Genomic DNA, 71426 nt, shown 5'->3' with positions numbered 1-71426 from the left:
TTTAGTCCAGGCCTCTAGATTACCAGTCCAGTATTACCACTACACTACCGTACCCTTAGCTAACTACTCTAATCCCATTGTTCTTGGCTCTGATATCCATTCTATAATGGGATATCCAGAACTGAACACAACACTCCCAACTGCGGCCTAACCAATGTTTGATCAAAATTAGTCCCTTGCTTTTATATACAATGCCCCCATGCATGAAACCTCAGGGGGGAGAATTTGATATTGACCATTTTGGGGCACGAACATCAGCCAGACGCAAACTTTAGTACCCAGTGACTGCAAAATTAGTCTCCAGCGCCCCTGGAGGTGATTGGAGCGCTAAATCAAGCACTACACACCTCTCTTAGGGCGCTAACATCAAGGAACGGGGCGTTACCTCAGAGCGCGACTCAAGCTCAGGCGCTGTCAATTACCCAGTACTCAGGCAGACTGGCGCCTTCCAGTTCTTAAAGGGGCGGTTCAGTGATGCTGCACAGCCTCACCCTGCTCACTGCGGCTTTTGACCTGGGCCTGCAAGGAGGTGCAATTCTTCAACCAGGGATATCATTGGCTGCTCAGAGGCCCGGGGAGAGAGCTCGCTGATTCAGCGACCAGGCATTTGGAGGCTCTGGTTGTGGCTGTGGAAAAAAAAAACAGGAAGCGCCCCGCCTTTAAATAGCGCTCCCCCAGCTGCAAACAGTCCCCCGCTACCTGTCGTTCCTAGCGGCAGGCGCTGAGGTGGCGGGGGGGGGGGAGGGGGGAGGTGGCAAGAATCAATTTACGGTCCGGGACGATTTGTACTTGGATGACGTCACGATCTCCAGCCGCAGGAGATCGTAGCGGTAGTGTTTAGCGCCACCGCAAACCTCCAGTTGAATTTCACGGGCGGCACTAAAATCGCCGCGCACGGGCGGTAAGTCAGTAGCAGCGCCCACCCCCGGAGGCGCTAACCAACTGAATTTTCCCCCCCGAGCCTTTACATGGCCTTTTCAACTTGAATTCCCAACTTTAAAAATCTGTGTAACTGCACCCCTAGCTCTCTCTCTCTGTCCCTTCAATCTCGAGAACATCACACTTCAGGATATTTTGCATTCATTGTTCTTTTTCCCCCAAATCTATTATTTTGCAGTACCCTGTATTAAACTGCATCTGCCACCTATCTGCTCACCCCTTAGCTTGTCTATTTAGTCTGCATTCCTTACAGTTTGCCGTGCCCCCTAATTTGATCTCATCAGAAAACCTTTGATAATATTTCTCGTGTCCGTCTTTACTGTACATGAAACAAAAAAGGCCCCAGCACAGAACCTTGGGTACATAACTACGCACATCCCACCCATCTGAAAAACATCCACTTACCCCTACTCTTCACTCTCTATTGATGTAGCCTTTGAATACCATTTGCCTTAATTTTCCTAATTAACCTCTTACACGGTAACTTCTGAAATTCGTGTGCGTGAGTCTGGGTGGGGTAGAGGAACAGAGGGATCTGGGAGTACAAATACACAAATCACTAAAACACAGGTTAGCAAGGCCATAAAAATAGCGAACCAAACACTAGGGTTTATTTCTAGAGGGATAGAATTGAAAAGTAGGGAAATTATGTTAAGCCTGTGTCGAACCTTGGTTAGACCACACTTGGAGTACTGCGCACAGTTCTGGTCTCCATATTATAAAAAGGATATCGAGGCACTGGAGAGGGTGCAGAGAAGATTTACAAGGATGATACCAGAAATGCGAGGTTATAACTATCAGGAAAGGATGAACAGGCTGGGTCTCTTTACTCTTGAAAAAAGGCTGAGGGGTGACCTAATAGAGGTCTTTAAAATTATGAAAGGTTTTGATAGAGTGGATACAGAGAGAGTGTTTCCACTTGTGGGGAAGAGCATAACTAGAGGCCATCAATATAGGATAGTCACCAAGAAATCCAATAGGGAATTCAGGAGAAACTTCTTTACCCAGAGAGTGGTGAGAATGTGGAACTCGCTACCACAGGGAGTGGTTGAAGCGAATAGTATAGATACATTTAAGGGGAGGCTGGACAAGCATGAGAGGGAGAAGGGAATCGAGGGATACGCTGATAGAGCTGGATGAGGAAAGACGGGAGGAGGCTCGAGTGGAGCATAAACGCCGGCGGGGACTGGTTGGGCCGAATGGCCTGTTTCTGTGCCGTACATTCTATGTAATCCTATGTGTATACAAATTCCATTGCATTCCATAGAAACATAGAAGATAGGAGCAGGAGTAGGCCATTCAGCCCCTCTAACCTGCTCCGCCATTCAATGAGATCATGGCTGATCATCCAAATTCAGTACCCTGTCCCTGCCTTCTCCCCATATCCCTTGATCCCTTTAGCCTTAAGAAATATATCCAATTCCTTCTTGAATATATTTAATGAATTGGCCTCCACCGCCCTCTGCAGCAGAGAATTCCACAGGTTCACCACTCTCTGGGTGAAGAAATTCCTCCTCATTTCAGTCCTAAATGGCTTACCCCTTATCCTTAGACTATGACCCCTAGTTCTGGACTCCCCGGCCATCGAGAACATCCTTCCTGCATCTAGTCTGTCCAGGCCTGACAGAATTTTATAGGTTTCGATGAGATCCCCTCTCAATCTTCTAAACTCCAGTGAGTACAAGCCCAATCGACACAATCTTTCCTCATATGTCATTCCTGCCATCCCAGGTATCAGCCTGGTGAATCTTTGCTGCACTCCTTCCATGGCAAGAACATCCTTCCTTAGATAAGGCGACCAAAACTGCACACAATACTCAAGGTGCGGTCTCACCAAGGCCCTGTACAACTGCAGCAAGACATCCTTGTTCCTGTACTCGAACCCTCTTGCTACGAAGGCCAACATACCATTTGCCTTCTTAACCGCCTGCTGCACCTGCATGCTTATCTTCAGCGACTGGTGCACAAGAACACCCAGGTCTCTTTGCACTTCCCCTTCTCCCAATCTATTGCCATTCAAATAATAACCTGCCTTCCTGTTTTTGCCACCAAAGTGGATAACCTCACATTTATCCACATTATAGTGCATTTGCCATGTTTCTGCCCAATCACCCAACCTGTCCAATTCGTACTGGAGTTTTATGACATCCTCCTCACAGCATACCCTCCCACCCAGCTTTGTGTCATCTGCAAATTTGGAGATACTACATCCAATTCCCTCGTCCAGATCATTAATATATATTGTGAACAGCTGGGGTCCTAGGACCAATCCTTGCGGTACCCTACTAGTCACTGCCTGCCACTCGGAAAACGACCCGTTTATTCCAACTCTTTGCTTTCTATCTGCCAACCAGTTCTCTATCCAAGTCAATACCTTGCCCCCAATCCCATGTGCCTTAATTTTGCAAGCTAATCTCTTATATGGGACCTTATCGAAAGCCTTCTGAAAGTCTAAATACACCACATCCACTAGTTCTCCCTTATCTATTTTACCAGTTACATCCTCAAAAAATTCCAGTAGATTAGTCAAGCACGATTTACCCTTTGTAAATCCATGTTGACTTTTTCCGATCCCGTCACTGCTCTCCAAGTGCTCTGCTATTACATCTTTTATAATGGACTCTAGCATTTTCCCCACTACCGATGTCAGGCTTACCGGTCTATAATTCCCTGCTTTTTCTCTACCACCTTGTTTGAATAGTGGGGTAACATTAGCTACCCTCCAATCCATGGGTACTGTTCCAGAGTCTATTGAGTTCTGGAAGATGACCAGCAATGCATCTACTATCACCAGGGCCACTTCCTTAAGTACCCTAGGATGTAGATTATCAGGCCCTGGGATTTATTGGCTTTCAGTCCCGTCAACTTCCCAACACCATTTCCCTACAAATACTGATTTCTTTCAATTCCTCCCTCTCATTAGTCCCTATATTCCCCGACATCTCTGGGAGGTTATTTGTGTCCTCCTTCGTGAAGACAGAACCAAAATATGTATTTAGTTGGTCTGCCATTTCTTTGTTCCCCATTATAAATTCCCCTGATTCTGACTGTAAGGGACCTACGCTTGACTTCACCAATCTTTTTCTCTTCACATATCTATAAAAGCGTTTACAGTCAGTTTTTATGTTCCCTGCAAGCTTACTTTTATAATCTATTTTCCCCCTCTTACTTAATCCCTTTGTCCTCCTTTGCTGAATCCTAAACTGCTCCCAATCCTCAGGTTTGCTGCTTTTTTTGGCCAATTTATATGTCCTCTCTTTTGATCTTATGTTATCCCTAATTTCCCTGGTTAGCCACGGTTGAGTCACCTTTTTTGATTTATTTTTATGCCAAACTGGGATAAAAAAATTCTGTAGTTCATCCATGCGATCTTTGAATGTTTGCCATTGCCTATCCACTGTCAACCCTTTGAGTGACATTACCCAATCAATCCTACCCAACTCGCGTCTCGTACCATCATAGTTTCCTTTATTTAAATTCAGGACCTTAGCCTCTGAGTCAACTACTTCACTCTCCATCTTAATGAAGAATTCTATCATATTATGATCGCTCCGACCCAAGGGGCCTCGCACAACAAGATTGCTAATTAATCCTCTCTCATTGCATAATACCCAGTCTAAGATGGCCTGATCCCTAGTTGGTTCCTCGACATATTAGTCCAGGAAACCATCCCGTATACACTCCAGGAATTCCTCCTCCACAGTATTGTTATTAATTTGGTTAGCCCAATCTATATGTAGATTAAAGTCACCCATGATGACTGCTGTGCCCTTATTGCGCGCTTCTCTAATTTCCCTTTTAATGCCATCCCCAACCTCTGCATTACTGTTTGGGGGTCTATACACCACTCCCACTAATGTTTTCTGCCCTTTGGTATTTCTCAGTTCTACCCATACAGATTCCACATCATCAGAGCTAATATCCTTCCTTACAATTGTGTTAATCCCCTCTTTAACCAGCAATGCTACCCCACCTCCTTTTCCTTTTTGCCTATCTTTCCTGAATATTGAATACCCCTGGATGTTGAGTTCCTAGCCTTGGTCCCCCTGGAGCCATATTTTCGTAATTCCAATCATATCATATTCATTTACCTCTATTTGCGTTGCTAATTCATCCACCTTATTACAAATGCTCCTTGCATTAAGACACAAAGCCTTCAAGCTTCTTTTTTTTAACACTCTTAGACCTTTTAGAATTATTATTTACTGTGGCCATGTTTGTTTTAAACCCTTGATTTCTCTGATTGCCGCCTTTGTTTTTCTCCTTCCTGTCTTTTGCTTCTATCCTCGTTTCCCTTTCCTTTGTCTCCCTGCTCAGGTTCCCAACCCCCTGCCATTTTAGTTTAAACCCTCCCCCACAGCACTAGCAAACACTCCCCCAAGGACATCGGCCCCGGTCCTGCCCAGGTGCAGACCGTCCGGTTTGTACTGGTCCCACCTCCCCCAGAACCGGTTCCAATGTCCCAGGAATTTGAATCCCTCCCCCTGGCACCATTCCTCTAGCCACGTATTCATCTGAAATATTCTTCTAATTCTACTCTGACTAGCATGTGGCACTGGTAGCAATCCGGAGATTACTACCTTTGAGGTCCTATTTTTTAATTTACCTCCTAACTCCCTATATTCAGCTTTTAGGACCTCATCCCGTTCTTTACCTATATCGTTGGTACCTATATGCACCACGACAAGTGGCTGTTCACCCTCCCTTTCCAAAATTTTCTGCAGCTTCTCCGAGACATCCTTGACCCTTGCACCAGGGAGGCAACACACCACCCTGGAGTCTCGTTTGCTGCCGCAGAAACGCCTATCTATTCCCCTTACAATAGAATCCGCTATCACTATAGCTCTACCCTTCTATTTCCTCCCATCCTGTGCAGCAGAACCACCCCTGGTGCCAGGAGGTTGGCTGCTGCTGCCTTCCCGTTAAGCCATCCTCCCCAACGGTATCCAAAACGGTATAACTGTTTGAGAGGGGGATGACCCCAGGGGATTCCTGCACTACCTGCCTGTGCCTCGTATTCTGCCTGATGGTCACCCATTCCCTTTTTCCCTGTGCAACCTTTACCTGCGGCGTGATCACCTCCTTGGACAGGCTATCCAAGGCCTCCTCAGCCTCGCGAATGCTCCAATATCTATCCATCTGCTGCTCGTGTGCCGCAATGCAGTCTGTCAGTAGCTTCAGCTGGACACACTTCCCGCACACGTGGTCGTCAGGGACACAGGAAGTGTCCCTGATTTCCCACATAGTGCAGGAGGAGCAAACTATGGGGCTGAGCTGTCCTGACATGACTTACCCTTTACTTCCTTTAAATTAAGTTAAATTTTTGGTTACCAGCAGCCCCCGCTACACCTCAGAGCTTAGAAACTATAAACCACAGGGTTTAAGTTTGGAAAAAAGAGAGATATACTCACCAACCAATCACTTACCTGCTTTCTGGTGACGTCACACTTTGATTACTTTTTACCTCTCTCTCCCGCTGCTGAATTGGTAAGCTTCACCTCATCGCCGCTTTTATGCTTCGCCTCGCCTCGTTGCTCGCTCCACACCCAGGTCCGCTCCGCCGCTCAGGTCGGGCCTCACCTCGCCGCCACTTTTATGCTCCGCCTCGCCTCGTTGCTCGCTCCACACCCAGGTCCGCTCTGCCACTCAGGTCGAGCCTCACCTCACTGCTGCTTTTATGCTCCGCCTTGCCTCGTTGCTCGCTCCACACCCAAGTCCGCTCCGCCGCTCCAATTTTCCCAAGAAGTTCAATGAAATTGGACAAGGACAGCCTCCCCTAGGTGGACTATCTTGGGATTATCCCATACCTTTCTAAACTAGGACAGAGGAACAGAATTAGTCTCCACTTGGAGAGGCAAGGATTAATCAAGGATAGTCAGCAAGGCTTTGTCAGGGGGAGATCATGTCTGACCAATTTGATTGAATTTTTCGAGGGGGTGACTAGGTGTGTGGATGAGGGTAGTGCAGTTGATGTAGTCTACATGGACTTCATCAGTAAGGCTTTTGACAAAGTCCCACATGGGAGACTGTTCAAGAAGGTAAGAGCCCATGGGATCCAGGGCAATTTGGCACATTGGATCCAAAATTGGCTTAGTGGCAGGAGGCAGAGGGTGATGGTCGAAGGTTGTTTTTGTGACTGGAAGCCTGTATCCAGTGGTGTACCGCAGGGATTGGTGCTGGGTCCTTTGCTGTTTGTAGTGTACATTAATGATTTAGATATGAATGTAGGAGGTATGATCAGTAAGTTCGCAGATGACACAAAAATTGGTGGAGTGGTAAATAGCGAGGAGGGAAGCCTCAGGCTACAGGACAATATAGACAGGTTGGTCAGATGGGCAGAACAGTGGCAAATGGAATTTATCGCTGAAAAGTGTGAGATGATGCATTTTGGGACGACTAATAAGGCAAGGGAATACACAATGAATTGTAGGATCCTAGGAAGGACAGAGGATTGGAGGGACCTTGGTGTGCATGTACATAGATCCCTGAAGGCAGCAGGACAGATAAGGTGGTTAAAAAGGCATATGGGATACTTGCCTTCATTAGCCGAGGCATAGAATGTAAGAGCAGGGAGGTTATGATGGAACTGTACAAAACGCTAGTTAGGCCACAGCTGGAATACTGTGTGCAGTTCTGGTTGCCACACTATAGGAAGGATGTGATTGCAGAGGGTGCAGAGGAGATTCACCAGGGTGTTACCTGGGCTGGAGTGCTTCAGCTATGAAGAGAGACTGAACAGGCTGGGGTTGTTTTCCTTAGAGCAGAGAAGGCTGAGGGGGGACCTGATTGAGGTGTACAAACTATGAGGGGCATAGATAGGGTAGATAGAAAGGAACGTTTCCCCTTAGTAGGGGGGTCAATAACCAGGGGGCATAGTTTCAAGGTAAGGGGCAGGAGGTTTAGAGGGGATTTGAGGAAATACTTTTTCACCCAGAGGGTGGTTGGAATCTGGAACTCACTGCCTGAAAGGGTGGTAGAGGCAGGAACCCTCACAACATTCAAGAAGCATTTAGATGAGCACTTGAAACGTCATAGCATACAAGGCTACGGACCAAGTGCTGGAAAATGGGATTAGAATAGACAGGGCTTGATGGCCGGCGCAGACATGACGGTCCTCTTTCTGTGCTGTATAACTCTATGACTATGACTCTAGTTTCATCTCCTATTATGGACATTAACCCACAGGCATGTTAAGACTAACTGGCTATAATTTCCTGATTTCTCCTTTACCTCTTCAACATTTGCCACCTTCCAGCCCTTGAGCAGAGTTCTTGTTTCCAATAAAATTTTCTTTGTATCTGAGGCGCCTGAATCTTGAACTTTGACGGTGAGTGGAGCATCACAGCCAAGTGGATCTATCTTCACCTGATGTCTGCTCAGGTGGACATCCAGCAAAGTCCATTGGATAACAATCAGGAGCAGGAACTCGAGCCGGCTTCTCTCGTCTGTAATTCCAATCTCTTATGGCGCTGCTCACAGTAAGTCGAATAGTCTGTTACTTTATAATGGCAGGTACATTATACTGTAAGACTCACACTGTAGCAGTTAGGAAGGCAAATGGTATGTTGGCCTTCATTGCAAGAGGATTTGAGTACAGGAGCAAGGATGTCTTACTACAGTTGTACAGGGCCTTGGTGAGACCACACCTGGAGTACTGTGTGCAGTTTTGGTCTCCTTACCCGAGAAAGGATATACTTGCCATAGAGGGAGTGCAGCGAAGGTTCACCAGACTGATTCCTGGGATGGCAGGACTGTCGTATGAGGAGAGATTGGGTCGACTATTCTAAACTCTAGTGACTACAGGCCTAATGAGAGGGGATCTCATTGAAACGTATAAAATTCTGACAGGGCTAGACAGACTGGATGCAGGGAGGATGTTTCCCCTGGTGGGGGGTCTAGAACAAGGGGTCACAGTCTCAGGATAGGACATTTAGGACTGGGATGAGGAGAAATTTCTTCACTCAAGAGGGTGGTGAACCTGTGGAATTCTCTACCACAGAAGGCTGTGGAGGCCAAGTCACTGAATGTATTTGAGGAGGAGATAGATTTCTAGACACAAAAGGCATCAAGGGGTATGGGGAGAGAGCGGGAATATGGCATTGAGATAGAGGATCAGCCATGATCATATTGAATGGTGGAGCAGGCTTGAAGGGCCGAATGGCCTACTCCTATTTTTCTATGCTTCTATGTATTACAGGATCTCTCAGACATAAAATAGTTTGGGTGTTGCAATATTGGTGGAGTTTATTGGACGATGTTGTCAAGAGGTAGTATATGATTAGGGTAGCAAGAGGGTCTGGGACACACTGTCGGTAGCCACATTGGCAATAGCTGCAGAAACCACTTAGGATGTAATGGCTAGTAGTAGGACAGGTAGGAATGGAAGTAGCAGAGTGTTCTGGGCTATCATTGTTAACCTTTCAGGTCAGTTACGAAGGGTCATCGACCCGAGATGTTTCTCTCTCCACAGATGCTGCCCAAGCTGCTGATTATTTCCAGCATCGGCAGTATTTCGCTATTGCGATATTTAGGACAGGTGACCAAAAGCTTGGTCAAAGAGGTAGATTTTAAGGGACGCCTTGAAGGAGGAGAGAGATAGAGGCGGAGAGCTTTAGCGAGGGAATTTTAGAATTCCAATCTAGAGGATTGTTACAATCTCCCAAGGATGCCACACCCACAGCTGGTCAATGATGTAACCGACAGATCCAGGTATTAAAAGGTACTTCGCAGAATCAATGAAGGAGATTGCAGGATGGCAAGGCTCAAAAAGCCCTCGCATAAAAAGTCCGAAATGGTCAAATTTTGCATTTAATTGGAAAGCTAATTATTGTGCATAGACTGGTATAGGAGAAATTTTTCTTATTGCATTACAAGTGACTACAGTTCAAAAGTACTTCATTGGCTGTAAGGTGTCCTTAGGTCATGACAGGCGCTGTAGAAAGGCAAGTTCTTTTGTTTCTTTTACACACACTCCTGTACAATGTAATCAGAAGATGACCTTCAGGAAAACAGGTGCTTGGATTTCAGTTTTAAAAACGCACAAAATTGATACCCTTAAGATTTTCATCTGAAAAAGACTAGGTGCATTTAATGTTTCATTATTTAATTTGTACGTACAAACATACCATGTTGACTGCTTTTTACAGATGAGCTGTGGCATACTCAATGGACCCACACAAACACAATGATGCAAAAAACACTCTACTGCCATTAATACACAGCATTCCAGAGAGCGGTCTCCCATTCACAAAATAGTGCGGTTCTGTGCATTCCACGCGAGTACCCAATGTTCACCCCCCCCCACCCCACCCCATGCTATTGTGTATGTGAAGCCAGAGCATATTCAGATCCGTCATATCGTGCAGTGATGCTGCAGCATCCTAAATCGCAAATTCAAGAACCACCTTTGGCTCCGGATAACATGGCAAAGCTGCCACTTTACATTTGGCGCATCTAGGAACAGGATAATGCACGTCCTGGGCACTACCGAGGTTGAAGAAATATTTCCAAACGAAGGGGTTGCGTGTGCCACTACAGTATTTGCCTCACTCTGCGCATGAGCCGACTGCAAATGTCAACTCAGAGACTGCGGATTGCCGATGTAATGCCAGACTTTAAACAATTGTTTTAACACTCCCCCCCAAACACACACAATCTTTCGTTTTAATCGCCTGCAGCCAATTTTTGCTGGAGTACAGTTCCGTAGGCACTGGATGCCAACCCAGCCCCTCACCCTGAGTGCCCATTCTTCATGTGGAGACTATGGGCATTTGTTCGGCTATTCACCTACACCGGGTACATCACACCGGAGCCAGATCGTTCTTATCTGATGTCATTTGGCAGCCGCGGGGTGCTGAAGCCAACTTCGCCGCTACCTCAGCACAGACCAGAGATTCAATCTGGCGCCCTCTGGTCTGTAAGGCTCCGTACTGCCGTAGGCAACACCTTGATCCAAATCAGCTAAATTGTTTTCCAAACAGCGGAAAGAAACTCCACCGTTCCCAGATCATGCTTGCTGTGTCAACTGTCGATAAGGATGGCGGCAGTGGAGTTTAAAGTCTTCAAAGGACACGCACACCATCCACTTAACTGGAACGGGCTGTACCTCGGACGTTTCGAGGCTGTGCCCCCCATGTCACCCCTTAGTTCCCTAGAAACACAGTGCCACGACTCTTATCCAGGCAAAGAAAGAGATCACTTAACATACTGAGCAAATCGGAGCTATATACAAAAGGCCACATCATTATTGGTCCATGGAATTAAAACAAAAAATAATATAGAGGATTCATTGCACCATAAAAACTCCACAGGTGAAAGCCCTACAGAATTATTCTCAACACTGCATCTGAACGACTCCACTGTCCAACAGCTCCAAATTGGCAGACTTTTCTCTTATTTCATTTGGTCTTAGTAAGGGGGAATGGGATGTATTTCGTCATGTCCACTGGGCACCGCTAGTTCGGGTGCAACAAGACGAGATGCAAAGTAGACATCCCATTGCCAGTGTGCCACCATCCCAACCTCAGAGGATCAGCCTTACTGTATCAGTCAGGTTGTTTACGGGGCATGAGCCCCACGAACCATCATTGTCCCTGTCACAGTACTGAAGTGGGGGGGGGGGGGGGGGGGGAAAGAGAGGGAAAAACCCCACTGATGGATAAGGAGGCATGAGGTGGAGTATTCACCAACATTTCAACATGCTTCACAAACTCTTCATTGAGGAATATTTCTCATCTGTCAGAACGCTCTAAAGGGGGTGTTGTTTTAGGCTTAGATATTGTCACCATTCGGCCCCCTCACTGCTCATCCTATCCATTGTAGATGGTGTAACCAATCTCAGGAAAAAAATCTTCTTAACTCCCTGAGACAATCAAGCAAGCTCCAGGAGACCATGGTGATCCGTGATGCACCACTGCACACTCAACAAACTAACTGAAAGGATTTCCTTAGTTTTTAAAAGCCAGTGTAGCCGCCAATCCTCACAAAAAGCTTTATTTTGGAGTTTGCAAAGAATCCGGGGGGGAAAAAATAAATCCCAAGCAAAGTTTGAAATGGGCAATCTGGAAATCACAAAAAATACTTCTACATTCCCGTGACCCTTTTTTTTTGGTTTCCCCCACAACTCATTTTTGGCGTCTCGGAATAAACCTTAATGCATTGCCAAAGTGTGCCGGCATTCACGGCGCCATTCTGCTGTCGACCTCTGCCCACTGGAAATTTGGGTGAGGTGACCAAACGGATTTTCAATCAGGACCAGGCTTCTGTGGGCTGGACCTCAACCGCGTTCCCAGAGGTCTAAGAGCTGGGTTCTAAAGCCTAATGCCAAATCCAAGTTATGGTTAGAGGTACCATAATTTATATATTAAAAACGATATGCACTCCCTGCCCCCATTATAAATTTATATGTCCACGTTTAGAATGGAAACTCCCTGTTAAACGCATCAGGCTGTAATTACACCTGCCCACCCCAGTGTTGGCGCTGCAGCACCACTACTGGCAGGAGGGTGTAATTACAGGGTGACACGTTTACATAGGCAGCTTAATATGGACATCAGAAATTATAACGGAAATACAAAAAGGACAGAATGTATGACTTAAAATGGAGACTGAATTTCATCGGTGTGCCCTGGTTCAATTATTCTCCCGGCCCTTAACTCCACGTCACCTGAAGACTACACTTGTGTGCAATGTCAACAGGGGATAGACTAGTATTTTACTAAAATTACCTAACTTTTAGAAAATTGTGGTAATCATATACCCGATTGTTTCTACTGCAGTCAAAAACTCTTGGATCGATGGTGAAGGACACACACCTCAGAGTCTGGTCTCAAACTATTTTTGCCACCTGGGCCTCTTAGCTATGAGATCAGGAGAAAAGGGCAACTGGATTCGACTGAAATGCCGTCGAGTAGCAGCGTAAACATTTCAGCAACATCTTCAAAAAAAAAAAACCTCTGGTGTTTAATGATTTGCGTGATCACCCCAAGCAATCATTTCAAAGCTCAGGAAACAAACATACACAAATAATACAGGGGAGGGGGGGGGGGAAATGCTCATCTGTAATCATCGCGGCTGAGGCTTACTTCAGACAGACGGGTCTTCCTTACAATAATGGTTCAAATCCAAGAGATGGGGATTGTTCCATTTCCACCCACCCACCGTCCGTCTCTACATTTTGTGTAAAGTGTCCCAAGACTTCAGCCTTTCCGAATTCTCTGTAACTTATTCCATTCTAAGTTACTCTTTACCACGTTCCATCGTGTCTCTTAGAAATTGCAAGTAAGTAGTGAAGTGTCCCTCTCATTTCTTTCCATGGATTTTGGCTACCGACACCTGACGGACCTCTTTGAAATTCTCACTCACATCCTGGCAATCAATTAATTTATTGTTTGGAATTACATTATGAGCGGCAACAATAGACACGACTGACCTCTCTGGATAGGCGGAAGTTAGACAACTCTCACTGTGTGTGTATATATATATATATATAATTATATATTATATAAAAAATATAAAATTGGCACCAATGACCTTAGATTTATTTTCTTCATATATTGCGTTGTCCCTACTCAGTGGTTCTCTAGACCAGTGATTGTAAAGAATCATTTTTAACCCTTTTGAGTTACAGCACATTAACTGGCCTAACACAGTATCAGCTGATGACACGTGGGTGCTGTACATTGTTGAAGCAGCGAGTGAACGGATTCCGAGCACAGAAAGGCATCAAGACTGTCAGATACCTTGATTTCTTCTTTAGAAACTCGTCCCAACTCCACGTTTCTTCTCTTAAAAGGCTTTGGTACGAAATGGGTGAAACGAGCCAGGAATTGGCATCGAGTCTAGAGTCCCGCAGGTTCTACCCGCCAACCATCCACACCGTCTCAGGCGGGAGAGGGCTGCCGGAGACGGTCAACCGACCGAAGGAAAGCTCAACGTCCCAAGACTTTGAACATTTAACTAGCACCATCCACTTCCAGGCTTTCCCTCGCAACAGAAGCAGCAACGATGGTTAATCAAAAGCAGGTCGCTAGTTACAGAACAACATTACGAAGCGGGGGCGGAGGGGGGGGGGGATCAAACTTAACTGCTTGTCAGTCATATTCCTGACGTCTGACCAGCAAATCGGGGGGGGGGGGGGGGGGGCGGGTGAGGGCTTCAGGAATTCAGTGGCTCCGAGTTTTGAACCCTACGGCAAAGCGACAGTGACGGGACCGGTACAGTACAAGATGTTGAAGCAACACACAGCAGCTAACTTTCCAAAAAAGGAGGAAGAAGCAAAAAAATAAAATAAAATAAAGCTATAGGTTTTCCAGATGTCTGGAGTCCAACACATTGCACACAATTGTCATCAGATTCGTATGGCATTGACCGTTTGGCCTCGACGAGTTGCACAGAGCGGCCTGCTCCTGGCTAAACACGCAATTCCATCCATCCTCATCAAGAGTGCTGCAACCAAATAAGAAAGGGCAACGGCCAAACAATCGCTTTCTACTTCAGTATTAAATCTCCCTCCACATTACATTCTCCTTATCCTACTGAATGGAATTTCCAGTTGCAAGCACATTCTATACGAACAACACTTTCCGCTTCTGGGTGCCTCTACTGCGGTTTATTTTTTTGGTCAGCTACTTTCCAGAAGCCCGTGCACCGGGAATTTCCTCAGCCTCGGTTACATAAATCGGCACCTCTGAAGAGGAAAAAAATAAAAACAAATACGGCTTCACTTACGCACAAGTCCGGCAGCGGTTCGCTCGCTCGGCGGAGCCTGCCTTTAACTGCGCTCATCGCCAGCACCGACACTGCTGGATGCAGACTTTTGGATTTATAATACTGTAACAGTAAACCGTCTCTCAAGCTTGGACTGGATCCGCCCCACAGCGACGTCAGAGCTGTGCAGAGGGCAGTTTTACGACGGGGGCAGGGGGTGGGATGTGCGTGCCGAGGAGGTGGTTTACATGGTTTCTGTAGTAAGGAAGGGACCCCCCCCCCCCCCACAGAAGCTTTGCGTGGTACACGAGAGATCCCGCCTCAGGAAAAACAACGGAAGCCATGACTTCACATGGCTGCTCTCAGCTGGGCAGCGATGAGCAAAGTTAGTGACGGAAGATAACAACCGGAAACACTGGAAAAACTCAGCGGGCCAGGCAGCATCGGTGGAGAGAGAAAGAGAGTCAACGTTTCAGGTCAATGACCTTTCGTCCGTTCTGACGAAGGGTCCCAGACCTGAAACGTTAACTCGGTTTCTCTCTCCACTGATGCTGCCTGGCCCGCTGAGTTTTTCCAGCATTTCCTGTTGTTATTTCGGATTTCCAGCATCCGCAGTATTTTGCTATCGTATTAGTTACGGGATTGTTTGATACAATAATTTCCTTATTGGAGCAGTATTTTGTAATAGCGAGCTGAAGGTAGTAACGAATGGGGATCAAATCGTGCACCAGGCAACTGCTAAAGAACCATACTGTATGCCTACACAGTGACTGCATGCCCACCATAATCAACAGTGATCCGTCCAACCCTTGTAATTCTGCTTTCGGTTTGTTACAGGCAGTTTCAACAGGACAAGTGAGCCCAACACAGAAAGATAACCCAAATGATATGTAAATTTTTGGTTAAATGATCCAGGAATCAACTTCACAGAATGTATATAATCAGATAAAGCAACAGTAAGCCACTAAACCAAATCACTGTCTGTACGCACGTGTGGAAGACACCACTTGTGTGTTATTACCATTGCGCGCATCCCATCAAATGCAACCAGCTGCTAAGCTCCCTGCTCACCGCGGAAACGTGGCCAACTTCGAAGGCTGGCGGGAGGACAGGAGCACCCTTACTTCTACTGGTAAAGCTCACTCACCATCACACGGTCGCGACTGGCCGCCTCAGCAGCTTCCCGCTGCCCCTGTTGCTCGTGTGCGCAGAACCTGGTCAAGTTCTGTCGAGTCGTTCTTCTGACGGTTGGGGGGCCTGGGCCCAACCTTGTCTTAGCGGCTGCTCCAGCCCTATTGGCACGTTATCTACAGAGGGCAGGAGCGGCCGCTCAACTCTCCTCTAACCTCTCGACAACAACCACCCAATTCTTCTTCACCAGCCATCCATACAGTGGTATATATACAGTGGGCAGGTGCACAGGCTGAACCCAATATGCCAAAGGCTCAGGTTAGCTCCAGCAGTGGACTGTGCAGTTCCACAGCCCAAGGGGTAGGCAGGAACGGGTTCTGCTCCCCAACCCCCACCCCCCCACTCGCTGACCGTCTTTAAAAGGTTTCCTTTCACTAATGAACTATACAAGTTGACTATAAAATACTGATTAGGAATGCTATTATACAGTGTCCTCTAACAAAGTGCTTTATGTAGCCCATCTCTTAGAATATAGCTGATTGTCTCTTGGTTCACATTCCAGGTGGGTGAGCCACAGCGGCGAAAGGCGAAGGGAACCCGATCTCGGGGGCGGATGGTGAAGTCGCAACGTAAGGCCCTGATGGAGGTACGGTCTGGGGAGGGCTGCTGTTCACACTTTCCAGGCTGGAACAGAAACACACAAACACAAAAAAAAAAAAAAATGAGGGTGACGTAAGAAAACTACTAAGCACTTGGTCTAAGCGTTAAACAAAGCTTTAATTAACTGTTTTACAACATCGAGGTCTAGTTGTGTCCTTCACTAGTTCCTGTTAAGAATGTCCTGCGCAAGCTGGGCCCGTGCCCGAGTATTTATACTCTCCCTGGACAGCGCCACCCGCAGGCCGCTCAGTATTATTTCACAAGTCTTTCTTTCATGAATGACTGATTCAGGTCAGAGAGAAAGCACTGGCGTTGGGAATCGGTCTGCCTGCACAGTTGGGAGCAAGAAGCTTCAGATCCTTGGTTTGGTTCCCCTCCCGCATTTTCCCTCTTCTTCTCCGCCTCCTCAAGTCGTTGACTCTCTCCCGGGCACCACCACAACAACTCCTCCTCGCTGGAGCTCCCTGCCGAAACCCCTTCACCTCGCTGCCACCTTTTCACAAGCCTCCTCGAAACCCATCTTTCCCCATTGTGATCTCTTCTAACGTAGTAAAACGTCCCAGGGCGCTTCGCAGGAGCGATTCTCAAACTAAATTTGGCACCGAGCTGCTTAAGGAGATTATTAGGGACAGGTGACCAAAAACTGGGTCAAAGAGGTCAGTTTTTAAGGAGCGACTTAAAGGAGGAGAGGCGGAGAGGTTTAGGGAGGGAAGTCCAGAGCTTCGGGCCCGGGCAGCTAAAGGCACGGCCGCCAATGGTGGATTGATTATAATCAGGGGATACGCAAGAGGCCCGAATTGGAGGAGTGCAGAGTAGGGCTGGAGGAGGTTACAGAGGCAACAACAACTTGCATTTATATAGTGCCTTTAAATGGAGTAAAATGTCCCATGGCACAGTTCCATGGGCACCAAGAGGCTCTTTGGTACCTTACCCAATTCCTCACACATGCTGATAGGCATTAGGGCATGGGAACTCTGGCTGATATTTGCTCTCTCCAGCAATTGTAGTTCTCCAACAATTGCCCCCCCCGGATGAAACCAACTAACTTGGAAGGGTGGGGAAAACAACCCAAGGAGCCTTGATGATAGAGGGGGCTGACCCACACCAACCGGGTGATGGCTTTAATCAATCAGCCATTGGGTTAGGGGGAAGAGAAGAGAGGGAGAGGAAATGAGTCAATATTTCTGCTGCTTCCGGTGACTCCTGGTGGGAAATGCACCTGGGCGGACGCCAGGCAAGATGATGATCAGGCGTGTTTGTAATGTGCTTCGCTGTCAAAGCTCGCCTGTAACTTGGGTGAGGCACTGGAGGAAGCTATGAACCCCAATGTGCAACAGGAGCCAGGGCCTTCAGGAGAGGGGGGGGGACATGGAAAACAACACGGAACTGACCTCGACAACACTCAATCTTATACTCGCACTCGGAACAAATAGTTTTAATAATTGGTCCTGAAATTATCGAAGTGACGATAGTGGGTGGGGGTGGGAAGAGAGGCGAACCGACTTGTGCACATGGACCTTAGATCACTTTTGTTGGAGAAGCGACAACACCCAGGAACTTGGACTTGGTGTACCTGTGTGAGAGGGATGGGGTTAGCAGAGGAGTCTCAGCGTTTCCAGTCCCAGGGACGCCACTAACAAATAATTTCTTTGGCGGCGAATCCACTTCCATGTCACCTGCAGGAAGAAGCAAAGAATTAACTCGCATTTCTCCAGCGCCTTTCACGACCACCAAACATCCCAAAGCGCTTTCCAGCCAATGAAGTACTTTTCGAAGTGCGGTCACTGTCGTAAAGTAGGAAACGCGGCAGCCAATTGGCGCACAGCAAGCTCCCACAATCAGCAATGCGATAAATGAGCAATCATCTGTTTTTAAGTAATGTTGATTGAGGGATAATAAATGTAAATATGGCAGCAGGCCAAGGCAGCATTGGCCAGCGGTTCAGGTCCGAGACCTTTCCTCAGTATCGCCCTCCCTTCGATCCAGCACTGAATTGTCTCCGTATCTCCCACCTCTTTCTTTCCTTGTCTACTTAAAAACATATGAAAAAATAGGAGCAGGAGTCGGCCCTTCGAGCCTGCTCCGCCATTCAATATGATCATGGCTGATCCTCTATCTCAATACCATATTCCTGCTCTCCCCATACCCCTTGATGCCTTTTGTGTCTAGAAATCTATCGATCTCCTTCTTAAATATATGCTTCTAGGTGTCTGATAATTCCTGACTCTGCTCCCAAGAGGTGGGTCGACACTTTAAATGTTATAATGAGGCTGCGAGCCTCATTTTGAATCTCCATTTTAAATTTAACTGCAGCTGGTCGGGTTCGGTCAGCCTCGTGAAACCCGCCAGCTAAAGTAAGGCAAGGACTGCAGGATCCAGGAGCCAAGTGCCTTTACACTTAACTCCCGGATCCAGCGTCCACCAGGCCTTCAAACGCCCCCCCCCCACTCCCAAAAGCTCCTCTTGCCCCCCCCGATCTATTGCTCCCGGCCCTCCGACGCTCAGAACTGACGAGAGGTCATCGGCATGAAACGCTGACTCTGTTTTTCTCTCTCTCTCCGCAGACGCTGCCTGGCCTGCTGAGTGTTTCCAGCATCTGCAGTATTTCGCTTTGGAAAAATTCAGTTTAAGTCGTTTTCGAGATGGGCATTAATTGAACTGGCTTACGGCGCGCGGCGCCATGCAGGCCGCAGGTTCTCTGCTGGGAGGGATAACTGCTGGAAGCGCAGTCAGTCAGCAACTGAAAGAGAAAGGCAGGTTAATGTTCAGTGCTGATGAAGGCACCCCCCCACTGGCCGAACTGCTAACCTATCCTTCGTTCTTCCAGATGCCGATTAATCTGCTGCATATTTCCAGCGTCTTGTACCCTTATTTTGGGATTGGGTTCACTTTTTGCGTGCGTGTTTAATGACAGTGTACTTAATAGAATGGGTGACATCTCACATTCAGTGTGTATGAACCCAATTGATATGAGGAGCAAATTATAGGCAGGAACACACCTATCCTCTCTAACAGAGGAACTTGAGCCTCAACCTTTGATCTCAGGAGGTGAGAGTGCTACCAACCGAGCCAAGCTGACACAGAGAGTCAGAAAGTAACAGAAGTAAACGTGTTAGTGACTGTGCCATTTGTATCTGCATTTTGAAGAGGCGTTACTGAAGACCCCTTACCTTTCCTCTTCAATGGTCCCAAGGCACTGGGTCGTATAGCAACACTCGGGCTGACACTTCTTCTGCTGTAGAGGCAAAGACAGGTTCAAACCTCGGGAGGCATCCCTCAATGGACCAGACACAGACACAACAGTTCCACAGATCGCTCCATTGCTCCTCTAATTGCCATGCTGTACTATGTGGCAGGGTGAACAAAGGCTCCGGTCCCAGAGTAAGGGTGCGGCCTCCCTTTAAGAAGCCCGTCCCCCTTTAAAGATAATTGCACCTGGAGTAGGAGAGTTTCCCCAGGTGAGCATAAAAGGGGAGGTTCAGGGCAGTAAGGGTGGCGAGTGAGACAGAGAGGCTGAGCTCAGTGTGGCAGCGAGACTGAGCTCAGTGGGACAGCGAGACAGCGCCAGCGAGAGAGCCAGCCAGCGAGAGAGAGAGCCAGCCAGCGAGAGAGCGAGAGAGAGCCAGCCAGCGAGAGAGCGAGAGAGAGCCAGCGAGACAGCGACAGACAGCCAGCGAGAGAGCGACAGCCAGCGAGAGAGCGACAGACAGCCAGCGAGAGAGCGACAGCCAGCGAGAGCGACAGACAGCCAGCGAGAGAGAGAGAGAGCCAGCCAGCGAGAGAGAGCCAGCGAGAGAGAGAGAGAGCCAGCGAGAGAGAGCGAGCCAGCGAGAGAGAGAGCGCCAGCGAGAGAGAGCCAGCGAGGGAGAGAGAGCCAGCGAGGGAGAGAGAGCCAGCGAGCGAGAGAGCGACAGACAGCCAGCGAGCGAGAGAGCGACAGAGAGCCAGCCAGCGAGAGAGAGCCAGCCAGCGAGAGAGAGCCAGCCAGCGAGAGAGAGAGAGAGCCAGCCAGCGAGAGAGAGCCAGCCAGCGAGAGAGAGAGCCAGCCAGCGAGAGAGAGAGAGAGAGCCAGCCAGCGAGAGAGAGAGAGAGCCAGCCAGCGAGAGAGAGAGAGAGAGCCAGCCAGCGAGAGAGAGAGAGAGAGCCAGCCAGCGAGAGAGAGAGAGAGAGCCAGCCAGCGAGAGAGAGAGAGAGAGCCAGCCAGCGAGAGAGAGAGAGAGAGCCAGCCAGCGAGAGAGAGAGCCAGCCAGCGAGAGAGAGAGAGAGCCAGCCAGCGAGAGAGAGAGAGAGCCAGCCAGCGAGAGGGAGAGAGAGCCAGCCAGCGAGAGGGAGAGAGAGCCAGCCAGCGAGAGGGAGAGAGAGCCAGCGAGAGGGAGAGAGAGCCAGCGAGGGAGAGAGAGCCAGCGAGGGAGAGAGAGCCAGCGAGGGAGAGAGAGCCAGCGAGGGAGAGAGAGCCAGCGAGGGAGAGAGAGCCAGCGAGGGAGAGAGAGCCAGCGAGGGAGAGAGAGCCAGCGAGGGAGAGAGAGCCAGCGAGGGAGAGAGAGCCAGCGAGGGAGAGAGAGCCAGCGAGGGAGAGAGAGCCAGCGAGGGAGAGAGAGCCAGCGAGGGAGAGAGAGCCAGCGAGGGAGAGAGAGCCAGCGAGGGAGAGAGAGCCAGCGAGGGAGAGAGAGCCAGCGAGGGAGAGAGAGCCAGCGAGGGAGAGAGAGCCAGCGAGGGAGAGAGAGCCAGCGAGGGAGAGAGCCAGCGAGAGGGAGAGATAGAGAGCGAGAGAGCGAGCGAGAGAGAGAGCGCGAGAGAGAGAGAGAGACAGCCAGCAAGAGAGACAGAGACAACGTGAGCGGGAGAGACAGAGAAATCTGAATGGACCGCACAGCCAGTTAAAAGGAACTGTGCACCTAAAACAAATTAGAGGGAACATTGATCATGGCTGGTCTGTATCTTAACTTAAAGATGGAGGTAAGATATAGATCAGCCACGATCTGATCTATTCGCCAGTCGGTAAAGCCTACACTCTCCAACTGACCAGGAGAAACACCACGGGTCGTGTACTGGTATCGACCAATGTTGAAATTGAGAGATTCACATTTAAAGTACCCCTGGTTATTGAGCGTGCCCATCTTGGGTGCTCGCTGAGCCTAATTTTAAGGTATTGTAGAACGGTTTAGCACAAAAAAATGGAATGAGTGCTGTGCGCTTGCACAACACATTTCAAAACTGGCCGCTGCGCTCGGCCGCCCATTGGCCGCTGCTCTCGGCCGCCCATTGGCCGCTGCTCTCGGCCGCCCATTGGCCGCTGCTCTCGGCCGCCCATTGGCCGCTGCTCTCGGCCGCCCATTGGCCGCTGCTCTCGGCCGCCCATTGGCCGCTGCTCTCGGCCGCCCATTGGCCGCTGCTCTCGGCCGCCCATTGGCCGCTGCTCTCTGCCGCCCATTGGCCGCTGCTCTCTGCCGCCCATTGGCCGCTGCTCTCTGCCGCCCATTGGCCGCTGCTCTCTGCCGCCCATTGGCCGCTGCTCTCTGCCGCCCATTGGCCGCTGCTCTCTGCCGCCCATTGGCCGCTGCTCTCTGCCGCCCATTGGCCGCTGCTCTCTGCCGCCCATTGGCCGCTGCTCTCTGCCGCCCATTGGCCGCTGCTCTCTGCCGCCCATTGGCCGCTGCTCTCTGCCGCCCATTGGCCGCTGCTCTCTGCCGCCCATTGGCCGCTGCTCTCTGCCGCCCATTGGCCGCTGCTCTCTGCCGCCCATTGGCCGCTGCTCTCTGCCGCCCATTGGCCGCTGCTCTCTGCCGCCCATTGGCCGCTGCTCTCTGCCGCCCATTGGCCGCTGCTCTCTGCCGCCCATTGGCCGCTGCTCTCTGCCGCCCATTGGCCGCTGCTCTCTGCCGCCCATTGGCCGCTGCTCTCTGCCGCCCATTGGCCGCTGCTCTCTGCCGCCCATTGGCCGCTGCTCTCTGCCGCCCATTGGCCGCTGCTCTCTGCCGCCCATTGGCCGCTGCTCTCTGCCGCCCATTGGCCGCTGCTCTCTGCCGCCCATTGGCCGCTGCTCTCTGCCGCCCATTGGCCGCTGCTCTCTGCCGCCCATTGGCCGCTGCTCTCTGCCGCCCATTGGCCGCTGCTCTCTGCCGCCCATTGGCCGCTGCTCTCTGCCGCCCATTGGCCGCTGCTCTCTGCCGCCCATTGGCCGCTGCTCTCTGCCGCCCATTGGCCGCTGCTCTCTGCCGCCCATTGGCCGCTGCTCTCTGCCGCCCATTGGCCGCTGCTCTCTGCCGCCCATTGGCCGCTGCTCTCTGCCGCCCATTGGCCGCTGCTCTCTGCCGCCCATTGGCCGCTGCTCTCTGCCGCCCATTGGCCGCTGCTCTCTGCCGCCCATTGGCCGCTGCTCTCTGCCGCCCATTGGCCGCTGCTCTCTGCCGCCCATTGGCCGCTGCTCTCTGCCGCCCATTGGCCGCTGCTCTCTGCCGCCCATTGGCCGCTGCTCTCTGCCGCCCATTGGCCGCTGCTCTCTGCCGCCCATTGGCCGCTGCTCTCTGCCGCCCATTGGCCGCTGCTCTCTGCCGCCCATTGGCCGCTGCTCTCTGCCGCCCATTGGCCGCTGCTCTCTGCCGCCCATTGGCCGCTGCTCTCTGCCGCCCATTGGCCGCTGCTCTCTGCCGCCCATTGGCCGCTGCTCTCTGCCGCCCATTGGCCGCTGCTCTCTGCCGCCCATTGGCCGCTGCTCTCTGCCGCCCATTGGCCGCTGCTCTCTGCCGCCCATTGGCCGCTGCTCTCTGCCGCCCATTGGCCGCTGCTCTCTGCCGCCCATTGGCCGCTGCTCTCTGCCGCCCATTGGCCGCTGCTCTCTGCCGCCCATTGGCCGTTGCTCTCTGCCGCCCATTGGCCGTTGCTCTCTGCCGCCCATTGGCCGTTGCTCTCTGCCGCCCATTGGCCGTTGCTCTCTGCCGCCCATTGGCCGTTGCTCTCTGCCGCCCATTGGCCGTTGTTCTCTGCCGCCCATTGGCCGTTGTTCTCTGCCGCCCATTGGCCGTTGTTCTCTGCCGCCCATTGGCCGTTGTTCTCTGCCGCCCATTGGCCGTTGCTCTCGGTCGCCCATTGGCCATTGTTCTCGGTTACCCATTGGCCATTGCTCTCTGCCACCCATTGGCCATTGTTCTCTGCCACCCATTGGCCATTGTTCTCTGCCACCCATTGGCCATTGCTCTCTTGCCACCCATTGGCCATTGCTCTCTTGCCACCCATTGGCCATTGCTCTCTGCCACCCATTGGCCATTGCTCTCTGCCACCCATTGGCCATTGCTCTGCCACCCATTGGCCATTGCTCTCTGCTACCCATTGGCCATTGCTCTCTGCCACCCATTGGCCATTGCTCTGCCACCCATTGGCCATTGCTCTCTGCTACCCATTGGCCATTGCTCTCTGCCACCCATTGGCCATTGCTCTGCCACCCATTAGCCATTGCTCTGCCACCCATTGGCCATTGCTCTCTGCTACCCATTGGCCATTGCCACCCATTGGCCATTGCCACCCATTGGCCATTGCTCTCTGCTACCCATTGGCCATTGTCCTCGGTTACCCATTGGCCATTGCTCTCTGCCACCCATTGGCCATTGCTCTGCCACCCATTGGCCATTGCTCTCTGCTACCCATTGGCCATTGCTCTCTGCCACCCATTGGCCATTGCCACCCATTGGCCATTGCTCTCTGCTACCCATTGGCCATTGTTCTGGGTTACCCATTGGCCATTGCTCTCTGCCACCCATTGGCCATTGCTCTCTGCTACCCATTGGCTATTGCTCTCTGCCACCCATTGGCCATTGCTCTCTGCCACCCATTGGCCATTGCTCTCTGCCACCCATTGGCCATTGCTCTCTGCCACCCATTGGCCATTGCTCTCTGTTACCCATTGGCCATTGCCCTCTGCCACCCATTGGCCATTGCTCTCTGTTACCCATTGCTCTCTGTTACCCATTGGCCATTGCTCTCTGTTACCCATTGCTCTGTTACCCATTGGCCACTGTTCTCTGTTACCCATTGGCCATTGCTCTGCCACCCATTGGCCATTGCTCTGCCACCCATTGGCCATTGCTCTGCCACCCATTATGTAAAGGGATATTTTTACAGCTTGGGAGACTCAGAAAAGTGTGACGGTATTACTTCAAATGAATGTTATGCAGTGCATAAAACAGCATTAAAAGCTGCCTTAGTGGCTGAAAGACATTTAATTAAACTCGGAGAAATAAGGCCACTGAGACACACACCTGGGTGCCAAGATATCATGACTTAGCACCTCAGCAACAGGTGAATTTCTGGTGATAAGTGTAGAAAAAACGTAGGGCACTTTTACGAGGAATGAGGAGGAAAAGGGGCACTGAAATGGCTCATCGTGGGATATACATTGGAATAATAACAGGGAGGGAAAGAATGTTTCTTTTGTAACGAAAATACCAGAGTCCACAGCGCAGGACTGAAAAGAGTAAGGGGGGAAAAGAAACACAAGAAGTAACAACTATGAGACACCCAAGTTCGAGTTTTAAGAGTCGACAGATTTCTCTCACCTTCCAAAACGTCGAGTGGGACTCGGAGAGGAATTTGGTGTGACGCCACCTTTGGGTATCAGAATCGGCTGGGATGATGAGAAGTACTGCTGCGAAAGAAAGGCGGCATTTATTAACCCACTGGTGGCAAGCCGCTACCCCCTCACCCGCCTTTGTCCACCCCAGCGACAACCCCTCCCCCACCCATTGCCATCTGCGCCAGTTAACCCTGCCTTGCTCGATCCTCAGCAACATAGAAACCTAGGAGCAGGAGTAGGCCATTCGGCCCCTCGAGCCTGTTCCGCCACTCAATGAGATCATGGCTGATCATCCAAATTCAGTACCCTGTCCCTGCCTTCTCCCCATATCCCTTGATCCCTTTAGCCTTAAGAAATATATCTAACGCCTTCTTGAATATATTTAATAGGTTGGCCTCAACTGCCCTGTGTGATAGAGAATTCCACAGGTTCACCACTCTCTGGGTGAAGAAATTCCTCCTCATCTCTGTCCTAAATGGCTTACCCCTTATCCTTAGACTGTGACCCCTGGTTCTGGTCTCCCCCGCCATCGGGAACATCCTTCCTGCATCTAGTCCTGTTAGAATTTTATAAGTTTCAATGAGATCCCCTCTCATTCTTCTAAACTCTAGCGAATATAAGCCTAATTGACTCAATCTTGCTTCATACGTCATTCCTGCCATCCCAGCTTGGGTTGGAGATTAACGTGAGGCGGTCAGACTGTCACTGTCGATTTCAAAACGGAGCAGGAAGGTGTGCACCTCAGCAAGAAGGAGTCGCAGCAGTGGCAGAACTTCTGGAGGCCACGGGGAGGGGGTTTGTGACTTGGCGGCTTGAACTGCCCGAAATATTTGGCACCCTTAATACGGTTTAAGTGCCGCCTTTGTAATTGACGTCGATGTCAATGGGTAACCGTTAGTGGCCTTTTCCCCCAATATAGGCAGCTGTCAAGGATAAGCAGACGGTTTAAGCAGTGGGGACTGTACGTGAAACTGTAGATGCAAACCCGCCTCCCACCACTAGATGGCACACCGCATTTCCACAGCAGTGCATTGCCCTGCCACACTGCACACTGCTGAATAAAGTGCACCTTCTCTCAACTCGACAGGTTCTTCAACTGTGAAATACTGCAACAACACTAAATGCTTTCCACACACCAACTGGAGAATCACAGTTTCCCGAAGCTGACAATTTAAAGTGATTCAGACCCGGCCGGCCGGTGATTCCCCAGGGGTCAGATTCCTGACCACTGCAGCGTGAGGTGAAAGACTATTCAATCCCAAATATATGGTGCAGCTCAAACTAAACTAAGTGGGAATGGTAGCAGAGTGGAAATGTCACTGGGCTAGTAATCCAGAGGCGCGAGTTCAAATCCCACCACGGCAGCTGGGGAATTTAAATTCAATGAATTAAATAAATCTGGAATGGTAACCATGAAACTATCGGATTGTCATAAAATCTGCCGCCCTTTCCCGGTCTGGCCTATGTGTGACTCCAGACCCACAGCAATGTGGTTGCCCTTTAACTGCCCTCTGAAATGGCCCAGCAAGTCACTCAGTTGTAACAAACCGCTACGAAACACAGTAAGAAAGAAACCAGGCGGACCACCCGGCATCGACATCGGCACAGTCGGCTCTGCAAAGTCCTGCTCGCCAACATCTGGGAGAGCTGTCCCACAGACTAGTCAAGCAACAGCCTGCCAGTCATACTCTCAGAGTCATACCTTCTTACACCAAGGCTTCCAAACCCACAACTGCAGTTTGCAAATTCCCAGCGTCAATCTACAATATCACAGGCCCTTTGCAACCTCACGCACCCTCTTTGCTAAAAGCGGCAGAAAGACAAATATCTTGCAAGAGCAATCAATCAGCTGCTTGCTTCTAAGTTGCACTGAGACAATGCAGTGCTCCCTCAGTACTGCCCCTCCGACAGTGCGGCGCTCCCTCAGTACTGACCCTCCGACAGTGCGGTGCTCCCTCAGTACTGCCCCTCCGACAGTGCGACGCTCCCTCAGTACTGCCCCTCCGACAGTGCGACGCTCCCTCAGTACTGCCCCTCTGACAATGCGGCGCTCCCTCAGTACTGCCCCTCCGACAGTGCGGCGCTCCCTCAGTACCGCCCCTCCGACAGTGCGGTGCTCCCTCAGTACTGCCCCTCCGACAGTGCGGCGCTCCCTCAGTACTGCCCCTCCGACAGTGCGGTGCTCCCTCAGTACTGCCCCTCCGACAGTGCGACGCTCCCTCAGTACTGCCCCTCCGACAGTGCGACGCTCCCTCAGTACTGCCCCTCTGACAATGCGGCGCTCCCTCAGTACTGCCCCTCCGACAGTGCGGCGCTCCCTCAGTACTGCCCCTCCGACAGTGCGGCGCTCCCTCAGTACTGACCCTCCGACAGTGCGACGCTCCCTCAGTACTGCCCCTCTGACAGTGCGGCGCTCCCTCAGTACTGCCCCTCCGACAGTGCGGCGCTCCCTCAGTACTGCCCCTCCGACAGTGCGACGCTGCCTCAGTACTGACCCTCCGACAGTGCGACGCTCCCTCAGTACTGCCCCTCTGACAGTGCGGCGCTCCCTCAGTACTGCCCCTCCGACAGTGCGGCGCTCCCCTCAGTACTGCCCCTCCGACAGTGCGGCGCTCCCTCAGTACTGCCCCTCCGACAGTGCGGTGCTCCCTCAGTACTGCCCCTCCGACAGTGCGGCGCTCCCTCAGTACTGCCCCTCCGACGCTCCCTCAGTACTGCCCCTCCCCGACGCTCCCTCAGTACTGCCCCTCCGACAGTGCGGCAGTCCCTCAGTACTGACCCTCCGACAGTGCGGTGCTCCCTCAGTACTGACCCTCCGACAGTGCGGTGCTCCCTCAGTACTGCCCCTCCGACAGTGCGGCGCTCCCTCAGTACTGCCCCGCCAACAGTGCTGCGCTCCCTCAGTACTGCCCCTCCGACAGTGCGGCGCTCCCTCAGTACTGCCCCTCCGACAGTGCGGCGCTCCCTCAGTACTGCCCCTCCGACAGTGCCGCGCTCCCTCAGTACTGCCCCTGACAGTGCGGCGCTCCCTCAGTACTGCCCCTCCGACAGTGCGGCGCTCCCTCAGTACTGCCCCTCCGACAGTGCGGCGCTCCCTCAGTACTGCCCCTCCGACAGTGCGGCGCTCCCTCAGTACTGCCCCTCCGACAGTGCCGCGCTCCCTCAGTACTGCCCCTGACAGTGCGGCGCTCCCTCAGTACTGCCCCTCTGACAGTGCCGCGCTCCCTCAGTACTGCCCCTGACAGTGCGGCGCTCCCTCAGTACTGCCCCTCCGACAGTGCGGCGCTCCCTCAGTACTGCCCCTCCGACAGTGCGGCGCTCCCTCAGTACTGCCCCGCCGACAGTGCGGCGCTCCCTCAGTACTGCCCCTCCGACAGTGCGGCGCTCCCTCAGTACTGCACTGGGAGTGTCGGCCTGGATTACGTGCTCAAGTCCCTGGAGTGGGGCTTGAACCCACAGCCTTCTGACTCAAGAGGCGAGAGTGCGACCCAAATGCAATCATCCCTTCTGTCAGACATCTCAAAGTAGGCAAAGTTTGCAAACAAGGAGATTTATCACATCCCCGACGGCAACCCCAAACCATCACAAGCCCCTTCCAATCTCACGCGGCCTTTTGTAAATGCTGCGAGGAACCCAGCAAGCCCGCGCTGCAAACTGCCAAGCCTCAACCATAGATCCAGCGGCCGCCTGCTGTACCTTGCCAATCCGTGTCGGAGAAGGAGAAGGGGAGAGGGGGAAAATATCGTCCCTCGGCAGCGTCAGAATCCGGTTGTCTTGCTCAGCAGTCACCATCTGGTCGCACTGCCAAAGAAAGATTAGCACCAGGTAACCAGATTGAATATCCCCAGGCCCGTCGTTCAGGCAAATCCACATCGCTGCGCGACAAAACACAGTCTGATCGTGCCATTCAATTGGCACAGTCGGCTCGCCGTCACCCTTTGCACCTGGTGGGTTTTATTGGGGGGGGGGGGGGGGGGTGAAGAGACAGCGAGGAACGCAGAAAAAAGTAAACACTTTACAATGGGGCAGCGACTTCAGGCCAGCTAGAGGAAACCCCCCCCCATCCCCGCACCACCAAAGAGACGCCCACCAGCTCCGTATGCTGCAAACCCAGCAAGTGGGCCTGGTTCACAGAGGCAGGCTGCTCATGGCACCCGCCGCATTCAGTAAATCCTCACTGGGATATACCGGGGGGGGGCTAAACGGGTTAAATTATGAATTAAATTAAAGTAAGTTAAATTACAGGTTGCATAGACTGGGCTTGTGTTCCCTCGAGTTTAGAAGATTAAGGGGTGATCTAATCGAGGTGTTTAAGATGATTAAAGGAGTTGATCGGGTGGAGAGAGAGAAACTGTTTCCTCTGTGGGGGGGGGGGGGGGGGGGGGGAGTCCAGAACAAGGGGGCAGAACCTTAAAATTAGAGCCAGGCCGTTCAGGGGTGAGGTCAGGAAGCACTTCTTCACACAAAGGGTGGTGGAAATCTGGAACTCTCCCCCCCTACAAGCTGTCGATGCTGGGGGGGGGGGTCAATTAAAAATTCCAAAACTGAGATTGTTAGGTTTTGGTTGGGTAGGGTATTAAGGGTTACGGAACCAGGGCGGGTAGATGGAGTAAAGATACAGATCAGCCCTGATCTGATTGAATGGTGGGAACAGGCTCGAGGGGCTGAATGGCCTCCTCCTGTTCCTATGTTCATGTCAGTGGCTGCCTGGGAGTGACTTGTGTGCCGAGTGCATCCAACCTGCAGCTCTGCTTTGGAGGTGAAAACACAACATCTTGAAAACAAAAACAAAAAAAATCACTTGGTGTTTTCTACAAAAACGCAGCCAGCTCTCCACTTCGGTTCTCGTCAGCCCGCGAACGTCCGCTAATTCACTTTCAACAGGCGGAAAATCCCGGCCATATTCTCTCCCCGGCCCCCTCTCCCCCAGCACACAAAGGGGAAGTACATTGAATCTAATGGTCCCCCCTCTGGACTGTCCTTCCCCTTCAGGTCACCTTACAAAACAAAAGCACTGTTCAAAATTAAGGATGCGGAAGTGTGTACTTTTACACGGAGTCTACTTCCCCATCTGATACATATTAAACATTTGAGGCCACAAAACCCACACAAGAAGTTCATGAGGTGAAGCTTTGGCGTTACTACAGGAAACTCTTTTTTTATCCGGCACCGACGTGATGCCGGTTTATCAAAAAGTCCGGATTACAGAGCGGTATAGTTAAAGGTACGAGAGCCCCGTACACGGCCACAGATCCAGGCGTCCCTGTTGCATGGCAACAGGTGCAGGAACCCCGGCCACAGATCCAGGCGTCCCTATTGCATGGCAACAGGTGCAGGAACCCCGGTTACACGGCCACAGATCCAGGAATGGCCACTAATATGAAGTAAAACTTACCGGAACCTACTCCTGAATTTTGCCGGTTAACAGAGATTTCCGGTTATTTAGGTGCCAGTAAATCGAGAGTTTCCTGTAGTTAGTAGTTACTTAGCCTGGTTAGGGTGCGAAGTACTCACCAGCGTGAAGGCGTCCTCCCACGAGCAGCTCATCTGCATGGCTGTGTGTATCCCTCTTAACAAAGATGGAAGAGGGGAAAAATACAAATCAGACACCAGAACCACGCGCCCCGCCGACCCCCCCCCAACCGAGGGCAACACATTCCCCCGACTCCCGAGATAAAGACGGCGTTTATTTCAGCCTGCCTAAGGCGGGCGAGGGAAAACCCTGATCATTTTCTACTTCATACCAGCAGGGCACGATTAGGAGGCGGACGACGCAGTTCAGAGTTTTCCTCTACGGTGCCAAATGGCTTGACCGCGAGCTCGGAAGAGCGGCGCCCGGCGCTATCGCTGAGCCTTCACAAATAGAATGATATGCAGATTAGCAGAAGGATCTGCAGATGGCGTCGGGTGAAGCAGGGTGGGAGGAGGTGCATGTGGAGCACGGACCGGTTGGGCTGAATGGCTGGTTTCTGTGCTGTAAATTCTGGGTCATTAATGCAATTCATAGACACTATCCAATGTGGGGGGGGGGGGGGGGGGGGGGCGGTGAACAGAGGTAGGTTGTGAGCTATGAACGCGCGCTCACTGGGAATTTAATGAGATTTAGTAAAGGTGCAACTATTTTAAAAATCCCAAACCAGACAGACAGAGAGTACAAAATAACAGAAAACGCTGGACAAACTCAGCAGGCCAGGGCAGCACCCAGGGAGAGAGAAACAGAGTCAATGTTTCAGGTCGAGGACCTTTCGTCAGAACTGGAAAAAAAGCAGGTTTAGGGGCTGGGAAAAGGGGGAGGGGATGAAAGAACAAAAGGGAAGGTCAGTGCTAGGATAGAAAGCGGGAGAGATTAAGAGACATTAAGAGATATTCAAGGCGGGCGGAGGTGGTAATAGGACAGGTTAAGAAACAAAGGATGGCTCTAGGTGGGGTGTGAATTGCGCTGGCAGAACGAAGGACAGCTGCCATGTGGGAGGGAAGAAGAAAAAAAAAAGCCAAACAAAAATTGTGGATAAAAAAAATGGCCCAAAAACTCGGGTCCCAACGGGTGGGTCCGCACGAGGTACTCACCCGTAGGCCCAACGAAAGTGCCGGTTTCCTGCATGCACGGGAAACCGGCACTTCCGTTCCCCTGAAAGAAGGGGTTCAGAGGTGGAACGCGTGCGCCAGAGAGGCAGCGCGTGCGCATCGAACTTACGGTCTTTTTGCAGGTTTTCCCGGGAGGGTAAGTCTCCAGGAGCTACGCTTGTAAAAAGCAGGCGCAAGGCCTGCTTTTAACAAGGTAAGTGGTGAATTAATTAAAATTAAAACATTTTTTCCCACAGGTTTATTATTTTTATTTTAAATACTTTAAAGAAAGGTAAGTTTATTTTTAGCCCCGTTAGAAAATGTAATTAATTTTTTCAAAAATTTTAATTATTGTTTAAAATAGTTACTTCATGTAATTTATAGTTATTTTAAAAATGTGATTTAAAAAAAAAATTTATTTGAAGATTTAGTGATGTTTTGGGGCTTATAGTATTTATAGGTTTGACAGGTCAACTTATGAATGAAGCATTCCCTGCTACCATTGGCTCTCCCTGGCCCACGTGATCCCAGGGGACGCTTTGAACTAACTGCGCCCCTGGGATACGCAAGCACTGCGTGCCGGCAGTTGAAGGAGGCCCAGGATCGGAATCCCACGCGGGCCCACAGCTCAACGGCCGGCGCGCTAGGTAAGTGCAGGTCGGGGGCTTGCACCTGCGGGAAGCCCCCGACCCGAATTTCTGGGTACAGGAAACTTTGTGCTATCCGGCACCCACGGGACCGAGCTGCTGCCGTTGCCTCAAAACTGCCGTACTCTCCAGAGTTAATGTTGAGAGATACAGAGATTCTTATCTCCGTATTTGACAACAAACACTGTTGCTTAGCAACAGCTTCTAAACACTCGGGTGTGGCCTGCAAGCTCTGTAGCTGAAGCTGTTGCTATAGCTACAGACCTTGCACAGCTTGACTGTTCAAACAAAGCAAAAAAAAAAGAATAAAAAACGGCTGCTGATTTTTGCCGGTTGCTCCAGATTGCTGGATAGCTCACCTCCTGATAGCACAAAGTTTCCTGTATATATATGTGATGGGGCCGAGGTTATGATCTGAAATTGTTGTACTCTCTGTTCAACATAGAGTTCAAGTGGGATCACAGCGAGTGCAGGTTTCACCTTCACCGACTAAAACTAATTGAAAATCTCAGTCATCACGCTAACTAATTCCTCCTCGTGATAACTGGACTGGAATGCTGTCAGATAGCTCCAGACACACCGCTCAAACCCCTCACCCCCAAACCAACTTCCCGACAGAGGCTGGAAGAGACATCGGGCTGCAGCGTTCTCAGACGGGCAACCACATCACTGAACAACAGATGTTATCAGTGTGCCAATCAGCCTGTGCTCACTTTAGAGACAAGCAGCTGGCTTCAAGTATATTGCACGACTACATGTCTCGGTGTGGATTTTTTTTGTCGAAAGGTAATTCCCTTTCGCATCAGTGGAGCTTGAATTTCATGCTGGCGCATTAGAGGGAGTTTCACAACAAAATGATCAGACTGTTCCCTCCAGCCATTCTGAAATGTAATGTGATTACACTGGAGAGGAGATTTACGAGGATGTTTCCTGGGCTGGGAATTTTAGCTGTGAGGAAAGATTGGAGAGGCTGGGGTCGTTTGCTTTGGAACAGAGGGGCTGAGGGGAGACTTGACTGAGGTGTATAAGATTATGGTCTACAGAGCAGTAGTGATACCCGCCCTGCTGTATGCCTCAGAGACATGGACCATGTACAGCAGGCACCTCAAAGCACTGGAGAGGTAGCACCAACGCTGCCTCCGCAAGATCCTGCAAATCCATTGGCAGGATAGGCGCACCAACGTCAGTGTTCTCGCTCAGGCCAACATCCCCAGCATCGAAGCTTTGACCACGCTCGATCAGCTCCGATGGACGGGCTACATCGTCCGCATGCCCGATACGAGACTCCCAAAGCAAGCGCTCTACTTGGAGCTCCGGCACGGCAAGAGAGCTCCAGGTGGGCAGAGGAAACGCTTCAAGGACACCCTCAAAACATTCTTGAAAAAGTGTAACATCCCCACTGACACCTGGGAATCCCTGGCCCAAGACCGCTCAAAGCGGAGGAGAAGCATCCGGGAAGGCGCCGAACACCTCGAGTCTCTTCGCCGGGAGCAAGCGGAAGCCAAGCGCAAACAGCGGAAGGAGCACACGTCAACCCAAGCACCCCACCCACCTGCCCCTTCAACCACCGTCTGCCCCACCTGTGACAGAGACTGTAGGTCCCGCATTGGACTCATCCGTCACCTGCGAACTCATTTTTAGCATGGAAGCAAGTCATCCTCGGTTCCGTGGGACTGCCTAAGAAGCAGTATAAAATTATGAGGGGCCTGGATAGAGTGGATTGGAAGGACTTATTTCCCTTAGCAGAGCGGGCAATAACCAGGGGGCATAGATTTAAAGTAATTGGTAGAAGAATTAGAGGAGAACTTTTTTCACCCAGAGGGTGGTGGGGGTCTGGAACTCACGGCCTGAAAGGGTGGTAGAGGCAGAGACCCTCATCACATTTAAAAAGTACTTGGATATGCACTTGAAGTGCTGTAACCTACAGGGCTACGGACCAAGAGCTGGAAAGTGGGATTAGGGTGGAGAGCTCTTTGTCGGCTGGCACGGACACGCTGGGGCGAATGAGCCTCCTTCCGTGCCGTAAATTTCTATAATTCCATGATTAAAAAGGCACGGAGAAACACCAATACCGATTCTCTGACAATTCGACACAATACATCCATTGAATAAGGCAACCAGAAACCCCACTCCCCCCAAAACAAACTCTAACCAGAAACTCGGACACTGTGAACATCAACATTCAAAAACTTCAACCCACCGTAATTCTCACTTTCACGGTGTACTTTTCCCCAACCGTTTCCCATTTTAACTGGCACATCCCTATCGGCTGTTACACTGCTTCCCCCAATCATTGTAATACTTAAACTGCAGCTCTCCCACAAGCCTGCCTCCTCTCGCCTTGAACCTATCTGCTGGAGTCCCTCCAATTTTAAGTCAACAGTGGGAGTGGAAGTTACCTTCTCAAGTATCAGAGTGCGGGAGGAGCGGAGCGGAGCGACAACTGATAGGAAGGCGCTGGTTTGGACCTGCTGCCTGGTGCAAAGTCTGTGGAGAAACTGCTACACCTGGAGGGAAAGCGGAGCAAGGATCTGACCCACGTACAAGATAAACCACCCCCCACCGCCCCCGGCCACCTCCAAACAGGGAGGCGAGTATATACAGTACTTCCCGCTTAGTAACGGTGCTCCCCGTGTTGCTGAGATTACAGACACCACGACGAGCCCAGCTTCAATCTCAGTCTGTACTGAGCCAGGGCAGCAGTAGAGACCCGAGGTTAGGGAAGGTGAAGAACAAAAAGCAGCCCGCTGGGTCTCACCGTCAAGGGTCTCACTTGAAGAATGTCTACTTGGGTAAGGTATTTAATTGATGATTTAATTTCATTTATTTCACGCGAGTTGTTGTGATCTGGAACGCGCTGCCTGAAAGGGCGGTGGAAGCAGATTCAATAATAACTTTCAAAAGGGGAATCGGAGAAATACTTGAAGGGGAAAAATTTGCAGGGCTGTGGGGAAAGAGCAGGGGGGCGTGGATCTAATCGGAGAGCTCGTTCAAAGAACCGGCACAGGCACGATGGGCCGAACGGCCTCTTCCTGGGCCATATCATTCTATGACCAGAGAAGCCTTAACCCCCAGGGGTGGAGGGACGAAAACCGAGGAAGCGGGAACGGAGACGAGCACGAATTACAGTCGCGACACCGCTAAAGGCGCCCTCAGCAACCGAGGGTTTACACGAACCGGGCAGAGGGTGGAAAGCTCCAAGTGCCACACTCACCTTTCGTGTGCAGTCTCCCGATTCATCACATCCATGCTCTCCTCCTGAAATGTAAAAAAAAAAAGCGACTGCCTTTTACACCTGCGTGCAGTAACCGGCAGCGACCTCTGCCACAGGAGGCATCCCACTTGCAGCAGGGTGGCGGACAGATCCAAGTGGCGACTGAAGTGTGGTTCATTTTGGGTTTTTTGCACTGGACGTGCATCCAAGCCCAATGCCCAGCGCTGCCCTCGGTCTCACCCCTCTTGCCTGACCCAAGCCCCCTGCCCATGAAAGCTGCCCTGCCCATGAAAGTGCCGAGCTAATAACGTCCATCTGTAGCTTGTAACATAGCACGCACTCTGCAGTGTGTCATTACCCAAGAAACTGTGCGATCCCCTTTTTCTTAGAAACAGAGAAAAATAGGAGCAGGAGTCGGCCATTCGGCCCTGCTCTGCCATTCAACACGATCATGGCTGATCCTCGATCTCAATCCCATATTCCCGCTCTCTCCTCATACCCCTTGATGCCTTTTGTGTCTAGAAATCGATCTATCTCCTTCTTAAATATATTCAGTGACTTGGCCTCCACAGCCTTCTGTGGTAGAGAATTCCACAGGTTCACCACCCTCTGAGTGAAGACATTTCTCCTCATCTCAGTCCTAAATGTCCTACCCCGTATCCTGAGACTGTGACCCCTGGTTCTAGACCCCCCCAGCCAGGGGAAACATCCTCCCTGCATCCAGTCTGTCTAGCCCTGTCAGAATTTTATACGTTTCAATGAGAGCCCCTCTCATTCTTCTAAACTCTAGTGAATACAGGCCTAGTCGACCCAATCTCTCCTCATAAGACAGTCCTGCCATCCCAGGAATCAGTCTGGTGAACCTTCGCTGCACTCCCTCTATGGCAAGTACTGTATATCCTTTCTTAGGTAAGGAGACTAAAACTGCGCACAGTACTCCAGGTGTGGTCTCTTCTTCATTTTTCTTCTTCGACATATCAAAACAGTAACAAAATAGGTTTCCATTAGACTCTCCTCATCATTATAGCATTAACCCGGCAAGCAGGTATGCTACAGGTTATAGACAATGTGTGAATGCGCTCTGTGTTATAAATCTCATCATTATAAAGAAACGACTCATGAAATAACGCTGGACGGCCAGCTGGTGGCGCCGTCCAAGGAGTATAAATACTCGGGCGTGGGGCCAGCTTGCCATGGGACATTTTGTAAGACAAGGAACTAGTGAAGTACAACTAGACCTCCATGTTCTGAAACAAGTTGATTAAAGTCTTGCTTTGTACTCCAACCAAGTGCGTAGTGAGTTTTATTATGCCACTCTGCAAAATAAATTTTCCAGAGGAACACCACGCAGGATATCAACGGAGAATTAACCTCCGTCTCCCGAAGCTGTGGCCATTCCGAGTTTCACCACTGATTTAAAGGCTGTCGGAATCTCGACCTGCAAAAACCTTGCTGTTCTTTAATGTTAATACAACGAAAAGCTAGAAAAGTAATAAACCTTGTTTTGAGTCTTACCTCTGATTACCCTAAAGAGTTAAGAGAGAGTTAAAACAAACACCTTACAGATTATGGCATCCGAAAAGGGACCTGGAAGTGGTATTATCATCAGTCACGCGCAGATGTCAATGAATAAAGAGGAATTTCTGGCTCGTGACTAGTGAAGCAACAGTAACTAGGTTTCTGGCTAGTGCAGTGACCGTAGGACTCTCCGGCTAGAGTAACTTGTATTTATTTAGCGCCTTTAACGTAGTAAAACGTCCCGAGGCGCTGCACAGGAGTGTTAGAAGATAAAAATTTGACACCGAGCCACCTGAGGAGAAATTAGGGCAGGTGACCAAAAGCTTGGTCAAAGAGGTCGGTTTTAAGGAGCGTCTTAAAGGAGGAGAGAGAGGTAGCGAGACGGAGAGGTTTAGGCAGGGAATTCCAGAGCTTAGGGCCCAGGCAACAGAAGGCACGGCCACCAATGGTTGAGTGATTATAATCAGTGATGATCAAGAGGGCTGAATTAGAGGAGTGCAGAGATCTCGGGGTGGGGGGTTGTGGGGCTGGAGGAGATTACAGAGATAGGGAGGGGTGAGGCCATGGAGGGATTTGAAAACAAGGATGAGAATTTTGAAAATCGAGGCGCTGCTTAACTGGGAGCCAATGTAGGTCAGCGAGCACAGGCGGGTGATGGGAGAACGGGACTTGGTGCGAGTTAAGACACAGGCAGCCGAGTTTTGGATGACCTCAAGTTTACGGAGGGTGGAATGTGGGAGGCCAGCCAGGAGTGCGTTGGAATAGTCAAGTCTAGAGGTAACAAAGGCATGGATGAGGGTTTCAGCAGCAGATGAGCTGAGGCAGGGGCGGAGACGGGCGATGTTACGGTGGCGGAAATAGGCGGTCTTTGTTATGCCGCTGATATGTAGTCGGAAGCTCATTTCAGGGTCAAATATGACACCAAAGTTGCGAACAGTGTGGTTCAGCCTCAGACAGATGCTAGGGAGAGGGATGGAGTCGGTGGCTAGGGAATAGAGCTGGTGACGGCGACCTAAAACAATGGCTTTGGTCTTCCCAATATTTAATTGGAAGTCGGACAAGCAGTCTGACAATTTAGAGACAGTGGAAGGATTGAGAGGAGTGGTGGTGAGGTAAAGCTGGGTGCCGTCTGCGTAACAGAAATAGGAGCAACAGTAACAGTATTATTGAATAATTGGTAGACTTTCGATTTCACCAATACATTGACTTATGTTTGTGACTGATTTTCCCTCTAACTGGCCCTTCTCAACACATATAGGAGAATTAGGGGAGGTGACCAAAGGCATGGAGGTTTCTGAGAGTGGGGAAAGGGAGCAGCAAGGTAGAGTGGTTTATGGACAGAGCTGGAGAATGTAGGGTCGAGACGGCTGAAGACTCTACCGCAGATGGCCAAACAGAGGGAGACGGGATGCACAAGAGGCCAGAGTTGAAAGAGCAGAGGGTGCTGGGAACATAGTCACACCCGAGCTCCTTGCCAAAAGAATGAAATCCTGTCACAGTTTATTTACAGGATCATCACCGGGGAGTGGAAGCATTGATGTTACCAGACTGGTGATCCAGAGGCCTGGACTAATGATCCGGAGACGCGAGTTCAAATCCCACCACGGCAGCTGGGAAATTTAAATTCAATTCATTAAATAAATCTGGAATTATAAAGCTAGTAATGGTGACCATGAAACTACTGGATTGTCAAAAACCCATCTGGTTCACGAATGTCCTTTTGGGGAGGAAATCTACTGTCCTTTCCCGGTCTGGCCTATATGTGACTCCAGACCCACAGCAATGTGGTTGACTCTTGACTGCTCCTCTGAAATGGCCCAGCAAGCCACTCAATTGTGTTCAAGGCGGCAGCTCACCTTCTCGAAGGAAAATAGGGATGGACAATAAATACTGGCCTTGCAGGGGATGCCCACATCCCATGAACACATTTAAAAAAAAATCTCTTCCTATCCAGGCAGGGACAGCAAACCATGCCTTCGGTCATTTGCCAGCCTTTGTTTTGCATAGGAACAAAATACCCGCCGTCCTCACAAACTCGTGTTGCCTCTGGAAGTACTGTTGCGCACAGGTCGGAGAGCGGCGGGAGCAATTTGAGGCGATGAATTAACAGAATCGCGCGACAAGCATATCACACAACATTAAAGCTCACAAGCTTAACCGTACGTTCCCCTGCAGGGTACCAACACACCAAATACGCTGCCCCTTTGTAAGTACATTAGAAATTGTCCCTTTTTTTGGGGTGAGGCAGTGTCGCGGGGTGCAGCACTGGGGGTTCGCCTCCGGGTGTGCATCAACCCCAGGGCGACAGCGTGGCTGTCCCGCATCTCGCTCTGAGGGAGATCTTTTACTGACCAAGGGTTAAGGCGTGTACGAGAGGGAATAGAGATCAATTCTTGTGCGACGCAATGGGGATGTGTGCAGAGGTCAGTTAGCCCACAGCAAAGGCGCTGATGCATTTAAGGGGATGGTAGATAAGTACATGAGGAAGAAAGGAATAGAAGGTTATGCTGATGGGGTGAGGTGAAGTGGGGTGGGAGCAGAAATGCCGGCATGGACCAGTTGAGCCGAATGGCCTGTTTCTGTGCTATAATTCTATGTAATTAAGTGTTTGCCACCACCAATCACATCACAGGGAATAGCAAGAGGGAAGAAACAGTCTGTTCCAGTTTGACAGTGCTTTTGTTGGACAGAATATAAGATAGAGAAACATAGATAAATAGGAGCAGGAGTAGGCCATTCGGCCCTTCAATATGATCATGGCTGATCCTCTATCTCAATACCATATTCCCGGTCTCTCCCCCATACCCCTCGACGCCTTTTGTGTCTAGAAATCGATCTATCACCTTCTTAAATATATTCAGTGACTTGGCCTCCACAGCCTTCTGTGGTAGAAAATTCCACAGGTTCACCACCCTCTGAGTGAAGACATTTCTCCTCATCTCAGGCCTAAATGTCCTACCCCGTATCCTGAGACTGTGACCCCTGGTTCTAGAGCCCCCCCAGCCAGGGGAAACATCCTCCCTGCATCCAGTCTGTCTAGCCCTGTCAGAATTTTATACGTTTCAATGAGATCCCCTCTCATTATTCTAAACTCTAGTGAATACAGGCCTAGTCGACCCAATCTCTCCTCATACGACAGTCCTGCCATCCCAGGAATCAGTCTGGTGAACCTTCGCTGCACTCCCTCTATGGCAAGTATATCCTTTCTTAGTCACTAATAAATCCAATCGGGAATTCAGAAGAAACTTCTTTCCCCAGAGAGTGGCGAGAATGTGGAACTCGCTCCCACAGGGGAGTAGTTGAGGCGACGAGCAGAGATGCATTTAAGGGGAAGCTAGATAAACACACGAGGGAGAAAGGAGTAGAAGGGCATGCTGATTGGATGAGATGAAGAGGCGGCTGGTGTGCAGCATAAACACCGGCATGGGCCAGTTGGGCCGAATGGCCTGTTTCTGTGCGGTATATTCGATGTAATATATCTGGTGACAATACCACTCCCATATGGTTAAGCAGTTGACCCAGAGGGACAATTAGCGCGGGACATCTGGGCACTAGACCTCAACAGGGGAACACCGGCACAACATATTCGAGTGAGTTTAACTGCGCCGTACACCACGAGGCAAGCCTTACCTGCCTAATCTGGTCAATCCGGCTGCTGAAGGTTCGGAATGGTGATAACGGGAAAGACTGGAGAGAGGCGGGGGAGGGGAGGAACAAAAAAAATACAAAGCTCGTCATTCAACTCGCTCATTGTGTTACTAATTGGAAGTTGACCTGAATATTTATAGCTTGCATAACCAGCCAAACTGTGGAGTCACTGTTCTGCCTAGCAACAATGAAGTGGGATTTTGAACAGCAAATCCCAGCACAAATAAACTGGTCATAAACACATCAGGTCATTTCCCTTCCTGCGCAGGGCAGACACGTGCCTCAGAGTTCCCAATCTCCCATGTCCCCCAAACTGCCAATCGATGTTGGAGTTGGCCGGGGCGATGCTGGGATGAATTCCCCGTTTTACCTCGAACCCGTGCCCGGAATCCCGACTAAACAATGTCTCGCCTGTTGGAAGGTCTGACTGTAAAGCCCCCCCCCGCCCCCACGCCGTCTCCTTTCTGATTCAGGCACTAGCCAAGTGGGATCGTCGGTCGCATGATTAGCACGTGCCCGTCAGATCGGAGAACCTCGTCCCACGACCGACGCGGAAGGCTGCCCTTACACTTCCACGCCCGCTGAAAGCGTGGGCGAGCTGGAACAACTCCAACCGGTGACGGGGCCAGTAATGCGGCGGTTCGCCAACATCCCACGAATTCCCACACTTACTGTAGCCCGAGCACTGTAACTCGGCATTAAAAAACCCAAAGCCAGTGGAAATGTTGCTTTCCAATGACACCCAAGTGTAAATCGCTTTCCTATTGCGACTCAGCTAAAGGCCTGGGGTTTGTCGAGCTCTGCCCCCTATAGTCCCGAAACTTAAGTCCAGAGGTGCCAGCTACTATGGCTGCTCTCAGCGCCAATGTTTCTTCAAAAATGTGCCCGTGGGACACTATCAAAAGTTGGGGTTTTTTTTTATGGGGGGGGTAATTTGCATCAGCCAGTTCCCTGGATTTAACCCTTTCTTGCTGACGAGGCAGTGCTTAATGCTTCTCTGTACAATACAATATTTGAAAGCCGGGACCCTAAAAGGTCAGGCGAGGGTCCAGCTGAGCAACAACAACCTACAGTTACACTGCACTTTTAACGTAGTAAAACGTCCCAAGGGGCGATTCTCAAACTAAATTTGGCACCGAGCTGCACGAGATGATATTAGGGCAGGTGACCTAAAGCTTGGTCAAAGAGGTCGGTTTTAAGGAGAGTCTTAAAGGAGGAGAGAGAGGCGGAGAGGTTTAGGGAGGGAAGTCCAGAGCTTAGGGCCCGGGCAGCTGAAGGCACGGCCACCAATGGTGGAGCGATTATAATCAGGGGATACGCAAGAGGCCCGAATTGGAGGAGCGCAGAGTAGGGCTGGAGGAGGTTACAGAGGCAACAACAACTTGCATTTATATAGCGCCTTTAAATGGAGTAAAATGTCCCACGGCACAGTTCCATGGGCACCAAGAGGCTCTTTGGTACCTTACCTAATTCCTCACACATGCTGATAGGCATTAGGGCATGGGAACTCTGGCTGATATTTGCTCTCTCCAGCAATTGTAGTTCTCCAACAATTGCCCCCCCCGGATGAAACCAACTAACTTGGAAGGGTGGGGAAAACAACCCAAGGAGCCTTGATGATAGAGAGGGCTGACCCACACCGACTGGGTGATGGCTTTAATCAATCAGCCATTGGGTTAGGGCGAAGAGAAGAGAGGGAGAGGAAATTAGTCAATATTTCTGCTGCTTCCGGTGACTCCTGGTGGAAAATGCACCTGGGCGGATGCCAGGCAGCTGAAGGCACGGCTGCCAATGGCGGAGCGATGGAAATCGGGGGATGCGCAAGAGGCCAGAATTGGAGGAGCGCAGAGATCTCGTAGGGTTGTGAGGCGGGAGGAGGTTACGGAGATAGGGAGAGTGCGCGGCCATGGAGGGATTAGAAAGCAAGGATGAGAATTTTAAAGTGGAGGTGTTGCAATAATAATAGTACATGGTGCTTTCCAAGTTGTAATGCTCCTGCCCTTACAGAACACAATCCTTCAACACCAGCACAGGAGGTCTACCAGCGTTTGAACGTTTTGCACACGGGCGGCCAGTGCCTCCTACATGCAGGTGTGCCAATGGTGTGCCCAATGAGAAGGATGTAGAGCCTGGCATTTGCTGAAAGGGGTTGGGGGGGGTTGGAGGAAAAAACAAAGAGGAATCCCAGAGAATCGGCCTCCAACAACCTTTGCACCTCTCTCAGTACCGGCCACTTCGTAAACGCTGATGTGGGGGCCGACCACAGACGGGATTTGGCTCTCGGACACGCTAAAGAACAACGAAAGAAAGACTCGCATTTCTCCAGCACCTTTCACCACCTCGGGACGTCCCAAAGAGCTTTACAGCCAATGAAGTACTTTTGGAACTGGAGTCACTGTTGTAATGTAGAAAACGCGGCAGCCAATTTGCACACAGCAAGCTCCCACAAACAGCAATGTGATCATGACCAGACAATCTGTTTTGGTGATGTCGGTTGAGGGATATACATTGGCCCCAGGACACCGGGGAGAAATCCCCCTGCTCTTCAAAATAGTAGTCGCGGGATCTTTACATCCACCTGAGAGAGCAGACGGGGCCTCGGTTTAACGTCGGCACCTCCGACAGTGCGGCCCTCCCTCAGTACTGCCCCTCCGACAGTGCAGCGCTCCCTCAGTACTGCCCCTCCGACAGTGCAGCGCTCCCTCAGTACCGCCCCTCTGACAGTGCGGCGCTCCCTCAGTGCGGCGCTTTCTCAGTACTGCACTGGAGCGTCAGCCTAGATTTCTGTGCTCAAGTCTCTGGAGTGCGACTCGAACCCACAACCTTCGGACTCAGAGGCGAGAGAGTGTGCTACCCACCAAGCCACGGCTGACACCATTATCTGAAACAGGACAAGTGTCTGCTCCACAAATGGAGCAATTGGGAATGCATACTGCCCCATGCGGTACTGAGGCATTCAGACCAGGATGATCCCAGCTTCCATCCCTAGGTTGCGCTAGGCTCGCCAAATCTCAGCTGGGGTAGTGTTCGGGATGCAGCAATTGAGCTCACACTGACCTAAGCAATAGAAAAATTCACAGCGCTCCCATTCTTCAGCGCCACCCCACACCCCCACCCTCCACGGAAGACATGTTTGGGGTGGGCGTGAGCCCACAGAAACGGACCCCAGCAAGAGTCAGTGCCTTCAGAAAAGAAGTGGAGAAAAAAAACACTGGTCAGATAGAATCATAGAACGACACAGCACAGGAGGCGGCCATTCGGCCCATCGTGCCTCTTTGAAAGAACTCTCCAATTAGTCCCACTCCTGCTCTTTCCCCACAGCCCTGCAAACATAGAAACATAGAAGATAGGAGCAGGAGTAGGCCATTCGGCCCTTCGAGCCTGCTCCGCCATTCAATGAGATCATGGCTGATCATCCAAATTCAGTACCCTGTCCCTGCCTTCTCCCCATATCCCTTGATCCCTTTAGCCTTAAGAAATATATCCAACTCTTTCTTGAATATATTTAATGAACTGGCCTCCACCGCCCTCTGTGGCAGAGAATTCCACAGGTTCACCACTCGCTGGGTGAAGAAATTCCTCCTCATTTCAGTCCTAAATGGCTTACCCCTTATCCTTAGACTATGACCCCTGGTTCTGGACACCCTGGCCATCAGAAACATCCTTCCTGCATCTAGTCTGTCCAGACCTGACAGAATTTTATAGGTTTCGATGAGATCCCCTCTCATTCTTCTAAACTCCAGCGAGTATAAGCCCAATCGACCCAATCTCTCCTCATACGTCATTCCTGCCATCCCAGGTATCAGCCTGGTGAATCTTCGCTGCACTCCCTCCATGGCAAGAACGTCCTTCCTCAGGTAAGGTGACCAAAACTGCACACAATACTCAAGGTGTGGTCTCACCAAGGCCCTGTACAACTGCAGCAAGACATCCTTGTTCTTGTACTCGAATCCTCTCGCTACAAAGGCCAACATACCATTTGCCTTCTTAACCGCCTGCTGCACCAAGTATTTCTCCTTTTGAAATTACTTCTGAATCTGCTTCCACCGCCCTTTCAGGCAGCACATTCCAGATCTCGTGGATCAGCCACGCTCCCACAAACAGATACATAACCAGATAATCTGTTTTTAGTGCTGTTGATTTGAGTGATAAATGTTGGCCTGGCCCCTGGAGGAACTCCCCTGCTCTTCTTCGAATAGTGCCGTGGGATCTTTTACCCGAGGGCAGACGGGACCTCGGTTTAACGTCCCGTTTGAAAGACGGCAGCGCAGACAGTGCAGCACTCCCTCAGTACTGCGCTGGGAGATTATGTGCTCAAGTCTCTGGAGTGGAGCTTGAATCTACCAGTTACCGACTACAAGAGGCGAGAGTGCTACCCACTCGGCCATGGCTGACACATTCTCTCTCGAATACCATTGAGGGGGCGCCAAGGATGGCATCGATTCCACTGCATTCTTAGACCAGCGAGACATGGGCAATAAATGTTGCCTTCACTCACACCCTGTGAACAAATCATAGAATTATACTGCACAGCAGGAGGCCATTGGGCCCATCGTGCCTGTGCCGGCTCTTTGAACGAGCTCTCCAATTAGTCCCACACTCCCCTGCTCTTTCCCCCCTTCAAGTATTTCTCCAATTCCCCTTTTGAAAGTTACTATTGAATCTGCGGCGCCTTCCAGATCAGAACAAATCGCTGCGTTAAAAAAAAATTCTCATCTCCCCCCCTCTGGTTCCTTTGCCAATTACCTTAAAAATGACCTCAAACAAAAACGATGCAGTTAGTGTTGCACAAGTCAGAAAGGTACGCGTGGGAGCTTAAGCAAAGTCCTAGAATATCTGAAGACAATAAAAAGCGTGGCAAAGCTCCAGCAAGTAATCAGCTCAGTTTGCAGAACGGGACAGTTTGGGAGTATTACATCAGCTTGGCTCAGCAGGTGGTGCGGCCCTGTGGCTCGCAAGGCTTCCAAATTCTCATCCCCGTGTTCAAAAACTCTCCACACCCCTCCCTACGTCTGTCGCCTCCTGCAGGCCTACCAACTCTCCTGGAACTCTGCGCTCCTCCAACACTGGCCTCTCGTGCATTCCCCACTCGCTTCGCCCCCCCCCCCCCCCCCCACCATTGGTGGCCGTGCCTTCAGCTGTCTGGGGCCTGCGCTTTGGAATTCCACTAAACCTCGTCTCGAAGACCCTGCTCGAAACTTAATTGGACCCAGCTTTTGGTCACCTGTCCCAACATCTCCTGGTGTGGCTCGGTGCGGATTTTTTGTCCGATTCCGCTCCTGTGAAGCGCCTTGGGACGTTTTCCCACGTTAACGGGGCAGTATAAATGCAGGCTGCTGCTGCAAAATGAACCTTGAGCACAACATAATTCATTCGGTTACCCCGAAAACCAAAAGCAACATTTCTCAGGGAAAGTTAAACTGAAAATTCCCCGGTTACTGTTTTGAGCAGCAACATTTTTTTTTAAAATTGGTTTGTGTGAAAAGGAAATTTCCAGCCCCGATGCCAACCAAAATATTTAAGTCCGCCTGGCCGCCAAAATGGTGGTGGATTGGAGGCCTGCGTTAAGGGGCGGGGACGAAGTGCCGCGTCGCGTTACTCACCGAGCTCGGGCAGCTGAGGTTCACTGAGGCACTGCTCCTCCGACAGCGCAGAGAGGTCGGCTGAAACACCGGCGACGAGTCGCTGCAAGAAATAAATCGAGATGGAGGTTAGCCAGCGCTTTCACCGAGGACTCGAGGCAGGGCCTCACTGTTTTCAGAGTGGTCAGCGCGCGCCAGCCAAAAAGACAGCTTGCTTGTCTTGGACCAATACAAGTCTTATTTTTCTCACAAATATTTACACGCATCGCACGTACGGGAGAGAAAGACAGGCAGAATAAACAAGTGCGAATACGATGCACAGTAACCTTTCCCAGTTTACTCCACTTTAATCGACACCTTGTGGGTGCTGCCTGATGGCTCTTAATATTGTGAACACACGCTAACACTCTATGCAAAGCTCAGGCACGTATACCGCGTGCATGGAGGGATTGGACTGTTCGCTGCAAGCCCAGTGCGCCAGATTTTTACTCTCTTTCATATAAACTGGTGGATTCATGTTTTGAGAAAATTCCTAAATGTTGTGTCGCCGCTGGCAAAGTCGCTCATCAATTTCAAGTTGCAATCAGAGTGCATCGCCCCTCTCAGTCCGTCAATACTTGACCTATTTTGTAGTCCCACAAATAGGACCCGCACAAGGTCACACAGGCAAGGTGCGATCCGGGACCGTGCAAGGTCGCGGGTACGGTAGCACAGTGGTCATGTTGCTGGACTAGTAATCTCCAGGCAATTCGGGACGGGGCAATCGTGCCAGCGACGCCCACGTCCCGTGAATGAACAAGAAAAAAACCCTCTGATCCTCAGTAAGGCATACCATCTGCCATATGTAACTCACGAAGCAGGGCTGTTCAGTCAAGGAATGTTCCTGGCACGGACTACTGGCAGGAGAACACGCTCGGCAACTCGGGTTCAGAAATGCAACGCCACGCAAGGTCCAGGCCAGCCTCAGCCTCGAGAGCGGCCACTGCACTTGGCCGCAGCGCTCCCGGGCTAAGGCGGCGGAAAAAGTTACGGCAGGATTCCTGCTCCGGATCGCCATCCCGTGATCCCGCCGGAAGTAACGGGCCAGGACAGGACTTGGGCTGGCCGCGCTGCTGCCTGCGGTCCAATAGCCCGTTGACACTCACCGTCGAGGCTCACCCATGAGGAATGGCCAGAGAGCTGCTGGTTTACCGGAGAACTGCACCCTGGAAAGAGACAGCCCCTTCCAAAAAAGAGAGAAAAAAAAAGCCAACAGGGCCTCTGCTCCGCGTCTCCTGTACGGAGGGGACTGAACTGAACAGCTGCCGCATGCACAGCCAGGACTAAATGTTCCAAACGCGGATGCCTCCCGATCAGAATCCAAGACTGGGAGCTGGTGGCAATCGGCCCGATTTCCAATCGGACTGCTCACCGACAATCGCGGACCTAGCAACAGCCAAGTCGCTCCCTGTGTTTGGGGGGGGGGGGGGGGGGGCGGGGGGAAGGGGGAAAGAGAGCTGGGGAGGTGCGGAAAAACTGGCGACAGCGAGTCCAGAAACGACCGCGATTCCGTCTGACGGACGGGCATTTATTCTCCCCAGGTTTCCCTCACGCCACAGCCCGCTGGCGACTCGCCAGCAGCTCTGCCCGCCTGGCTGAACTTCACGTGGCCGTCGAGACAACTGCAACTTGTATTTTCACAGAGCTCAAGTGGAGGTCAGTTCGACCAGCATCAGCGCTGGGTTAGACACGGACATTCACCCGTGGGGCCCTGGGTTCAAACCCACTCAACGGCAACAACTCGCATTCATTCAGAACGTAGTAAAACGCCCCCCAGGGCGCCTCACAGGAGCGTAAATCAAACTAAATTTGACACCGAGCCACAGGAGGAGATATTAGGACAGGTGATCAAAAGCTTAGCTAAAGAGGTAGGTCAAATATTTTCATCTTAAAATACTCCTGTGCGGCGCCTTGGGACGTTTTGCTATGTTAAAGGCGCTGTATAAATACAAGTTGTTGTTGTTTCAAGGCGGAGAGACGGAGAGATTTAGGCAGGGAATTCCAGGGGTTAGGGTCTCAACAGCGGAAGGCACGGCCGCCAATGGCGGAACGAACGAAGAGGGGGGGATGGACAAGAAGCCCGAATCGGAGGAACGCAGAGATCTCGGAAGGGTTGGAGGAGATTAACTAGACGGATGGGACAATGGTTCCCCTTAGGGTCCAATCTGGAGAGTTTGGGCAGGCTCAATCCATTTCCTAATGGAAGGAAACAGAGCTCTAGGCCCAACCAATCTGTGCTGGTGTTAATCCTCCACACAAACAGCAGTCCTAACCTCATGTGCCCACTGTTGTGTATGTAATATGTGTGCTACTTTGAACCTATGGACAGGACTGCACTACTTGTAGGGCGTAGTGATACGCAGTACCACTCCTGGCCATAGGGGTATAAATAGTACTGTGGGTACTGATCTCCCCTCAGTTCCCGAGTGCGGCCCTTATCTTCGCCGCGATCGATAGCCCGCGCTGTGCACCGCGGCTCTCGCACCTTGAGCTTCTGCAGCCGCCGCGCCTTTCAGTCCGAGTGCGGCCCTTATCTTTGGTCCCGATCGCTGGCCCGCGCTGCGCCTCGCACTTGAAGCGGCTCCCGGCCTCTGGCTCACCCGCTCGCGCGGCTCTTGCTCGCTCCCTCCCGGGCTCTGGCTTACCCGCTCGCGCGTTTCACCGCGGCTCTTATCAGGGATTGCGATCGCCCTTATCTTCTCCAACTTCCCCAGCCCTGTCTTTGCAGCCAACGCTGCACGGCTTACCCCACTACCTAGGTTGAACAAGGAAACTGCAGAAAGACTTCTGTCAGTCGCTGGAAGCTGTCAGGATGGCTGCTGCACTCCAGTGCTCAGTCGCTGATGGAGGCTTCAGAGTCCTAAAGCCTGTCGCTTCTAGTGGGGTGGTGATGTTTGAAACCTCTCTTCAACTGCCGCAGGGTAAGAACCTGACTCGTCGCCAGTGTTAAGTATGTGTATTGTATTGAACAATTAACACAAAGACTTAAACGTATAACTCAAACAGGTCTTTACTGGTTGGAGGTAGGGACTATACGTAGGTCTTTACTTCATGCCCACAGGCGGGAACTGAGGGGAGATCAGTACCCACAGTACTATTTATACCCCTATGGCCAGGAGTGGTACTGCGTATCACTACGCCCTACAAGTAGTGCAGTCCTGTCCATAGGTTCAAAGTAGCACACATATTACATACACAACACCCACCCTGTTCCTTCATCTCCCAACCACCGATCTCATCCATTCTTCAACCTCGACATGGTCTCTGCTTCAATCACTAACCCCGGTAACACATTCCACAGCCTCACAACCATCCCTGTAAAAAAACCTTTCTCCCGCTCTCTATCCTAAATCTCTTACGTTTAATATTATATCGCTATGGGCCTAAACAGTCTGAGAACATTAGAACTAGGGGTCGGCCATTCGGTCCCTCGAGCCTGCTCCACCATTCAATAAGATCATGGCTGATCATCGACCTCAACTCCACTTTCCCGCCCGATCCCCATATCTCTCGATTCCCCTAGAGTCCAAAAATCTATCGATCTCAGCCTTGAATATACTCAACGACTGAGCCTCCACAGCCCTCTGGGGTAGAGAATTCCAAAGATTCACCACCCTCTGAGTGAAGAAATTTCTCCTCATCTCGGTCTTAAATGGCCGACCCCTTATCCTGAGACTGTGACCCCCTGGCTCGAGACTCTCCATCCAGGGGGAGGCATCCTCCCTGCATCTACCCTGTCAATCCCCCCTCAGAATCTGTTTGTCTACCCTTCACCGTCCCTTCATAAATTTAAACACCTCTATCAAATGACCCCGTAACCTCCTCTGTTCTGTCGAAAACAGCTCGTACAACAAGTATCCCTAATTTACAACAACAGCCTGTATTTATATAGTGCCTTTAACGTAGTAAAACGTCCCAAGGCGCTGCACAGGAGTATTGCAAGACAAAAAATTTGACACCGAGCCACCCGAGGATAAATTAGGGCAGGTGACCAAAAACTTGGTCAAAGATGTAGGTTTTAAGGAGCGTCTTAAAGGAGGAGAGAGAGGTAGCGAGGCGGAGAGGTTTAGGGAGGGAATTCCAGAGCTTAGGGCCCAGGTAGCTGAAGGCACGGCCGCCGATGGTGGAGCGATTATAATCAGGGATGCTCAAGAGGGCAGAATTAGAGGAGCGCAGATATCTCGGGGGGGTTGTGGGGCTGGAGGAGATTACAGAGATAGGGAGGGGCGAGGCCATGGAGGGATTTGAAAACAAGGATGAGAATTTTGAAATCGAGGCGCTGCTTAACCAGGAGCCAATGTGGGTCAGCGAGCACAGGGGGTGATGGGTGAACGGGACTTGGTGCGAGTTAGGACACGGGGCAGCCGGGCAATCTCCAATTTAATATGAACACTTAACCCAGCAAGGTGGAATGTGTGAGGCCAGCCAGGAGTGCGTTGGAATAGTCAAGTCTAGGAGGTAACTAAGGCATGGATGAGGGTTTCAGCAGCGGATGAGCTGAGACGGGGCGGAGACGGGCGATGTTACGGAGGTGGAAGTAGGCGGTCTTAGTTATGCCGCAGATGTGTGGTCGGAAGCTCATTTCAGGGTCAAATATGACACCAAGGTTGCGAACAGTGTGGTTCAACCTCAGACAGATGTTAGGGAGAGGGATGGAGTCAGTGGCCAGGGAACGGGGTTTAACACCAACTGGCACATTCACTCCGAGAAGCCACAAGATGGTTGGTGCGGAATACAGAAAAATGCCACGCTGGTGCATTAGGGGGTGGTGCCCTTCGGAGGTTGGGAGTGAGGCACTTTGGGTCCAACAGTCCTGGGAGTACTCGATGCAGACGCTGGGTACCTGATAATGCAAAGTCTTCCAGTCCACAGTGCTAATCTGTCACATCTTGAAGTCCTTAAAATGAAGTCAGAGTCTTTATATCATATCAGAGAGAATTAATAACCCTTACAGCATTGTTGGAATGCTGTGTGCAGATTTAAACTGCGCATTACATGAACTCAACTGGTGTAATAGAGAGGGTACAGCACAGATTTTCAGCTCCTGCCCAATATGAGGAAATACAATTACCAAGAAAGAATTGAAAAATTGGGGCTATTTTCATAATTGCAACTCCCCCCACCCCAACATCAAATCCCCTTTTCTCCGACAGTGCAAATCGGAACAGGAGGCGGCCATTCAGCCCCTCGAGCCTGTTCCACCATTCAATGAGATCATGGCAAATCTGTGACCTAACTCCATCTACCCGCCTTTGCCCCATGTCCCTTAATACCTTTGGTTAACAGAAATCTATCAATCTCCGATTTAAAATTAATAATCGACCCAGCATCAATTGCCGTTTGCGGAAGAGAGTTCCAAACTTCTACCACCCTTTGTGTGTAGAAGTGTTTCCTAACTTCACCCCTGAAAGGTCTGGCTCTAATTTTTAGACTCTGCCCCCCTAGTCCGAGACTCCCCAACCAGCGGAAATAGATTCTCTCTCTCTACCCTATCTGCTCCCCTTAATATCCTGAAAACTTCAATCAAATCACCCCTTAGCCTTCTAAATTCCAGGGAATACAACCCTAGTTTGTGTAATCTCTTCTCGTAATTTAACCCTTGGAGTCCGCATGTTTTTAAATTAAACACAGTCGAGGTAGAATGACTCCAAACTCACTTCTAAGTGGGCACGAAAGCTTCCGCGACCACGAAGCGATTGTAATGTGAGCTGAACGTTAAGTCACAAGGGGGACAATCTCCCGTCTCCCGGCACGCTCACTCCTGACTACATTTTCCTACATTACAACAGTGACTACACTTCAAAAAAGTACTTCATTGGCTGTAAAGCACTTTGGGACATCCGGAGGTGGTGAAAGGCGCAGAGAAATGCAAGTCTGTCTTTCTTTTTTTTGGATCCAGACTGGCAGTTCCCAAGAAGAAAATCAAATGTCCTGGATTTTAAATACCCGAGGAATATGCGGTGGTGAGGGGGCTAATCCAGTTGCCCTTGCAGCCCCCCCCGCCCCCACACAGCTTTGTGCTCATTCGCCAGGATGCGCTGCCACACCTGATTATTTAGTGACCTCTCCCTCCCTCCCCCCCGCCAATGGAAAGCGCGGCCGTCAGTTGAGGAGTGGATCGGGGCCAGCTGCCCCACGCGGTTGAATAGCCTGCCATCGCTCACGCTCTCGGCTCGCACAGAAAGGACGGGCGGCCAAGCTGACTGGCAGCGCAGCCGTGGAGCTGGTGTCCGGCCGACTCCTGGTGGTGTGAGGCCCGGGGCGGGAAACTCACACAGAAAGAGACGGAGCGCAAGGGCCATATTTGAATCTCAGGGTTGGTAAGCCAGTGATTGATGTCATCGGACAGTCAGCGGTAAACGGCACTTAATACTCTGTATAAATGCAAGTTCTTTTATCATTACTCACTCCAACGGATCACTAAGCTTACTTAATAAATTAGGAACATAGGAACAGGAAGAGGCCATTCAGCCCCTCGAGCCATTCAATGAGATCAAGGCTGATCTGTGACCATCTACCTGCATCTAAGGTTGGGGGTTCAAGTCCCACTCCAGGGACTTGAGCACATAAAGATAGGCTGACACTTCAGTGCAGCGCTGAGGGAGCGCCGCACTGTCGGAGGTGCCGTCTTTCGGATGAGACGTTAAACCGAGGCCCCGTCTGCTCTCTCAGGTGGACGTAAAAGATCCCGTGGCGCTATTTCGAAGAAGAGCGGGGGAGTTTTCCCCAGTGTCCTGGCCAATATTTATCCCTCAATCAACATAACAAAACAGATGATCTGGTCATTATCACGTTGCTGTGCACAAACTGGCTGCCGCGTTTCCCACATTACAACAGTGACCACTCTTCAAATAGTACTTAGTTGGCTGTAAAGCACTTTGAGAGGTCCAGTGGTCGTGAAAGGCACTGTATAAATGTAAGTCTTTCTTTTACCCGCCTTGGGTAATCCTTAATACCCCTGCCTAACAAAAATCTAGCAATGTATCGGCAACATATGATAGACAAAACTGTACTGAAGCCAATATTCTTTAGTATTGTCGCAATGCACATCACCTCAAGTTAATTCTATCACCAGTGAGAGCGCCCTGCAATTCTAGTGTTACACGTCCTCCAGACACAATCCAAGTTAGAGTGGGCGAAAGCTAGCATCGCACTCCTGGGTGTTTTCAGTTCAAGTGAATGCAGCATGAAAATTTCACAGACCCACCATCGCACCTTGCAGAGGGGCAGTGACAGCACTCCCAACCATCCAGGATTCTATATGTTGGCCCAGAAATTCGGCTCTCCACGAGTGAGTGCGCACGGGGTACTCACCTGTAGGCCGAATGGAAGTGCCGGTTTTCTGCATGCACTGCGCATGCGCGGGAAACCGGCACTTCCGATCCTCTGAACGAAGAGGTTCAGAGGTCGAACGCGCGCGCAGGGGAGGCTGCGCGTGCGCTTTGAACTTAGGTTTTTTTTTTTATATACAGGTTTTCCCGGGAGGGTAAGCCTGCAGGATTTACACATTTAAAAAGCAGGCGTAAGGCCTGCTTTTTGCAAGGTAAGTGGTCAATTAATTAAAATTAAAACATTTTTTTCCCCCACAGGTTTATTATTTTTAAATACTTTAAAGCAAGGTAAGTTTATTTTTAGCCCCGTTAGAATATATTATTTTTTTCAAAAATTTAAATTGTTTAAAAGAGTTATTTAATGTAATTTAGAGTTTATTTAAAAAGTGTGATTTAAAAAAAAAATGTATTTGAAGGTTTACTGCTATTTTGGGGCCCGTAGTATTTATAAGTTTTGACAGGTCTTCCTGTCAATCTTATGAATGGGCTTTTCCCTCCTCCGATTGGCTGCCCATGGCTCACGTGATCCCAGGGGACGCATCGCACTAACTACGCCCCTGGGACACGCAAGCACAGCGCGCCGGCAGCTGGGCCAGGTCCCGGAGCGGAATTCAACGGGGCCCTAGAGCTCAACTGCCGGCGCGCAAAGTAAGTGCAGGTCGGGGGCTTGCATGATATATTGACAGGTACGGTTCCACATAACAACAAGGTAAGTGCAGGTCGGGGGCTTGCATGATATATTGACAGGTACGGTTCCACATAACAACAAGGTAAGTGCAGGTCGGGGGCTTGCATGATATATTGACAGGTACGGTTCCACATAACAACAAGGTAAGTGCAGGTCGGGGGCTTGCATGATATATTGACAGGTACGGTTCCACATAACAGAACTAGGGCACCGATAGATCACAGCCCCGACACACACACTCAACTCTTCCACTGTCAAAACCACAACACATCACACACTGCTGCATGGAAGAGTTTGAGGTGATAGCAGGGCATAGAGAACACGGGAGGAAATCACTATTTTACAACACTAGACCAGGAGACACTATAATACAACTATCGGCCCATTTTCATTCAGATGCTCAGACCCGTCTCAAATGTAATACAAGTTTCACCTTCTCTGCATGAAAAGCTTTAAAGAATACTACAGGGTAAGGCTCTATGTAGCCCTATCGGCCAAGTCTGCCTTCCAAAGTACACACAAATCATTTTGTGTTCTGTAGAGGTGAAAATGATTCTAACCATTGTTGGGTTGGCCACCTAAATCAGATCCACAATTATCGAGGTTGGGGCATTCAATTCTCGTCCACCCAGTTCCTGCCACTGGTCCCATTCCCCCCTAGCTCCGTTCCCAATGCCTCCTTTCATTTATGAATGCTGTCAGGAGCAGAGTGCCGAGGAATTGCCCAAGATGGGGACTTCCTCGAGACGCTGTATTTTAAAACCACCGAGCTCGCACCCTTACCATCCAAAACAATTCACCCACAACCCCTTTGTGTTAGTCGGGACGGCGTGAGACAGAGACGTGTGGAAGTGGAAGGTTCAAGGGTCGATTCCCAATCGGCGTTGAGCTAACTGACCAATGGCAACATTTGGGGGGGCTCTGCACTCGTTCCCAGTGCCCCGGGGAAACTTAAACCGGGACATACTTCCCACTCCTGATCCGGACCACCCCCAGGATGGAAACCGCACGTGCAGACATTAGGGCAGGGAGAGGAGCCAGCTTGATTATGATGCTCTCCCTGGTCAAATGGCCACGGAGGTGTTGCACAGACCTCAGATCCCCGAAAGCTCATGTCGGCTGGCCTGTGTCTAAGTCGGATGTGTCCCTAGAATGTGTGCACTCTATAAATTTAGGGAGAGAAACTCTCCGTGTGAGGATAGCTCAGTGGTTTAATTTGGAGACTTAATTCTGGGGCTGGGCCTCCATTGTCAGACAAGATAAAAACACCAACTGCACGTGCATAGCCTTGAGCACGGGCCAATGGAGAGTGATCCATTAGCTTAGTGAATGCTGGCTATTCCCCCGCCCACTCCCCCCCCCAGGCCAGAATAACCTGCAGCCAATCACAGCTCAGCTGCTGCCCTGGCGACGAGCAGTTAACTCAACACCGACCAACAACAACCTGCATTTGTGCAGCGCCTTCAACATTGTAAAACGTCCCAAGCAGCATTATCAAACAAAAATTGACACCGAGCCACATAAGGTGATATTAGGACAGGCTTGGTCAGCGGGGTCGGTTTTAAGGAGGAGAGAGAGAGACGGAGAGGTTTAGGGAGGGAATTCCAGAGCTCGGTGCCCAGGCAGCTGAAGGCACGGCCGCCAATGGTGGAGCGAAGGGAGATGCACAAGAGACCAGAGATCTCGGAGGGCAAACCAGGGACTAAACTGTAGTTTAATACCGCACCAGAGGAGGCTAAGGGGAAGACTGAATTGAGGTGTATAAAATGATGAGGGCCTTGACAGAGTGGACATGAAAGGCCTAATTCCCTCAGCAGAGAGGTCAATAACCAGGGGGCATAGATTTAAAGTAATCGGTAGAAGGATTAGAGGGGAGTTGAGGAGAACGTTTTTCACCCAGAGGGTGGTGGGGGTCTGGAACTCACTGCCTGAAAGGGTGGGAGAGGCAGAAACCCTCATCGCATTTAAAAAGTACTTGGATGTGCACTTGAAGTGCCGTAACCTGCAGGGCTACGGAGCAAGAGCTTGAAAGTGGGATTAGGCTGGAGAGCTCTTTTTCAACTGGCACGCGGACATGATGGGCCAAATGGCCTCCTTCTGTGCATTTTTCCAGGAAATGTCATGAAAATCACATCACGTACAATATTTAAAAAAAAAAAGAGGCTTTTAAACTGTGCTTCCACCCTTCCAGTTTGGGAATGCGCTGCACAAGAGCTTCTGAAATACAAACCAGAGGATTTCAATTATTTTTCATCAACAAAGATATCTTACAGGACGCACACCAGGTGCTCACCAAGTTTGCTTCCGACAGCACCTCCCAACCCCGTGACCTCCACCATCTAGAAGGCCAAGAGCGGCAGCACCATGGGAACACCATCATCTATCTACAAGTCCCCCTCCAAGTCATGCACCGGCCCCACTGGGACGGATGAGAGAAGAACAAACTCGCCTTTACATAGTGCATTTCAGGACCTCGGGGCAGGCGAAAGCGCTTCACAGTCAATGAAGGACTGTTGAAGTGCAGCCACTGTGGAAATGGATCAGCCACGCTCCCACAAACAGATACATAACCAGATCATCTGTTTTTAGGGCTGTTGATTGAGTGACAAATGTTGGCCAGGCCTCTGGAAGAACTCATGTGGATGACCGCTTTGCGGAACACCTCCGTTCAGTCCGTAAGGGGGACCCCGAGCTTCCGTTCGCCTGTCATTTCAATTCACCGCCCCATTCCCACTCGGACCTCGCTGTCCGCGGCCTCTTGCATTGTTCCACGGAAGCTCAGCGTAAGCTCGAGGAACAGCACCTCATCTTCCGATTAGGCACTTTACAGCCTTCTGGACTCAATATCGAGTTCAACAATTTCAGATCATAACCTCGGCCCCTATTATATTTTTTATCCACACCTTTGGTTTGTGACTTTTCCTCTTTTTCCTCTCTCTCCCACATGGCAGCTGTCTCTCACTCTGCCAGCGTATTTCACACTTCATCTAGAGCCATCCTTTGTCTCTTTACCTGTCCTATTACCATCTCGTCTCGCCTTGAATATCTCTTAATGTCTCTTCTTCCATCCCCTCCCCCATTTCCCAGCCCCCAAACTGCCTTTTCTTTCATTTCCTGCCTTTTTTCCTCAGTTCTGACGAAGGGTTTCGACCCGAAACGTCGACTCGGTTTCTCTCTCCACGGATGTTGCCTGGCCTGCTGAGTTTTTCCAGCGTTTCCTGTTGTTACTCTGGAAGAACTCCCCACCAAGGATGGCAGGGATTCCACTGCATTCTTGGACCAGCGAGACATGGGCAATAAATGTTGCCTTCACTCACACCCTGTGAACAAATCATAGAATTATACAGCACAGGAGGCAGGCTTTTGGCCCACCGTGCCTGTGCCGGCTCTTTGAACGAGCTCTCCGATTAGTCCCACTCCCCCCTGCTCTTTCCCCACAGCCCTGCAATTTTTTCCTTTTCAAGTATTTATCCAATTCCCTTTTGAAAGTTACTATTGAATCTGCTTCCACCGCCCTTTCAGGCAGCGCGTTCCAGATCACAACAACTCGCTGCGTAAAAACATCCTCATCTCCCCCTCTGGTTCTTTGCCAATTATCTTCAATCTGCGTCCTCTGGTTACCGACCCTCCTGCCACTGGAAACAGTTTCTCCTTATTTACTCCATCAAAACCCCTCATAATTTTGAACGCCTCTATTAAATCTCCCCTTAACCTTCTCTGCTCCAAGGAGAACAATCCCAGCTTCTCCAGTCTCTCCACATAACTGAAGTCCCTCATCCCTGGGACCATTCAGGTCAATCTCCCCTTAACCTTCTCTGCTCCAAGGAGAACAATCCCAGCTTCTCCAGTCTCTCCACATAACTGAAGTCCCTCATCCCTGGGACCATTCAGGTCAATCTCCCCTTAACCTTCTCTGCTCTAAGGAGAACAACCCCAGCTTCTCTCGTCTCTCCAAACACCTCGAGTCCCTTGTCCTTGTCACCATTCTGGTAAATCTCCTCCGCACCCTCTCCAAGGTCTGGACATCCTTCCTAAAGTGTGGTGTCCGGAATTGGACATAATACTGTAACCGGGGCCTAACCAGTCTAAGCCTCTATTTATAAAGTCAACCATCCCCTATACTTTTTTTAAACAGCGTTTTCAATTTGTCCTGCCACCTTCAAAGCATATATGAAAAAGAAATCAGAACTGAGCCCATGATCCACACCTCAAGGTTCTGGACTTAGCAGATGATGACAACCCTAATTTCAAATACACTTCATGACAGCACAATAGAATTAAACTCCTTGTAACATTATACTTGCATTTCTATGACACCTTATTTTGCATATATGCGCACTTAGAAGAATCACAGAATGATACAGCACTAAAAACACAAGTCGCACCTTCAAACATCACTTTACACAGGAAACAGAATGCAGAGTGTTTCAAACAGCCGCTGCTGCACATTACTGAAATCCTAGTGACAAGACCAACCTCTCTGATAAAAAGACTTGCATTCCTACAGCGTCCTCCACGACCACCGCACGTCCCGAAACACTTTAGTCAATTCTGAAGCGTGGCCCACTGTTGTAATGTGGGAAGCGAGGCAGCCAATTCGCGCACAGCAAGCTACCACAAACAGCAAACATAGAAGATAGGAGCAGGAGTAGGCCATTCGGCCCCTCGAGCCTGTTCCGCCATTCAATGAGATCATGGCTGATCATCCAAATTCAGTACCCTGTCCCTGCCTTCTCCCCATATCCCTTGATCCCTTTAGCCTTAAGAAATATATCTAACTCCTTCTTGAATATATTTAATGAATTGGCCTCCACTGCCTTCTGTGGTAGAGAATTCCACAGGTTCACCACTCTCTGGGTGAAGAAATTCCTCCTCATCTCTGTCCTAAATGGCTTACCCCTTATCCTTAGACTGTGACCCCGGTTCTGGACTCCCCGACCATCGGGAACATCCTTCCTGCATCGAGTCTGTCTAGTCCTGTTAGAATTTTATAAGTTTCAATGAGATCCCCTCTCATTCTTCTAAACTCCAGCGAGTATAAGCCCAATCGACCCAATCTCTCCTCAGACGTCATTCCTGCCATCCCAGGTATCAGTCTGGTGAATCTTCGCTGCACTCCCTCCATGGCAAGAACATCCTTCCTCAGATAAGGCGACCAAAACTGCACACAATACTCAAGGTGTGGTCTCACCAAGGCCCTGTACAACTGCAGCAAGACATCCTTGTTCCTGTACTCGAACCCTCTTGCTACAAAGGCCAACATACCATTTGCCTTCTTAACCGCCTGCTGCACCTGCATGCTTACCTTCAGCGTCTGGTGCACAAGGACACCCAGGTCTCGTTGCACTTCCCCTTCTCCCAATCTATTGCCGTTCAGATAATAATCTGCCTTCCAGATAATAGTCTGCCTTCCTGTTTTTGCCACCAAAATTATACGTGATAACGACCAGATAATCTGTTTTTGCCATGTTGATTGAGGGATAAATATTGGCCCCAGGACGCCAGGGAGAACTCCCCTGCTCTTTTTCAAAATAGCGGCCGTGGGGTCTTTTACATCCTACATTACCACAGTCACTACGTTACAAAAAGTACTTCAAGTACAAAAATTGGCTGTAAAGCGCTTCGAGACGTCCGGTGGTCGTGAACGGCACTATAGAAATGCAGCTAACGTAGTACCATTGTTCAAGAAGGATAGTAGGGATAAACCAGGGAATTACAGGCCAGTGAGCCTATGAATCCGTGGTATGGAAATTATTGGAACAAATTCTGAGGGACAGAATTAGTCTCCACTGGAGAGGCAAGGATTAATCAAGGATAGTCAGCATGGCTTTGTCAGGGGGAGATCATGTCTAACCAATTTGATTGAATTTTTCGAGGGGGTGACTAGGTGTGTGGTTGAGGGTAGTGCAGTTGATGTCGTCTACATGGACTTCAGTAAGGCTTCTGACAAAGTCCCACATGGGAGACTGGTCAAGAAGGTAAGAGCCCATGGGATCCAGGGCAATTTGGCACATTGGATCCAAAATTGGCTTAGTGGCAGGAGGCAGAGGGTGATGGTCGAAGGTTGTTTTTGTGACTGGAAGCCTGTGTCCAGTGGTGTACCGCAGGGATCGGTGCTTGGTCCCTTGCTGTTTGTAGTGTACATTAATGATTTAGATATGAATGTAGGAGGTATGATCAGTAAGTTCGCAGATGACACGAAAATTGGTGGAGTGGTAAATAGCAAGGAGGGAAGCCTCAGGCTACAGGACAATATAGACAGGATGGTCAGATGGGCAGAACAGTGGCAAATGGAATTTAACCCTGAAAAGTGTGAGGTGATGCATTTTGGGAGGACTAACAAGGCAAGGGAATACACGATGAATGGTAGGACCCTAGGAAGGACAGAGGATCAGAGGGACCTTGGTGCACATGTACATAGATCCCTGAAGGCAGCAGGACATGTAGATAAGGTGGTTAAGAAGGCATATGGGATACTTACATTCTATGCCTCGGCTAATGAAGGCAAGAGCAGGGAGGTTATGATGGAGCTGTACAAAACGCTAGTTAGGCCACAGCTGGAATACTGTGTGCAGTTCTGGTCGCCACACTATAGGAAGGATGTGATTGCATTGGAGCGGGTGCAGAGGAGATTCACCAGGGTGTTACCTGGGCTGGAGCGCTTCAGCTATGAAGAGAGACTGGACAGGCTGGGGTTGTTTTCCTTAGAGCAGAGAAGGCTGAGGGGGGACCTGATTGAGGTGTACAAAATTATGAGGGGCGTAGATAGGGTAGATAGAAAGGAACTTTTCCCCTTAGTAGAGGGGTCAATAACAAGGGGGCATAGATTCAAGGTAAGGGGCAGGAGGTTTAGAGGGGATTTGAGGAAGAACTTTTTCACCCAAAGTGTGGTTGGAATCTGGAACTCACTGCCTGAAAGGGTGGTAGAGGCAGGAACCCTCACAACATTCAAGAAGCATTTAGATGAGCACTTGAAACGCCATAGCATACAAGGCTACGGACCAAGTGCTGGAAAATGGGATTAGAATAGACAGGGCTTGATGACCGGCGCGGACACGATGGGCCGAAGGGCCTCTTTCTGTGCTGTATAACTAAGTCTTTCTTTTTCCACCCGAGAGCAGACGGGACCTCGGGTTTAACGTCTCATCTGAAAGATGGCACCTCCGACGGTGCAGCGCTCCCTCAGGGTTGCTCTGGGAGCGTCAGCCTAGATTTTGCTGCTCAAATCTCTGGAGTGGAGCCTTGAACCCACAACCTTCTGACTCACAAGGTGATAGAGAGACTGCGCTACCCACACTGAGCCACAGCTGACACTAGTTGCATTTCATCTTTCCGATGAGACGTTAAACCGAGGCCCCGTCTGCTCTCTCAGGTGGACATAAAAGATCCCACGGCCACTCCTTCAAAGAGGAGCAGGGAAGTTCTCCCCGGTGTCCTGGGGCCAATATTATTCGCCCAACCAACATCACTGAAAAACAGGTGACCTGGTCATCATCACATTGCTGTGCACAAATTGGCTGCCGTGTTTCCTACAACAGTGACTACACTTTAAAAAGTACTTCATTGGCTCTAAAGTGCTTTGGGACATCCTGAAAGGCGCTATATAAATGCAACTTTTATAGAATCATAGAATGGCTACAGCACAGGAGGCCATTCGGCCCATTGAGCCCGTGCCAGATCACTTCAGCGAGTCCCACTCCCGTCCTTTCCCCGTAACCCTGCAAATTTGTTTCCTTCAGGAACCTATCCATTTCCCCTTAGAAAGCCTTTATTGAATCTGCCTCCACCACCCTATCAGGCAGCGCGTGCCAAATCCGAACCACTCGCTGCGTAAAAAAGATTTTCCTCATGTCGCCTTTGGTTCTTCTACCAATCACCTTAAATCTGTGTCCTTGGGTTCTCGACCCTTCCCTCAATGGGAACAGCTTCTCTCTATCTACTCTACAAAAGCAAGGAAGTTATGATGAACCTTTATAAAACACTGATTTGGCCTCAACTGGAGTATTGTGTCCAATTCTGGGCACCGCACATCAGGAAGGATGTGAAGGCCTTAGAGAGGGTGCAGAAAAGATTTACAAGAATGATTCTAGGGATGAGGGATTAGTTACATGGATAGACTGGAGAAGCTGGGGTTGTTCTCCTTAGAGCAGAGAAGGTTTGGAACTGGGTCTAGAACCGGGGGGGGGGGGGTCGTCTAGAACCTGAGGGCACGGGGGTCACAGTCTCAGAATAAGGGGTCGGCTCTTGAAATTTCTTCACTCAGAGGGTGGTGAATCTTTGGAATCCTCTGCCCCAGAGGGCAGTGGAGGCTCAGTCGTTGAGTATATTCAAGGCTGAGATCGATAGATTTTTGGATATTAAGTGAATCAAGGGATATGATACCTGGGATGGTAGAAATGACTTATGAGGAGAGGTTGGGTCGATTGGGCTTATACTCGCTGGAGTTTAGAAGAATGAGAGGGGATCTCATTGAAACGTATAAAATTCTAACAAGACTAGACAGACTAGATGCAGAAAGGATGTTCCCGATGGCGGGGGGGGGGGGGGCGGGGGAGTCCAGAACCAGGGGTCACAGTCTAAGGATAAGGGGAAAGCCATTTCGGACAGAGATGAGGAGGAATTTCTTCACCCAGAGAGTGGTGAACCTGTGGAATTCTCCACCACAGAAGGCAGTAGAGGCCAATTCATCATTAAATGTATTCAAGAAGAAGTTAGATATATTTCTTAAGGCTAAAGGGATCAAGGGATATGGGGAAAAGGCAGGGACAGGGTACTGAGTTTGGATGATCAGCCATGATCTCATTGAATGGCGGAGCAGGCTCAAGGGACCGAATGGCCGACTCCTGCTCCCATTTCTGATGCTCTTATGTTAGACAGACAGACCAGACAGACAAGAGAGACAAGAGAGACAAGACACATTCATTACCTGATGTTGCTGATCATGGGGGCGCTGTTGGACCTGCGCAGGAGCGCCCCGCCCCCGCCGGCCGCCGGCACCGCCGCGCACGCGCACTGGTCCACTTCCATCCGCTCCTCCTGCGCCATCGAGAAAGGGGCGTGGCCGACAAAGAGGGGCGTGGCGTGGCCGAGGAGAGGGGGCGTGGCCGAGGAGAGAGGCGGCGAGCGGGGAACCAGGCCGCACAGCCTCGGGCTCGCGTAGCCACCGCCCCCCCGCCACCACACCCCCCCCACCCCACACACACACAACACCTCAAATTTAGGCCGCCGAAAGCCTTTCGACGGAGAAACAAAAGAGGGTGGAAGGCCCGACCGAAAACACCGGAGGAACGGGGAAAAAAAACAACCAAAAAAAAAAGCCGTCAGTCGTCTCAGAGGATTAAACCGCCGCGTCTCCAGGTTGCCTCCATTTTTTTTCCTTTCTCGCCGCTCGATTTTGTGTGGAAGGAGGGTGGGTAAGGGGGGAAAAAAACAAAATGTCGCCGCGACGACGACGACCACCAGAAGCCTTCGCTCGGGCCGCGCCGTTGCTAAGTTTCCATCCTGCTGTTCCGGCACCTTCCTGAGGGGGGCACCTGACCCACGCCAACTGGGTGGTTGAGGATGCGTCGTGCGTGCCTTGCGTCATCGCGTCACACGCTTTGTGGGCAAGCTTGGACGGCCTCTTTTTTCCTCCCCAATCATAAAGGAGAGGATAAACAAAGATGGCCGCCGCCCAAATGGTGCGTCATGGCGTCACACGCTTTGTGGGCAGGCTGGAAGCCCTCATTTTCCTCCTCACTCCCCATAAAGGAGAGGATAATCAAAGATGGCCGCCACCCTATCAGTCGCAATTGGCTTTCTTCATGTATTGAACTGCGACCCCCCCACCGCACAAAATGCAAAATGTGTCTCATTTGCAAAAAAGTTGCTGGAAATCTGAAATGCAAATTTTTAAATAAGCAACCCCTCCAGAGAAAATGCTGGAAATAGTCAGCAAGTTCAGGCCGCATCTGTGGAGAAAAAGAGTTATATATAGTGGCTGAGTGGGTCGGACTCTCTCTCGCCTCTGAGTCAGAAGGTCGTAGGGTTCAAGACCCACTCCCGAGACTTAGCCCGCAATCCACACTGACACTCCCAGTGCAGTACTGAGGGAGTGCCGCACTGTCGGAGGGGCAGTACTGAGGGAGCGCCGCACTGTCGGAGGGGCAGTACTGAGGGAGCGCCGCACTGTCGGAGGGGCAGTACTGAGGGAGCGCCGCACTGTCGGAGGGCGGTACTGAGGAAGCGCCGCACTGTCGGAGGGGCGGTACTGAGGGAGCGCCGCACTGTCGGAGGGGCAGTACTGAGGGAGCGCCGCACTGTCGGAGGGGCGGTACTGAGGGAGCGCCGCACTGTCGGAGGGGCGGTACTGAGGGAGCGCCGCACTGTCGGAGGGGCGGTACTGAGGGAGCGCCGCACTGTCGGAGGGGCAGTACTGAGGGAGAGCCGCACTGCCGGAGGGGCAGTACTGAGGGAGCGCCGCACTGCCGGAGGGGCAGTACTGAGGGAGCGCCGCACTGTCGGAGGGGCAGTACTGAGGGAGCGCCGCACTGTCGGAGGGGCAGTGCTGAGGGAGCGCCGCACTGTCGGAGGGGCAGTGCTGAGGGAGCGCCGCACTGTCGGAGGGGCAGTACTGAGGGAGCGCCGCACTGTCGGAGGGGCAGTGCTGAGGGAGCGCCGCACTGTCGGAGGGGCAGTACTGAGGGAGCGCCGCACTGTCGGAGGGGCAGTACTGAGGGAGCGCCGCACTGTCGGAGGGGCAGTACTGAGGGAGCGCCACACTGTCGGAGGGGCAGTACTGAGGGAGCGCCGCACTGTCGGAGGGGCAGTACTGAGGGAGCGCCGCACTGTCGGAGGGGCAGTACTGAGGGAGCGCTGCACTGTCGGAGGGGCAGTACTGAGGGAGCGCCGCACTGTCGGAGGTGCCGTCTTTCGGATGAGACGTTAAACTGAGGCCCCATCTGCACTCTCAGGTGGATGTAAAAGATCCCACGGCACTATTTCGAAGAAGAACAGGGGAGTTCTCCCCGGTGTCCTGGCCAATATTTATCTCTCAATCAACATAATAAAAAATAAACATTATTGGGTTATTATCACATTGCTGTTTGTGGGAGCTTGCTGTGCGCAAATTGGTTGCCACGTTTCCTACATTACAACAGTGACTCCACTTCAAAAGTATTTAATCGGCTGCAAAGCCCTTTGGGACGTCCTGAGATCGTGTAAGGCGCTATATAAATGCAAATCTTTTCCAATGTAAAGGTGATTTTAATGGATTTAATAGTAATCTAGATAAATTGCAGAGAATGGACGTTATGTTTTGGGTTTTTACACTGGATATTTCCCTCTGGTTCTTTGTCCCATAACGGAGGCCTCAGTCACTGTAAGCCTTTTAGTTGTCCAATATCTCGGTAAATGTAGTGAGGCGGGAGGTTGAACAGAGAATCCTTGTTACGCTATTTATAGCTGGATGTGTCACATGCAGATTCCTCGACTTCCGATACAAGGGGAAGAATAAACACTCTTATCAGAGCACGGCTTAGGCTGTAAACTACAGCTTTATTGGACGGTAAACACATAAATGAACGGTAGTAAATCCAATCAGTATAATGACAGTAATTAGATGCTTGCTTATTTATTCCTCTTCAGATAAAGGAAATAGCCAAGCCGGCCGTGGCTCAGTGGGTAGCACCCTCTCGCCTCTGAGTCAGAATCCGACTCCAGAGCGTTGAGTGCAAAAATCCACACTGACACTCCCAGTGCAGTACTGAGGGAGTGCTGCACTGTCGGAGGGGCAGTACTGAGGGAGTGCTGCACTGTCGGAGGGGCAGTACTGAGGGAGCGCCGCACTGTCGGAGGGGCAGTACTGAGGGAGCGCCGCACTGTCGGAGGGGCAGTACTGAGGGAGCGCTGCACTGTCGGAGGGGCAGTACTGAGGGAGTGCTGCACTGTCGGAGGGTGCCGTCTTTTGGATGAGACGTTAAACCGAGGCCCCGTATGCTCTCTCAGGTGGACGTAAAAGGTCCCATGGCACTATTTCGAAGAAGAGCAGGAAAGTTTTCCCCGGTGTCCTGGACCAATATTTATCCCTCAACCAACATCACTAAAACAACAGATTATCTGGTCATTATCACATTGTGGGAGCTTGCTGTGCGCAAATTGGCGTTTCCTACATTACAACAGTGTAATCTTCAAAAGTACTTAAAGGCGCTATAGAAATGCAAGTCTTTCTTTAACACTCAAATAAAAGACATTCCATACCTGACAGTTCCCTGCAGATCCACCTCGCAACCCCTATCTAGACTGCTCCTTCCTCTGATGATTTCTGAATGACTCCCACCCTGGAAAAAGACAGTCGGAGACATACTCGTAAAGACAGGCCTGAGCACAAGAGATTCAATGATATTCCTGTAACCCAGAGCTAGAATGGTCCAGGGAACTAGATTGATTCCTGGGGTGAGAGGGCTGTCCTATGAGGAGAGATTGAGTAGATTGGGCCGATACTCTCTGGAGTTTAGAAGAATGAGGGGTGATTTCATTGAAACATATCAGATTCTGAGGGGGATTGACAGGGTAGATGCCGAGAGGATGTTTCCCCCTGACTGGAGAGTCTAGAATTAGGGGGCACAGTCTTAGGGCAGCACGGTGGCATAGTGGTTAGCACTGTTACCTCACAGCGCCAGAGACCCGGGTTCGAATCCGGCCTCGGGCGACTGTCTGTGTGGAGTTTGCACATTCTCCCCGTGTTTGCGTGGGTTTTCTCCGGGTGCTCCGGTTTCCTCCCACAGTCCAAAGATGTGCGGGTTAGGTTGATTGGCTATGATAAAAAAAATTGACCCTTAGTATTAGGGGGATTAAATACGTGGGGTTACGGGGATAGGGTGGGATATGTGTTGGTGTAGGGGTTACGGGGATCGGGTGGGATATGTGTCGGTGCAGGCTCGATGGGCCGAAATGGCCTCTATCTGCACTGATTCCTGTGATAAGGGGTCGGCCATTTGGAACTGAGATGAGGAGAAATTTCTTCACTCAGAGGGTTGTGAATCTTTGGAATTCTCTTCCCCAGAGGGCTGTGGATGCTCAGTCGTTGGGTATATTCAAGGACGAGAGCGATAAATGTTTGGACTCTCGGGGAATTGAGGGATATGGAGATCGGGCGGGAAAGTGGAGTTGAGGTCGAAGATCAGCCATGAGCTTATTAAATGGCGGAGCAGGCTCGAGGGGCCGAATGGCCGACTCCTGCTCCTATTTGTTATGAAGTAAGGTGGACGCATAAACACCGGCATGGACAAGTAGGGCCGAACTGGCCTCAACTGCCTCGTGTGGTGGAGAATTCCACAGGTTCACCACTCTCTGGGAGGGAATTCCAGAGTTTAGGGCCTAGGCAGCCCAGAGAGTGGTGAACCTGTGGAATTCTGTACCACGCAAGGCAGTTGAGGCCAATTCATTAAATATATTCAAGAAGGAGTTGGATATATTTCTTAAGGCTAAAAGGATCAAGGGATATGGGGAGAAAGCAGGGACAGGGTAGTGAATTTGGATGATCAGCTATGATCTCATTAAATGGCGGAGCAGGCTCGAGGGGCCGAATGGCCTACTCCTGCTCCTATCTTCTACGAATGGCCTATTTCTGTGCACAAATATTCTATGTAATTCCCAGCATGTTGGATACAAAGGCCGTTTGCCGGTCAGGGTAATCTCGAGCACCATTTGAAGTTCATCTGCCTGAGGTAGACACCAACACTTATAGAGCCAGCTATCGGGGATGCTTCTGGGCAGGACAACACTAATTAATGGCTTTGCTGCATAAAGGCATTAGCTGAGTAAACCCACTTATTGTTTCACTGTAACACACCAATTACTCTACCCAACCGTGAGCTCAGTAACCTCCTCCAGCCCTACAACCCTCCGAGATTGCGGCGTTCCTCCAGTTTGGGCCTCTTGCTCATCCCCGACTTCCATCGCTCCACCATCGCCGGCCAGGCATTCAGCTGCCTGGGCCCTAAACTCTGGAATTCCCTCCCTAAACCTCTCCGCCTCTCTCTTCTTTAAGAAGCTTCTTAAAACCAACCTCTTTGACCAAGCTTTTGGTCACCTGCCCTAATATCTCCTTATGTGACTCGGTGTCAAATTTTCACACTCCTGTGCAGCGCCTCGGGGACATTTTACTACGTTCAAGGTGCTATATAAATGCAGGTTGTTGCTGTCGTAGCTATTAAAATATGTAGGTAACGGTAGCAAAGTGGTTAAGTTACTGGACTAGTAATCCAGAGGCCTGGACTAATGATCCGGAGACAGGAGTTCAAATCCCACCACGGCAGCTGGGGAATTTAAATTCAGTTCATTAAATAAATCTAGAATAAAAAGCTCATATCAGCAATGGTGACCGTGAAACTACGGGATTGCCGTAAAAACTCATCTGGTTCACTCTTGTCCTTTCGGGGAGGAAATCTGCCACCCTCACCCGGTCTGGCCGATATGCGACTCCAGAGCCACAGCAATGCGGTTGACTCTTAACTGCCCCTCTGAAATGGCCCAGCGAGCCACTCAGTCGTCAAGAAGGCAGCGGCTCACCACCACCTCCTCGAGGGCAATTAGAGAATGGGCAATAAATGCGAAGCCCACATCCCGTGAATGAATAAAAGAAACTCTAGACTTATGACTAGAGTTGTGACTGAAACTGCCTATTCTTCATATCTGAATTTAATATACAAATATGGCCAACTGTAAAATATTGACATTGTTGTGCTGGGTAAATGTGTGGTATAGTCCTATCGCATTCCGGGTGGAATGGTTCCAGGTTCAATTCCAAGTGTGTGCTCAGTCGGATGATCTCTTCAAATGCTTACAAAAATTCTTACAGGGCTTGACAGGGTAGGTGCAGGGAGAACGTTTCCCCCTGGCTGGAGAGTCTCGAACCAGGAGTCATAGAGTCATATGGCACAGAAGGAGGCCATTCGGCCCATCGTAGTCCGTGCCGTCTCTCTGTAGAGCAATCCAGTCAGTCCCATTCCCCCGCTCTATCCCCGTAGCCCTGCAAGTTTATTTCCCTCAAGTGCCTATCCAGTCTTCCCTTGAAAACATCGAGTGTCTCCGCTTCCACCACTTCCGTCGGCAGCGAGTTCCAGGTCCTCACCACTCGCTGCGTAAAAAAGTTTTTCCTCACATCCCCCCTGTATCTCTTGCCCAAAACCTTAAATCTGTGTCCCCTAGTCCTTGTACCATCAACTAGTGGGAACAGCCTTTCCCCGTCTAGCGTATCCAAACCTGTCATAATCTTGTACACCTCGATCAAATCACCCCTCAGCCTCCTTTGCTCTAATGAAAACAAATCCAGCTTCTCCAACCTGTACTTGTAGCTAAGATCCCCCATCCCCGGAACCATTCTGGTAAATCTCCTCTGCACCCTCTCGAGGGCCTTCACATCCATCCTAAAGTGTGGTGACCAGAACTGGATGCAATACTCCAGTTGTGGCCTAACCAGCGCTGTATAAAGGTTCAGCATAACTTCTCTACTTTTGTACTCAATACCTCTATTTATGAAACCCAAGATCCCATATGCTTCGTTAACCATTCTCTCAATATGTCCCACCACCTTCAGGGACCTATGTACATTAACTCCCAGGTCCCTCTGTCCCTGCACACTCTTTAAAACTGTGCCATTAAGTGTATATTGCCTCTCACTGTTCCTTCTGCCAAAATGCATCACCTCACACTTCTCTGTATTAAATTCCATCTGCCACTTGTCTGCCCATTCTGCTAGCCTTTCTATGTCCTGTTGCAGTTGATTGATATCATCCTCACTGTTTGCCACACCCCCAAGTTTGGTGGCATCGGCAAATTTGGAAATTCTACTCTGTATTCCATTATCCGGGTCATTTATATATATCAAAAAAGCAGTGGCCCCAGCACTGACCCTTGGGGAACACCACTGTCTACCATCCTCCAGTCTGAAAAACACCCATTTACCACAACTCGCTGTTTTCTGTCCTTAAGCCAATTCCTTATCCAAGCTGCCACTGACCCACCTATTCCATGAGCCTCAATTTTGTTAACCAGCCTTCTATGTGGTGCTTTGTCAAGCGCCTTCCGAAAATCTATGTAGACAACAGCGATTGCATTCCCTTCATCAATCCTCTCTGTTACTTCATCAATAAATTCAATTAGATTAGTCAAACATGATCTGCCTTTTACAAACCTGTGTTGGCTCTCCTTAATTAGCTTAAACCTCTCGTTAATTTTTCCCTTGATTATTGTTTCTAAAACTTTACCCACCACTGATGTTAAACTGACCGGCCTGTAGTTACTAGGATTGTCCTCACACCCTTTCTTGAACACAGTCTCAGAATAAGGGGTCGGACATTTAGGACTGAGATGAGGAGAAATTTCTTCACTCAGAGGGTGGTGAACCTGTGGAATTCTCCACCCCAGAGGGCTGTGGAGGCTCAGTCGTTGAGTATATTCAAGGCTGAGATCGATAGACTTTTGGACTCGAGGGGAATCGAGGGATATGGGGATCGGGCGGGAAAGTGGAGTTGAGGTCGAAGATCAGCCACGATCTTATTGAATGGCGGAGCAGGCTCGTGTGGCCGACTCCTGCTCCTAATTCTAACGTTCTTGTGCAATTATATTTGACTTTATTGATCGGTTTGCATAATTTGCCACCAAATTGCAATGATTCTGATTACCGAGTATGGAACAAAATACCGTCGACCATTATACTGCCAGGTTAGGATGGCGTCTCCAGGAATTGAAGATTGATCTCCAGAACATTGCTGCCAGCAACTCCCGGGAGAAAAAAATCATGGGAGAGGTAAGAAAAAGTGTGTTTTTTTCACTTTAATTTATAAACATATAGGAGTTGACAGTCAAAGATCATCCATTGAGTCACGAATAGTCTTCGCTTTCCAATCGGCTGTGGGAAGAAAGAAAAAAAAGACTTCCATTTCTCCAGCGCCTTTCACCACCTCAGGACGTCCCAAAGCGCTTTACAGCCAATGAAGTACTGTTTGAACTGTGGTCACTGTTGTAATGTAGGAAACGCGGCAGCCAATTTGCGCACAGCAAGCTCCCACAAACAGCAATATGATAATGACCCGATCATCTATTCTAGCGATGTTGGTTGAGGGATAAATATTGGCCCCAGGACTCCGAAATAGTGCCCGTGGGATCTTTTACGTCCACCCAAGAGGGCAGACGGGGCCTCAGTTTAATGT

At 50.5% G+C, this 71426-nt stretch overlaps 1 protein-coding gene across 4 annotated transcripts; it reads right to left on the bottom strand.

The window, feature by feature from the left end:
• Nucleotides 1-16266: 16266 nt before the first annotated feature.
• LOC147091061 (P2R1A-PPP2R2A-interacting phosphatase regulator 1-like) lies at nucleotides 16267-63882 on the bottom strand. Of its 4 annotated transcripts, none has more exons than XM_085977520.1 (10): nucleotides 63161-63882; nucleotides 46198-46279; nucleotides 40577-40633; nucleotides 35429-35472; nucleotides 30518-30572; nucleotides 28700-28804; nucleotides 24987-25072; nucleotides 19608-19672; nucleotides 18011-18113; nucleotides 16267-16461 (listed from the first exon to the last, which is right to left on the bottom strand). In XM_085977520.1, the coding sequence occupies exons 1-10, from the start codon at nucleotides 63277-63279 to the stop codon at nucleotides 16329-16331; spliced, it is 849 nt and encodes a 282-aa protein (XP_085833646.1). In that variant the 5' UTR covers nucleotides 63280-63882; the 3' UTR covers nucleotides 16267-16328. The 4 variants fall into 4 exon arrangements, with proteins under 4 accessions (XP_085833646.1, XP_085833645.1, XP_085833648.1 ...); XM_085977519.1 differs by having other exon boundaries at nucleotides 24987-25075; nucleotides 63161-63871; XM_085977522.1 differs by lacking the exon at nucleotides 63161-63882 and adding an exon at nucleotides 47322-47480 and having other exon boundaries at nucleotides 24987-25075.
• Between the last annotated feature and the right edge of the window lie 7544 nt (nucleotides 63883-71426).

The sequence above is a fragment of the Somniosus microcephalus genome, unplaced genomic scaffold (assembly GCF_052327205.1).
Source record: "Somniosus microcephalus isolate GS21.2 unplaced genomic scaffold, FLI_Smic_1.0 unresolved_chr4, whole genome shotgun sequence".
NCBI classification, from domain to species: domain Eukaryota; kingdom Metazoa; phylum Chordata; class Chondrichthyes; order Squaliformes; family Somniosidae; genus Somniosus; species Somniosus microcephalus.
The sequence above is the reverse complement of the archived record's forward strand: the minus strand, read 5'-3'. Positions and strand labels throughout refer to the sequence as shown.

What these genes read in the sequence shown, in the direction of transcription:
- LOC147091061 (XM_085977519.1), bottom strand. Translation starts at nt 63,279, where the DNA reads ATGGCGCAGGAGGAGCGGATGGAAGTGGACCAGTGCGCGTGCGCGGCG. An exon ending in ACCTCAGCTGCCCGAGCTCG is followed by an intron (nt 40,634 to 46,197) that starts GTGAGTAACGCG and finishes GCCTCTCTCCAG; the next exon opens with TCTTTCCCGTTATCACCATT. An exon ending in GGGAGGACGCCTTCACGCTG is followed by an intron (nt 28,805 to 30,517) that starts GTGAGTACTTCG and finishes TTTCTTTGGCAG; the next exon opens with TGCGACCAGATGGTGACTGC.